Source organism: Heloderma suspectum, chromosome 6, assembly GCF_057233095.1.
Source record: "Heloderma suspectum isolate Gila_16-S chromosome 6, 16-S_ref, whole genome shotgun sequence".
NCBI lineage: Eukaryota > Metazoa > Chordata > Lepidosauria > Squamata > Helodermatidae > Heloderma > Heloderma suspectum.
Genome location: NC_139463.1, coordinates 117,776,311 through 117,848,399, shown reverse-complemented (window position 1 = coordinate 117,848,399; position 72,089 = coordinate 117,776,311). Strand labels below are relative to the sequence as shown.

The window sequence follows — 72,089 nt, the reverse complement described above, 5'->3', positions numbered from 1 at the left end:
GGCCGGTTATAGTCTTAGCTTGTATTACTCTGTTCACGGAGAGAAAAATATTTTGTGGAGGAATGATACCTTACCTGCCAAGGCTGCAAAGACTGAAGATCAACACTTCTACCCCTCATATTAGCTCTACAGTTGGTTCTACATGACAACCCAGCATGCAATGCATGAGCCAGAGCATAGACAGCATTATAGATACTGTAGCTGTGGCCAGTCATGTCCATTTCAAAATGAGGTCCAGGAAGACTCTCCAACCTCTCCTCTCCAGTACACGATCCATCAACCTTTTCCAGCACTCCTGGATCAGGAAATGAACAGTCAAATGCTTGCTCCCAGAAGTCTTTGAGAAAGCCATTTGCTTGAGTCCAGTAAGATTTTCTGATAGAAACAAATTCTTTGAATCCTGGAAGATGCTTTGAATGAATTGTAAAGGAAACAGCACCTTGGAACAATTGAAAATCCCAACCCTTTTGAAAGCCCTTTAATATGAAATCAGTCTGAGTTGTTGTAATCCACACCTTTCTAAACATTACATTTTCCTCGTTTCCAAAACCCTGTAGAAATTTAAGCAATACTAACCATGTTATTGCCAGTGAATCTCCATAAATGATACATGTACTGACTTCATTATATTGGAATGCTCCATACATTTTTGAGAGTGTATAAAAAACTTCTGCCACCTTATCCAGATGGGGCAGATCTGGGTTTATTTGTGTGAATGCTGAACAGATTCCATTTTCAGAAACCAACCGCTCCAGGGCCTGCAAGAAATGTTCTCCACTCTTATTATCAGCAAGAAGTATCCCAACCCACGTCCATCCAAAATGCTGGAGCAACTGGATAATCCCAGTGTACTGACTGTCTTCATTTGGGACCATGCTGTAAAATGAATGTACCCGAATTGTGTCTCTCACCTCTAGGTCATTTGAGCCATATGTAAGCTAAATGGAAAACAGATGTTTTAGAGAGGGCTTAGGATATCTATATGTGCATGCTTGTTTATGCAATTCATCCTCCTTGAGTGCTTAAAAAACAATTCAAAACATTTCTATTTCTTGACTGAACTGAATGAAATCCCCAAGTATTGTTACTGCTTGTGGGGAGTGAAGCCTGCCCAGTTTCAAATGAAGAGGTGAAGGGGCTTTTCTGCAAGACCGGCCTTTACATGTTTCCCCCACCAAATGAAAGAATATGCTTATTTCTCTATGGTTTTTTGGGGGGTGGGGTTGTCTATGAAAATGGTATGCATCATAGAGATGTTTGAAGCCAAGACCTGCAGACATTCATAAGGATAAGTGATCAGGTTAGGGAGTTACGTATAAACAACAGCCTAAGGCTTTTTCCTGTTCACTTGGCACCAAAGTCCCAGAAAGTGGAATAGGACAGGCATGGATGATGGCCATGGAGCACAGATTGGCAAATGCAGAAGGCCTTTAGCATCCAGGATTTCCAAACAACGATCTGACACCTAGGGATGGCGTGGGCTCCCGTTTTGGTCCACAAATCCATTGAACCGATAGCGCCCATGCCCACTGAGCAGATCCCGCTAAGCCCTCCCCCCTGCTCAAGCCCCTTCCATGTTCGGTAAGTGGCCTTCACTTACCTTGGCCTGTCCTCCTCCACAGCGATTGCCATGTTTTCAACAAACATGGCAATCAGAAATCTGTGCCCATAGACTTGTATGCAAAGAGCACTGTGAATCTTGCATATATGGTCGATTCACAGCGATTTTGGAATATAAGTCTATGTGCACACAAGTCTCCCTTCTTCCTTGCTGGTCCCTCAGTGGAGAGAAGGGAGATTTCCTCACAGGGAGAGGTGCAGGCAAGTCCAGCACCTGTCTTCCTAGGCAAGTCCCACTTCTTCCTTGCTGGTGCCCCAGAGGGGAGAAGGAGAGGCACAGGCAAGTCCAATGCCTGCCTTGCACGCAAGTCTCCCTTGGTGCCCCAGGAGGAAGAAGGGGACTTCCGCACAATAACAGGGGCTGGACTTGCCCCGCCGCCTCTCGTTGCCATTGCTGCCTCTTGTCGGCAGCTTGCTAAGGGGTGGGCATCCCCACGGTACTTGCTGGGTGTTTGTTGGGCCATCTGGGGCTTGTGCGGGGGGCTTGCAGAGGCAGACAGGAGCGGTGGCTCAGCGAGCACCCAGCAGGTGTAGATGGAGGACAGTCCATCCTTTCCTACTGACACTACACCCTCCCAAGTCTCACAGAAGCCACCAAACCTCTTTAATGTTACTGCTTCTGGGAGGGAAAAAAAACCTAGTAAAGATCACTGAGTACTGGAACTGTCCTCTGATAATATGTCTTGAACGGCCCTAGCCCAAAATACTGTGGGGAAGAGCTGGTAAAACCTTTCCCTGTGACTGGAAGAAGGTAGAGCTTTCAGTCACAAGACTACACACTCACTTTGCCTTCTTCCCTTTCCCCACCCTGGTCTTTTCCTTATATAGAGAGCTTAGGGAGACATGTGTCAGTTCATGCAGATGCCCAGTCTGTGTCTCTGTGTCCTTCTGACTCGCAGAATCACTAATGAAGCTTCAGGATGGTCCAGATTCCATTTGTTCTCCTTTGGAGGAGCCCCACTTCAATGTGTACATCTCCTGAATCTTTCTGAATGATTCCGATTTGGTACTGGAATCAGAATTTGGCCAAATCTGTTGGACAGCCCTAAATTAACAGAAAAATGAAGAGGCCTTAGTAGTATGTATTTCCTTGAAGGACCAATAAGTCATACGTGAGTGAAAGGATTATGCAAGGTAATGTAAAGATACATTTGGAGTAGTCTTTCCATGCGTATGGCTTCTTATGCAACAAATAAATAAGAGGACTCTTCTAGTGAGCTTTTCTCAAGCTATCAGAATATGATATAATCTCTGGATTCCCCGCCCCTCCTTCCCAGCCCTACCCTTCCCTCCTTTTGAAGCACAACATTATTTTTGAATGACAAAAAAGGCTGTGATTTTCCTAAATCTGCCTTCACACACACTCACACACGCACACACACACACACGTCCTACCTGTGGAATTTTGTAGAAACCTAAAATATCTGCAATACGAGAAGACATATCAAAGCCAAGTTCCCCAATGATGGCTATGACTTTTTTCTATGTGTCACATTTGTAGTTGGGAACAAACTGATGTGATTTGAAGAGCAGGTCCAGAGTAGCATGATAGGTCATCCTTTCATTGTAGTAGCTGTCATGGATGTGGAACAAGAGTCACATTGGACAAAAACTGGGGATTCTCATTGATCTCATTCACAGCAAAGGCCAAGGCCAGGATGTGCTGGTAGAATTTTGTTGTCACACTGCAAATAAAGCGAATTTGCTACATTAAAGGATGTTCTGCAGTATGGTAGTTGTATCGCAATACCAGCTAATTTTTCTTAACTGGTTTGGAATGATGCCCCCCCCATCACTTTGTTTTTTCTCCCGCTTTATGTGCCAGAATACTGTTTGTTAATTTCACTACATTGGGAAAACAACTGTAAAAACAGGGAGAAAATGTTTTGTCTCACTCTTTGCTTCTTAGCCTTTGTTTATTTCCCCTGCAATCCTTTCAGGAAGGAACCTTTTCCATTCTGAATGAACAAAGACCAGAAACATGTTCCTACATCTGTATCACTACTTCATATTCAAAACCCAAGCTTTTTGGGAGACGTATGAAACAATATATAGAGTCATTGCCACCTCTAGTGTCCTTCAAAGAGCGTCTGCATCTTCATACCTTTATTATTTCTGTGGACATAGCTTCATGCCTGAGCAGGAGTGGAAAGAGGCTGAAGTAAATAGTGTATTTATTTCATTTTTATACCGCCAATACCCAAAACTCTCAGGGCAGTTCACAAAATTAAAATCCCAAGAATACAACAAAAATACAATATAAAATATAATCAATTAAAACTACAGAATAAAAATGCAACCAGAGTAAAACCCAGCAGCAGTGCAGATATTCAAAATGCAATAGAAGATTTAAGACAGCAGAGCTAAAATAAAACCCTGGAATGTCCCAGTACAATACCTTCCACTAATTATTATTTTTTTTTTACCAAAGTGTCCCATGCCAGTAATAATCCCAAATTCCTTTCAGCAATACGTTCATTAATACATTTTGATGCTGATGTATATTTTACATCTCCATGTAGAGATTTCATCAACAACAACTTTGAAAGCAAATTGCAGTAGCAGGGACGGATAAGTTTGAAGATGAAAAAGTCATATTAAGTTGACAATAAAGATGCTTGAGGAACCCAAACTTCGGGAATTCTTTTTTTATATATATATTTTTTAAACAAAACAAAACAACAACATAAAGACAAAACAGACATACAGTAAAATATCTCTTACGATTATAAGGTAGGTACCTTTGGTTCCTCCTACACAACAAATGCTCATTATTATTCTCTAACTCTTATCTTGGTTGCATATCATACATTGAGTTCACAGACATTATATTATTTCAACTTTGGGAATTCTTATATGAAATGACCTATATGGTGATCTACCCCTCTCAGACTAATGTGTATTTTACATGTCTCAAAATGTTCTTGGCAGATTGAAAGTGTCACAATATGCATTTAAAGCAAATGTTGAGAGAAGTTACAAAATTAAATAGTCTGACCTGGACATAAATATCTATACCCTAAATGCCTCCATGTGTATTAAATTCACCTTTCCCCTTGTACACTAGTAAGAGCTGCACACAATTGGCCTCTCAGAATTCTCCACCTTACCTCTGGGCAGCGAAACGGGGCTGTGGGGAGGGATTCACTGCATTTATCCAGGGGGAGGAAAAAATTCTCAAACCATTTCTTGTGGGTTGGGCTCATCATAACAGTGGCAATAGCACAGCTCTCCCCCCTCTCACCATTAAAGCACAGAAATTATACAGATGCAAAGAAAGGGGTCGGTGGGCGGGTGTGCGTGTGTCCTGAATTCATAGCTATATCCTGCTGGTGGTTGCTTTAGCCCTCATCAAAAATGACATCTGATTGCCCATTCATGACTCTGCGCAGACACTCCCCCCCTTTATTTTTCAAAGTTGATGTGGTTTGTGCAGATTTCCCACATTTAGGTAAGTTTTAGGATGAATGATAAAACTGACTCTGAGAAATGTTTCTTTTAAATGGCTTTCTCTCTCCCCCCCCCCCGCATGATTTCCAAAGGATGTTCTGCAAAGAGGTTGTACACATATGGTGGCATGCAAATTTGGTGCAATTTAGTGCAAACACACAGTCACTCTCCCCACCCTCATGCCACATTCCAAACTGGAAGAGTTCTCATTACTGGAGAACAATGTCTATATTTATTGTAGAGACAGCGGCATGCACAAGGATGAGAACTGATTGGGATGGGTGGGGAGATAATCCCTTACTCTGGAATGGTAAACAGGTTCTGGGAAGGATGATTCTTGAAGAATATTTCATCAAAAGAGTAAGTGATCTGAGAAGAAACCCCACCAATAAGGAGGCCACCTGGTTGATACCACTCCTGTGGAACAGCGACAGGAGCATCCATGGAACACTGCATGGCATCAGCTTTGCAGAGCATATTAGGGAGCAGAAGCTTCAAATATCTCCTTAACAAACACACTGATGTTTTCAAGACTCTGCCTATTATGCTTTGCCACAAATCTTCCCTCTGCTGAGTAGGGATGTACGAAAGTCACTTACCTTCTTCGATGGGGTGATTCGTGGTGGGGGGATGCGCTCCGCACCTCCCCCCGAAATCCTAACCCAGCTGGCTCCACTCTGTGGAGATTTCACAGAGCCGCTGGCCGGGGCCGCCCGCAGCCGGACATCTGGCCGCTGGGCAGCCTGCAGCGAAAAACAGATAAACCGCGTAAGCAAATGGCGGCAGCTACGGCAGCCACCATTTGCATCCCCCTTTTTTCGCTGTTTTAGCCTATGTAAATATTTACGTAAGCTATTACAGCGGGGAAAAAAAGGGGAATGCAAATGGCGGCCGCCATAGCCACCGCCGTTTGCATACGCGGTGGTGTTTTTTTTCGCTGCAGGCTGCCCAGAGGCCGGATGTCCGGCTGCAGGTGGCCCCGGCCGGCGGCTCTGCGGAATCTCTGCGGAGTGGAGCCGGCCGGGTTAGGATTTTGGGGAGAGGAGCAGAGCACCTCCCCCCCACCGCGAATCACCCCATCGAAATGGTAAGTGACTTTCATACATCCCTACTAACAATAAGTTGTAAAGGGAAAATGTTTAGATCCATTTCCCATCATGAAGAGGACAAAGGCACTCCAACTCAGCACCATTGTGCACTCCAGATTTAAAACAGCATTGTGGCAATAATGTTCTGTGCCATGTTCTGCACTGTGCAAACCACAATTACTATTTGTTTAACCTTTGAACATGTGCCAAATGGAATCGCCACCTATATGAGTCACCAGAACACTTTGATGCGGTTCAGATCAGAGAGTTTACCTTGCTTGTAAGATTCTGAGCCCCCAAATATTTATCTATCGATTTATTTACAATATTTATATACCGCTTCACATCAGAAGATTTTGGAGGAGTAAACAACGTGGTAAAATAATAAAATACGAAGCTAAGAGAGTTAAAACATTTTTTAAAAAAGACAAATCCCGATAAGGAGGAATTTAATGAATCACAGCTGGTCATGCAAGGAAGGCCTCTCGAAACAACAACAAGGTCTTCAGGAGGCACCAGAACGAGCACAACGTTGTTCCTAACCTCTAAAAAGAAAAAGTGTGTTTTTTTTGGTTTTGGGGTGTGTGTGTGTGTTGTGTTTGTTTGTTTGGTTTACAGCAGGTATTTAAGAATTGAAAGAAAAACAATTTTGATGGACTGCTGCTGGCTCATATCTTCTCATGAAATTTGTTCCTCTGCAAGCTCTGTGGCCCATCCTTTAAGGTTCATTGCCACCACCCAGGGGGTGTATATTATGATGGAAACCAAGGTTACAGTGGGAGTTTAGGAAAAGTATTAACTTATTAAAATATGAGCAATTGCTCAGAGCCCCTTATATACATTGCCTTACCCAATTAGTTAAATAACTGGCAAGCCTTTTTGCATCGAGTTATATGATAAAGTTCAGTTACCGATGAAATCCAAAGTATGAAACCTTCCTGTGCCATAAACTCAAAAAGTAACTCTCTCTTTCTCTGTCGCTCTTTCTCTGTCTCTCTCTCTCTCTCACACACACACACACAGACACACACACCAGAAGCACACATAGTTATTTTGCTCATTCTGCACAATAAGGAAATATTAACCTACTATGCAGGATTTTTTTTTTCAGAATTACTAAAAAAAAATTATGTGTGAAAATGAGCATTCTTAGAAAAGTACACATTTTCACCATATGTGAATATGCACATTTGCAAAAATGTGCATTTTCACATATGCAGATATGAACATTCACAAACATGGACCTGTTCACACATACGCAAATATGCACATTTTTTACTATCGCCATTTTATTTCTCAAATAATGGCTACTGAGAAGCTCGATGAGACTGCCGGGGTGAGTGCCGGTGATTTGCCAAGCATGGGCAGTGGGTGAGCAGGGGTAGGGGTTTGGCTAGTGGGACTCAGGGGTGTGGGCAGGGGCAGTTCTGCCAGATTCCTGGATGCAATCAAGGACCTGCACCATCTCTACATAGGTAGGTTCACAGGCATGGGTGAGCTTATGAGTGTTAAGGAGCTGATTGTCCCAAAACATCAGAGCAAATTCATTAACTCCTTGTCTGCTATCACATACATTTGAGCTCAGTCTGAACTCCTCAAAAATTCCAATTAGACTAAAGCACACAGGTTAACTTATACCATTCCGGTGAGATAGGACTGATTCATATCTGAAGGATTGTCTCATTAACCTTCCTGGACCCTAAGATCATCCTCAGATGGCCTTCTCCGGCTACCTGGAGGGAGTTTGCACATTTTTGCACATGCATATTGGCACAAATTCAGAAACAAAACAAATCTGATTCCATCAGTGTGTGGACAATGGAACAAAAAGGCACCTGATAGTCTGAAAATATTGATACAATGGATTTTATGCAATTTGTAGGTCCCTAATTCACACACGCACGTGAGCACACACACACACATATGTCTATAAGCTTGGGGGGTTTGTTGGTAGTGGTATCCCTAGCAAAGGAAACCCTTCCTTATCTCCAATACCTCATCAGAGAGCTACAGAAAGCATGGGGTAAGAACATAAGAACAAAAGAAGAGCCATGCTGGATCAGACCAAGGCTCCATTCAGTTTGCACAGTGGCCAACCAGCCAACCAGCTGTCAACCAGGAAACCATAAGCAGGACACGAGTGCAACAGCCACCTAGTTCTCTAGCCAGTGCTAGCAAGGAAATCATAGAATCATAGAATCATAAGTTTGGAAGGGGCCTACAAGGCCATTGAGTCCAACCCCCTGCTCAATGCAGGCACCCAAGTCACAACATCCCTGACTCATCCCAGCCGGGATACTCATTTTACTGACCTCAGAAGGATGGAGGGCTGAGTGGACCTGAGCCGGCTACCCGGGACCTGGCTTCCGCTGGGATCGAACTCAGGTCTTGGGGAGAGTTTCGGTTGCAATACTGCCGCCTACCACTCTGCGCCACACGAGGCTCTTCTAAATCCAACATTAGTTACATTAAAACTACAATTTTTATTATTGAAGAGTGGAACTGTTGTATTTGTTTATTTTCCCCCACCCCCAAATCCTCTATATTAATTGGTTTTCTCAATTGGCATAGGGAGAACTTCAGCACCCCTGCTGTGAACACCTTTGGCATGTTAACAAAGTGGTCACGCAGCAAAAGCAGGATAATGAGCTTGGGGAAAATTTTGTGGGGAGGAACAGAGAGCCTCCCTCCCACAGCGAATGAGCCCGGATGAAACGGTGAGTCAGTTTTGTACATCCCTACCATTAACACATCTTGAGGCAGTGAATTCCATAAGTAACTGCATGCTGCATGAGGAGTTATTTACGTAGCCTATCACGGATAACACAGGGACGCCATTTGTGTCCCTATCTTTTGCCGTGATAGACTACGTAAATATATACATAGCCTATCACAGCAATTGGCAGGAATGCAAATGGCGGCCACCATAGACACCGCCATTTGCGTCCCTGTCTTTTGCCGTGATAGGCTACGTATATATTTACATAGCCTATCACAGCAATAGGCAGGAACGCAAATGGCAGCCGCCATAGCGACCGCCATTTGCGTCCCTCTCTTTTGCCATGATAGGCTACATATATATTTATGTAGCCTATCACGGCAAAAGACAGGAGCGCAAGTGGTGGCGGCTATGGCGGCTGCCATTTGCATCCCTGTGCAGTCCAGCGGCCAGATGTCCAGCTGCGGGCGGCCCTGGCCGGCAGCTCCGCAGAGTTGCCGCAGAGCGGAGCCAGCCGGGGAGAATTTTGGGGGGAGGAACAGAGCGCCTCCCCCCCACAGCGAATGAGCCCGGACGAAACGGTGAGTCAGTTTTGTACATCCCTACCATTAACACATCTTGAGGCAGTGAATAAGTAACTGCATGCTGCATGAGGAGTTACTTGAATTATCAGAAAGAATGAAACTTCAGGGTTCCAATTCAGTATTAGATTGAGGCAATCGTAATTAGGGTCAGCAATTAATATGAACAATAAACATGCCTAGGAAATTCATAGCATGTGCAAGATAGAGAGCATCCTGCCAAACCATGCTCAAATCCATCTTTGTTTTTGTTGTTGTTCAGTCGTTCAGTCGTGTCCGACTCTTTGTGACCCCATGGACAATAACACGCCAGGCCTTCCTGTCCTGCGCTCTCTCCCGGAGTGTGCTCAAGTTCATATTCATTGCATCGGTGATGCTATCTAGCCATCTCATCCTCTGCCGTCCCCTTCTCCTTTTGCCTTCAGTCTTTCCCAGCATCAGGGTCTTTTCCAGAGTTTTCTCTTCGCATTAGGTGGCCAAAATATTGGAGCTTCAGCTTCAGTATCTGTCCTTCCAATGAGCAGTCAGGGTTGATTTCCTTTAGGATGGACTGATTGGACCTCCTTGCAGTCCAGGGGACTCATAAGAGTATTCTCCAGCACCACAGTTCGAAATCATCAATTCTTTGGCGCTCAGCCTTCCTTATAGTCCAGCTCTCACAGCCATACATTACTACTGGGAAAACCATAGCTTTGATTAGACGGACCTTTGTCGGCAAGGTGATGTCTCTGCTTCTTACTATGCTGTCTAGGTTGGCCATAGCTTTCCTCCCAAGGAGCAAGCGTCTTTTAATTTCATGGCTACAGTCACCATCTGCAGTGACCTTGGAGCCCAAGAAAGTAAAATCTGTCACTGCTTCCATTTCTTCCCCTTCTATATGCCAGGAACTGATAGGGCCAGATGCCATGATCTTTGTTTTTTTAATGTTGAGTTTCAAACCAGCTTTTGCACTCTCCTCTTTCACCCTCAACAAGAGGCTCTTGAGATCCTCTTCGCTTTCTGCCATTAGGGTGGTATTGTCTGCATATTGGAGGTTGTTGATAATTCTCCCAGCAATCTTAATTCCGACCTATGATTCATCCACCCCGGCATTTCTCATGATGTACTCTGCATATAAGTTAAATAAGCAGGGTGACAATATGCAGCCTTGTCGTACTCCTTTCCCAATTTGGAACCACTCGGTTGTTCCATGTCTGGTTCTGACTGTTGCTTCTTGACCCTCGTACAGGTTTCTCAGGAGACAGGTAAGGTGGTCTGGTACTCCCATCACTTTAAGAATTTGCTAGAGTTTGTTGTGATCCACACAATCAAAGGCTTTAGCGTAGTCAATGAAGCAGAAATAGACTTTTTTCTGGAATTCTCTTGCTTTCTCCATGATGCAGCGAATGTTGGCGATTTGATCTCTAGTTCCTCTGCCTCTTCGAAACCCAGCTTGTACTTCCCGTAGTTCTTGGTTCACATACTGTTGAAGCCTAGCTTGTAGGATTTTGAGCATCACCTTGCTGGCATGTGAAATGAGCGCAATTGTACAGTAGTTTGAACACTCTTTGGCATTGCCCTTCTTTGGAATTGGAATGTAAACTGACCTTTTCCAGTCTTGTGGCCATTGTTGAGTGTTCCAAATTTGTTGGCATATTGAATGCAGCACTTTAACAGCATCATCTTTTAGGAATTTAAATAGCTCAGCTGGAATACTGTCATCTCCGCTAGCTTTGTTGTTAGTAATGCTTCCTAAGGCCCACTTGACTTCACTTTCTAGGATGTCCGGCTCAAGTTCAGTGACCACACTATCATGGCTATCAGGGACATTAAGATCTTTCCTGTATAGTGCTTCTGTGTATTCTTTCCACCTCTTCTTAATCTCATCTGCTTCTGTTAGGTCCCTGCCTTCTTTGTCCTTTATCATGCCAGTCTTTGCACAAAACATTCCCTTGAGATCTCCGATTTTCTTGAAGAGATCTCTAGTCTTTCCCATTCTGTTGTTTTCCTCGATTTCTTTGCATTGTTCATTTAAGAAGGCCTTCTTGTCTCTCCTTGCTATTCTCTGGAACTCTGCATTCAGTTGGATATATCTTCCCCTTTCTCCCTTGCTTTTCGCTTCCCTTCTTTCCTCAGCTACTTGTAAAGCCTCCTCAGACAGCCACTTGGCTTTCTTGCATTTCTTTTTCTTGGGGATGGATTGAGTTGCTGCCTCCTGAACAATGTTACGGACCTCCGTCCATAGTTCCTCAGGCACTCTGTCTGTCAGGTCTAATCCCTGAAATCTATTCCTCACCTCCACTGGGTATTAGGGATGGCGGAGAATTTCTCCCCGAAACTTCGGGGGGCCGAGCGCCAACGTGTTCGGGCCCCCGAACAAGTTTCGGGGAGAAATCCTCCGCCCCCCCCGCCCCCCCTCGGGACGGGACTTACCTTCCCTGAATGTCCCTCCCGGCGGCGGGTCCGGCTGGCGGTTCGTCCGGTGTTCGAGCGGGGCGGGAGCGGCAGCCGGTCTTTCGACCGGCTGCCGCCCCCGCCATTGCAATGAAAGAAAAAAAAAACAAACACGTCCCCTGATAGGCTACGTGACGATTCACGTAGCCTATCACGGCAAGATTTGCAAAGTCAGCCGTGATAGGCTACGTGAATCGTCACGTAGCCTATCATGGGTGACTTTAAAAAAAAAAAAAAAAAAGTGTGTACGGATAATGGCGGCCCCGATAGGGAGCCGCCATTCCCGTTCCTTATTTGGTCGCTGTAGTCTACGTCAATGTTTACATAGACTACGGCGAAAATAAGGGCAACGCTATTTGCGTTGCCCTTATTTTCGCCGTAGTCTACGTAAACATTGACGTAGACTACAGCAACTAAATAAGGAACGTGAATGGCGGCTCCCTATGGGGGCCGCCATTCGCGTACGCGCTTTTTTTTTTTTTTTAAAGTCACCCGTGATAGGCTACGTGACGATTCACGTAGCCTATCACGGCTGACTTTCCAGATCTAGCCGTGATAGGCTACGTGAATCGTCACGTAGCCTATCAGGGGACGTGGTTTTTTTTTTTTTTACTTTCGTGTTCACGGCCGGGCGAGGCGGGAAGCCTCCTCCCCGGCCTGAATTTCGGCCGGGCGAGGCGGGAAGCCTCCCCCCCCGGCCTGAATTTCGGCCGGGCGAGGCGGGAAGCCTCCCCCCCCGGCCTGAACTTCGCGGGGGGAGCAGCGAAGCGCTCCCCCCCACCGCGAAAAAGCTGCGAGAAAAGGTAAGTGACTTTCGTTCACCCCTACTGGGTATTCATAAGGGATATGATTTAGGTCATACCTGAATGGTTTAGTGGTTTTCCCTACGTTCTTCGATTTCAGCCGAAATTTTGCAACAAGAAGCTCATGATCTGAGCCACAGTCAGCTCCAGGTCTTGTTTTGACTGACTGTATATAGCTTCTCCATCTTTGGCTGCAAAGGACATAATCAATCTGATTTTGATATTGACCATCTGGTGATGTCCATGTGTAGAGTTGTCTCTGGTGCTGATGGAAAAGTGTTTGCTCTGATCAGCGTGTTCTCTTGGCAAAACTCTATTAGCCTTTGTCCTGCTTCATTTTGTACACCAAGGCCATGCTTGCCTGTTATCCCGGTGATTTCTTGACTTCCTGCTTTAGCATTCCAATCCCCTATGATGAAGAGGACATCTTTTTTTGGTGTTAGTTCTAGAAGGTGTTGTAGGTCTTCATAGAACCGATCAACCTCAGCTTCTCCGGCATCAGTGGTTGGGGCATAGACTTGAATTACTGTGATGTTGAATGGTTTGCCTTGGATTTGTACTGAGATCATTCTATCATTTTTAAGATTGTACCCCAGTACTGCTTTTCCCACCCTTTTGTTGACTATGAGTGCTACTCCATTTCTTCTAAGGGATTCTTGCCCACAATAGTAGATATGATGATCACCTGAATTAAATTCGCCCATGCCTGTCCATTTTAGTTCGCTGATTCCCAAGATGTCGATGTTCAATCTTGCCATCTCATGTTTGACCACCTCCAACTTACCTTGATTCATTGATCTGACATTCCAGGTTCCTAAACAATATTGTTCTTTACAGCATCGGATTTTCTTTTCACCACCAGACACATCCACAGCTGAGTGTCCTTTTGGCTTTGGCCCAGCCGCTTCACTCTTTCTGGCGCTACTTGGAAATACCCTCTGCTCTTCCCCAGTAGTATATTGGACACCTTCCGACCTGAGGGGCTCATCTTCCGGCATCATCTCTTTTATCCTTGTGATACGTTCCATGGGGTTTTCTTGGCAAGAATACTGGTGTGGGATTCCTTTTGTTGATCTCATAAACATGAATTATAGCCACCATAATTTGAATACCTTCTGCCACAGGCTGATCCATGGCATTCCTCCCATGTGTCTCACTTTCACATCTGTTACCATGTTCTATCTACTATCTACTTATTCAGATATACTTGAGGCCTTCAAGAAATAGTTTCTCATGAATCAAGGAAGTAGAATCACTTTTTGACACAAGTCTTGTACCTATGATAACCCCTTCCATCTATACAAGCTGGAAAAAAAAGACTGCAAAGTAGTTGTGGGGAGACATGAGGGTATTTTTATGTAATATCTATCTTTCATTGTATACTACCCACTTTACTCATAAAATGGTTACCCTTCCAACAAAGTACTACAAAAAAAGTCTAGGAAATTCTCAATCCTTCCTCCTTATTAGTTGTTCCCTGCTGTTCAACTCAGGCCTTAGCATAATGATGTAGCATTTAGGGGAAAAGATACAACCCAGTAACCCAGCACTGGAGGACAAGATGGAAAAGATCTCCACAGCCACCATTTCTTTCCCTCTTGTGCTGAGGTAGGTTGGAACAAAGGAGACCCACACACTGCAAAAAACCAACATGCTGAATGTAATAAACTTGGCTTCATTAAAACTGTCAGGTAACTTACGGGCAAAGAATGCCACAATGAAGCTGGTGATTGCTAAGAGCCCCATGTAGCTCAGAACACAATAAAACATGGTAACAGACCCTTCATTACATTGCACAATGATTTCTTCAGTTTCTGAGTGCATGTCTAAATCAGGAAATGGGGGAGAAGTTGCCAGCCACACAATACAAATGCTTGCTTGAGTAAGGGAACAGGAATCAACAATGGAATAAGCCACTCTTTTCCCCAGCCATTTCTTCATCCTAGATCCAGGCTTTGTGGCTATGAAAGCTAGAGAAACAACGGTTGTTTTTGCAAGGACACAAGAAACAGCCACTGAAAAGATGATGCCAAAAGCTGGTTGTCGAATGAGACAGGTCAGTTTCCCAGGATGGCCAAGGAACAGCAAAGAGGAGAGGAAGCAGAGCAGGAGAGAGATGAGGAGAGTGTAGGTGAGACCCCGGTTGTTGGCTTTGACAATGGGGCTGTCTTTGTGTTTAATGAAAGTTGCTAACACCAAGGCTGTGATCAGGGAAAATGAAACAGCAATTGAGGCTAAAGAACTTCCCAAAGGTCCTTGATAAGACAGAAATAGTACCATTTTCTGGATGCACCAACTGTTGTTTTGGCTTGGATATTGATCTTCGGGGCAGTAGAAACAATCATCCATATCTAATAAAAAGAAAAAAGAAAGAGGCCCTATTATGGTGCAAAGTCAGGATATGGACTATTCTAAACCAATTGTTCAGATTTTGCTGTATGCAACTCATGCATTTATATCCTAACAATTTATCACTTGTAAATGGTCAACTGACGCAAGAGTGTCAATTCAACTGGTATGACTGGGGGGCGGGGGATGGAGTGCTACATAACCTGTCTCATTTGAAATCTTCCCTTTGGGGCATGGGACACAATCATAACAGCAAAACTTCTCCCCTTCCTTCCTTTTCTTCTGATGACCAGGCTGACAGTATTCACTGCACACAGAAAGGGGAAGCACCTGTCCATAAAATGAAAATAATTACAATAAGACATACATTTTGTTAATCTGCACATATGTTATGTTCATCATGTTTCACTCATACAGGAAATGTTTGTGTGAATGTAACATTTTGACACTGAAATGCAACATTATTCCCAAAATGAGAATGTAGATATTTGGGACTTAAATATTGCATCTAGTAGTTGAAAATGCTAGGCAATCCTGCCCCTGCAGTTGGACTATGGGGCACTATTCCAGGGTCCTGCAGCCAGGAGGGAAGTCATGGGATATATAGGGATGGCAGAGAATTCCGCCATGGATCTCCGTGAGGCCGAATGCCAGTGCATTCGGCCCCCCGAACTCCGTGGCAGCATGGCCTGCCACCACCCCATCCCCCCCCCCACGGATCCCCCCCAGGACGAGACTTACCTGGGGCGGATCTTCCGGGTGGCGACGGAGGCGGCAGTGGCTGGTCTTCTGAATGGCTGCCGCCACCGCCATTTCCAGTGTTGGAAAAAAAAAAAAAGACGTGATAGGCTACGTAAAGATTTACGTAGCCTATCATGGCTAGGTTTTAAAAAACAAAAACAAAAATGACGTGATAGGCTATGTAAATCTTTACATAGCCTATCACATCTGACTTAAAACAAAAACAAAAACGCACGTACGCAAATGGCGGCGTCTGCGGCCGCCGCCATTTCTGTTCCTTATTTTGGGCGGTCTTATTCTACATAAACATTTACGGACACTAAGACAGCCCAAAATAACGAACGCAAATGGCAGCGGCTGTAGCCGCCATTTGCATACGCACGTTTTTTGTTTTTTGTTTTAATGTCAGACGTGATAGGCTATGTAAAGATTTACGTAGCCTATCACGGCTGACTACAGGGACACAAACAGCAGTGGCTATGGCCGCCGCCATTTTCATCCCTGCTATCCAGTGGCCAGATGTTCCGGAATCCCCGCGGAGCAGAGCCAGCCGGCCAGGATTCCAGGGGGAGGGACGGAGCGCCTCCCCCCCTCAGAGGAACCTGGCGGAGCCAGGTAAGGGCAATTTCGTACATCCCTAGGGATATATAAGAAGTGGGTGTTTGAGAAATTCATTTCAGTTTCTTTTGATCAGGAATTTCCCAGTTTGCACCTTCAGGACTGAATATGGACTCTATACACATGCAATCTATAGTCAATGTCTGTGGATTTCTGACCTTGCTATGTGATTCACAAACCCAGAAAAAAAAGTTTGACAGCATGTGTACATTTGAAAAATGTACATGAAAAAAGTGTACTTTTGAAAAATGCAAAGAAATGTGCTTTAATCAATCCATCATCAAATAAATTAAAATGGGCATGAAAAAAAAAGTATCATTTTGAGAAGTATGCCTAAGTACACTTATACAATGGGAAAAGGATGTGTTAATTCCAAAGATGTGCACAACTAATGTGTATATTTGGGAAAAAATGTTTGGGTTTTGATGCCAAAAACAACAACAAGAACAAGAAAGCACACAGTCTGGTATGGACTTGAGTCAGAATGAGGTTCGAGATAGAATTTTGAGAATTTTGGTGAGCTCAGTTTTTGCTGATTTGCACATCCCTACAGTCCAGGGATACAATCTATTTTCTATTTTCAGTATAACCTTAAACAAAACCCAGGTGTGCCATGGGGCAGAATCCTAGTCATACCCACTGTATTTGGGCCAGATATGCCCAAGTCACACCCACTGTATTTGGGCCAGCTATGCCCAAGTCATACCCACTGTATCTGGGAGATCTATGCTGTGATCCATGTGGAAGGGAGACCAGACTAAATAGAGTGCCCCATTTCTGTTTGCCCTTCCCTTCCTATGACCTTTCCACTGCCACCAGTATTTCTTTATTTTCCCAGCAGCCTGCACCAAACAGCCTTAAAAACCTCTGGATCTCTTGTAAATACTTTGTTGGTACTGGGGGCTTCTCTACACCAGGCTTTTATCAAGCACCTTTACCAGGGCTTCTGCTTCTGGATTCTTTGCAGGATTAAGATTAGCCCCATTACATGTGCTCCCCCCCTTTTTTTCCCCAGGGGGGCTCCTTTGTCTGCAAGTTCCATATGTTTCATTATACAGCAACTAGATGGGCCTGTGATATAGTACCATTTTGGAAAGTCACCAGCTGTTGGAACATGAATTATATTAATTACTGCAGTTTCCCCAAGCTTAACAAAGCTTGTTAAGTCGGCTATCCTTGACTCAAGTCGGCTATCCTTGACTTGATCCTAATCAACAGAGATGACTTAGTGGATAAAGTAGCAGTTACAGCAACTCTGGGGGAAAGCGACCATGTTGTACTTGAGTTCTTGGTTCTAAGGGAAGCAAAACCCGAGTGTAGTCAAACGCGTACCCTGGATTTTAGGAAAGCTGATTTTAATAAACTCAGAACAATGTTCAGTAAGGTCCCATGGCAAGCGACGCTAATGAGAAAAGGAATCCAAGATGGGTGAGAGCTTTTAAAAAAGGAAATTCTCAAGGCACAATCACAAACAATTCCAACAAGAAGAAAAGGTGGAAGACAACAGAAGAAGCCAATGTGGCTTCACAAAAAGTTTAGGGATGACCTGAAAACAAAAAAAGGACACATATCAGAAGTGGAAAGAAGGCCAAGTAACAAAGGAAGAGTACAGGCAGATAGCACAGAATTGCAGGGATGGCGTCAGGAAGACTAAAGCTGAGAATGAGCAGAGGTTAGCAAGGGATGCTAAAAACAACAAAAAGGCTTTCTTCAGCTACGTGAATAGTAAAAGGCAGAGGAGAGAAAGGGTGGAACAGCTATTGAATAAGGATGGCAAAATGATAACAGATGACAAAGAAAAGGCAGAGGTGCTCAATTCCTACTTTGGCTCAGTCTTCTCCCAAAAGAGGATGTATGACCCCCCTGGCAAAGGAAAAGTACAGGCTGAAGGGGCAGGATTGCAGCTTGAGATCGATAGGCATATGGTCAAGGAACACCTAATTTCTTTGAATGAGTTCAAATCTCCAGGGCCAGATGAACTGCATCCTAGAGTAATAAAGGAACTGGCAGAAGAACTCTCAGAACGGCTGTCTATTCTCTTTGAGAAATCATGGAGGACGGGGGAAGTGCCAGATGACTGGAGGTGGGCTAACGTTGTCCCTATCTTCAAAAAGGGTAAAAAGGAGGAATCTGGGAACTACAGACCAGTCAGTCTGACATCAATCCCTGGGAAAATTCTGGAGCCTATGATAAAGGAATCCATCTGTAAGCACCTTGGCCACAATGCCGTGATTACTCGAAGCCAACATGGATTTGCCAAAAACAAGTCCTGCCAGACAAATCTGATCTCATTTTGTGATCAAGTAACCTCCCTTGTAGACCGTGGGAATGCTGTAGACATCATATACCTCGACTTCAGCAAAGCTTTCGACAAAGTGGCCCATGATATCCTGATGAGCAAACTAGCTCAAAGTAGGGATGTCAGAGAATTTCTCCACGAATCACTGGGAGGCCGAATGCCAACACATTCGTCCCCCCGAAATTGGTGGAGAAATGGTCCGCCATCCCCCCGCCACCCCCCCCCCGGGATGGGACTTACCTTGTGCGAATGTCCCTGGCGGTGGCGGCTCCCGGCGGCAGTTCGGCGGTGGTTTGGCGTTGGTGGCGGTGGCGGCCGGTCTTCCGACCGGCTGCTGCCACCACCACCATTTCAAGTAAAAAAACAACAACAACAAACATGATAGGCTACGTAAAGATTTACGTAGCCTATCACGGCTAGATTTTCAAAAAGCACTGTGATAGGCTACGTAAATGTTTACGTAGCCTATCACAGCTGACTTTGAAAAAAAATGGCGGCCCATGGGCGCCGCCATTTGCGTACGCGCGTTTTTTTTTTTCAAAGTCAGCCGTGATAGGCTACATAAACATTTACGTAGCCTATCACAGCTGACTGCAGGACAGGGACGCAAATGGCGGCGGCTACGGCCACCGCCATTTGCGTCCCGGCAGGAGAAGAGGTTTCGCGGCCGGAGAGACGGGGTGCTGCCCCCCGGCCAGAATTTCAGCGGGGAGGGACGGGGCGCCTCCCCCCCACCGCAAAGCAAGCTTCGGGATCAGGTAAGAGACTTTTGTCCATCCCTAGCTCAAAGTGGGCTAGATGAAACAACGATCTGGTGGATCCACAGTTGGCTACAGAATCGGACACAAAGAGTGCTTATCAAAGGGACCTTCTCCAACTGGGGAGAGGTAATGAGTGGAGTACTGCAGGGCTCAGTCCTGGGCCCAGTGCTCTTCAACATTTTGATTAATGACTTGGAGGAGGAGGTGCTGGGAATGCTGATCACATTTGCAGATGACACAAAATTGGGCAGGATAGCTAATACTTTGCAAGACAGAAACAAAATTTAAAGTGATCTAGATAGACCGGAGGGCTGGGCAGAAAAAAACAGAATGACATTTCATAGGGACAAATGCCAAGTTCTGCACATAGGAAAAAGAAACCAAATGCACAGTTACAAGATGGGGGATACGTGGCTCAACCATTGACAGGCGAGAAGGATCTTGGAATTGTTGCTGATCACAAGCTGAATATGAGCCAACAATGTGATATGGCTGCAAAAAAGGCAAATGCTCTTTTGGGCTGCATTAATAGAAGCATAGCTTCCAAATCCCGGGAAGTACTAGTTCCCCTCTATTCAGCACTGGTAGGCCTCATCTGGAGTACTGTGTCCAGTTCTGGGCACCACACTTGAAGAAGGATGCAGACAAACTGGAGAGGGTTAAGAGGAGGGCAACAAAGATGATCAGGAGACTGGAAACAAAGCCCTATGAAGAGAGACTGAAAGAACTGGGCATGTTTAGCCTTGAGAAGAGAAGACTGAGGGGAGATATGATAGCACTCTTCTAGTACTTGAAAGGTTGTCACAGAGAGGAAGGCCAGAATCTCTTCTCCATCATCCCAGAGTGCAGGACACAGAATAATGGCCTCAAGTTACAGGAAGCCAGATTCTAGCTGAACATCAGGGAAAACTTCCTGACTGTTAGAGCAATACGACAATGGAACCAATTACCTGGGGAGGTGGTGGGCTCTCCCACACTGGAGGCCTTCAAGACGAGGCTGGACAGCCATTTGTCGGGGATGCTCTGACTTGGATTCCTGCACTTACCTGGTCTCGCAGCTTGCTTCGCGGTGGGGGGGAGGCGCTTCGCTGCTCCCCCCGAAGTTCAGGCTGGGGGGGGAGGCTTCCCTCCTCGCCCGGCCGAAATTCAGGCCGGGGAGGAGGCGCCTCGCCTCGCCCGGCTGCGAAATAAAAAGTTAAAGAAAAAAACGCCCCCGTGATAGGCTACGTGACGATTTACGTAGCCTATCATGGCTAGATCTGCAAAGTCATCCGTGATAGGCTACGTTAATCGTCACGTAGCCTATCACGGGTGACTTAAAAAAAAAAAAAGCGCGTACGCAAATGGCGGCTCCGATACTGAGCCGCCATTCGCCTTCCTTATTTGGTCGCTGTAGTCTACATAAATCTTTACGTAGACTACGGCGAAAATAAGGGCAACGCAAATAGCGTTGCCCTTATTTTCGCCATAGTCTACGTAATCTTTACGTAGACTACAGCGACCAAATAAGGAACGTGAATGGCGGCTCCCTATGGGGGCCGCCATTAGCCGTACGCACTTTTTTTTTTTTTTTTAAGTCACCCGTGATAGGCTATGTGATGATTTACGTAGCCTATCACGGCTGACTTTGCAAATCTAGCCGTGATAGGCTACGTTAATCGTCACGTAGCCTATCACGGGGGCATTTTTTTTTTTTTACTTTTCTTGGAATGGCGGCGGCGGCAGCCGGTCAAAAGACCGGCTGCCGCCCCTGCCCCTTTCGAAGCCCTGCCGAACCGCCGCTGTGACCCACCACCAAGAGCGACATTCGGGAAAGGTAAGTCCCATCCCGGGGGGGGGGGCGGGGGGCAGGGGGGATGAAGAATTTCTCCCCGAAACTACTTCGGGGGGCCGAATACGTTGGCACTGGGCCCCCCGAAGTTTCAAGGAGAAATTCTCCCCCATCCCTACCTGACTTGGATTCCTGCATTGAGGAGGGGGTTGGACTCGATGGCCTTGTAGGCCCCTTTCGACCCTACTAGTCTATGATTCCATGACTCTATAAATCCCATGCAACCAAATGGCCCACATGCAGAAGAGTGGGTCTTCTAAGAATACCTACAGATCCATACCTGGTTAAACCCTCTGTGCCACAAAATCATGTCTCCATGAATGATGAATTTTTTTCCGTCAGGAGCATTGGGATCAACCCTTCCAACTTTCACTCTCTGGAAGGAGGCATTTGGGAAAGTGACCAAATTAATGATGTCAAATCCACCTTTAATTTCCCTTCTGTCATTAAAGGACACCATTTCTCCAGCTGAGTTGTTAAATGAAATGCCTTGAAGAAACAGATGAAGCTAATTAAAAAGAAAAAAAGGGGGGGAGAAGGAGCAAAGGGAAATGAAAGAGTGGAAGAGAATGGGACATAACAAAATATTACAGATTTCATCTTTCCTTACTGATATCGTTTACATAGTTTCATATAACAAACATGAACATGTTTGGGAGGGGCCGTAGCTCAGTAGACTGGAAAAGATCAGTTTACATTCCAATTCCAAAGAAGGGCAACGCCAAAGATTGTTCAAACTACCGCACAATTGTGCTCATTTCACATTAGGGATGGTGGAGAATTTCTCCCCGAAACTTCGGGGGGCCGAGCGCCAACATGTTCGGCCCCCCGATCAAGTTTCGGGGAGAAATCCTCCGCACCCCCCCGGGACGGGACTTACCTTCACCGAATGTCCCTCCCGGTGGCTGGTCCGGCCGGCAGTTCGGCGGGTGTTCGAGCGAGGCAGGAGCGGCAGCCGGTCTTTCGACCGCCATTGCAATGAAAGAAAAAAAAAAAAACGCCCCCTGATAGGCTACGTGACGTTTCACGTAGCCTATCATGGCTAGATTTGCAAAGTCAGCCGTGATAGGCTACGTGAATCGTCACGTAGCCTATCACGGGTGACTTTAAAAAAAAAAAAAGAGTGTACGGATAATGGCGGCCCCCATAGGGAGCCGCCATTCCCGTTCCTTATTTGGTCGCTGTAGTCTACGTAAATGTTTACGTAGACTACGGCGAAAATAAGGGCAACGCCATTTGCGTAGCTGCCTTTGCCGTGATAGGCTACGTAAATACTTTTTAGCCTATCACAGCAAGCTAAAAAAAAAAGCGTACGCAAATGGTGGTGGCTACGGCCACCGCCATTTGCATTCCCTTCTTTTTGCCGTTTTAGCCTACGTAAATATTTATGTAAGCTATTACGGCGAAAAAAAGGGAACACAAATAGCGTAGTGGGCGCTATTTGCATTCCCCTTTTTTTTCGCTGTAATAGCTTACGTAAATATTTACGGAGGGTAAAACAGCAAAAAAAAAAAAAGGAATGCAAATGGCAGCTGCTGTGTACGCTGTTGTTGTTGTTGTTGTTTTTCCGGAAGGCTGCCCAGTGGCCGGATGTCCGGCTGCGGGCAGCCCTGTGCGGTGGCTCTGCAGAATCTTTGCAGAGTGGTGCCAGCCAGATCAGGATTTCAGGAGGAGGTGTGGAGCGCCCCCCACCACCACCACAAATCACCCCGTCAAAAAGGTAAGTGACTTTCATACATCCCTAAGGAGGGGACGCCATTTGTGTCCCTATGGTAGACCGTGATAGGCTATGTAAATATTTTCCCTAGGCTATCAGGGCTAAAGCAAGGACACAAATGGCATCCCCTACTCTATTTGTGTTCCCGTTTTATCCTTGATAGGCTACGTAAATATTAATGTAGCATATCACGGATAAAACGGGAACGCAAATGGCATAGGGGATGCCATTTGTGTCCCTGCTTTAGCCATGATAGGCTACGTAGATATTTACATAGCCTATCACGGGCTACCATAGGGACGCAAATGGCATCCCCTACTCAGGACGCCATTTGCATCCACAGCAGCCCGGCAGCAGCCAGAGCCGCCGCCGCCACCACCACCGCTGGAGCTGAAGCCGCAGCTGGAGCCACAGCCAGGTAGGCTCCGTTTCGAGGGGCTTTCACGGGGTGGAGGGGCAGGGGGCTCCGTTCCGCCATGGATTACGGGGGGCCGAATTCACTGGAATTTGGCCCCCCTGGGATCTGTGGCAGAATTCTCTAACATCCCTACCAATCAGTGTCGACAAAAATGGGCTAGATGGACCACATTCTGATTTGCTAGAAGGCAGCATCCCATATGCCTATATTCCTGTAACGTCCAGATTTTTTTTTCTATTAAGTATTTGTTATTTGACTTGTACCCCCTCTCCCCTTCTACCAAGAAAAAAGTCACTTAGGGCAGCTTACAATCATAAATGAAACTCGATTAAAACAATACTGAAACAAATGCATAGAATCACAGAATCATAGAATAGTAGGTTTGGAAGATTTTCGGGGGGGGAGGGACGGGGCGCCTCCCGCCCAGCCAGAATTTCAGGGGGAGGGATGAAGCGCCTTCCCCCCACCGTGAATCAAATTTCGTAAAAGGCAAGTGACTTTCGTACAACCCTAAATTCTGCACAGAATCACCCAACAGAGCTTCCTCAGGTGGTCAGAGGCCTATTACACTATCAATTTTGGCCCCTGCTCATCCAATGGATACTTTTCAATTTGTACATCCAAAGAATGTGGACTGGATCCTTGGAGAATTGAGGCTTACCTAGGGATGTACAAAATATTCACCTGGCTCTGCGCTGGGTCATCCGCAGTGGGGGAGAGGCACTCCTTCCCTCCCCCCTGGAATCCTCCCTGGACAGCTCCGCTCTGCTCCATGGCAGCTCCGTGGAGCCACCTGCCAGGGCCGGCCGCAGCCGGAGTTCTGGCCACGGCCAGGCTGCTGCAGCCACAAATGGTGGCTGTTGTGGCAGCCACCATTTGTGTCCTTGCAAACAGCCATGATAGGCAACGTAAGTATTTACGTAGCCTATCACGGCAAAGAGCAGGGATGCAAATGGCAGCCCCTACGCCATTTGCACCCCTGCTCTTTGCCATGATAGGCTACGTAAGTATTTATGTAGCCTATCACGGTAAAGGCAGCTACACAAATAGCGCAGCGGCCTTCATTTGCGCGGCTGCCTGTACCATGATAATCTATGTAAATACTTACATAGCCTATCACAGCAAAGAGCAGGGGTGCAAATGGCATAGCAGCCACCATTTGCATCCCTTCTCTATGCCGTGATAGGCTACATAAATACTTACGTAGCCTATCATGGCTGCAAGAACGCAAATGGCGGCTGCAGCAGCCCAGCCGAGGCTGGCTGGGAAACCAGCCAGAGCCACCGCCGGAGCCGCCACTGGAACTGCCGCTGCTGCCGCATCCACCCCAAAGAAGTTCCATCCCAGAGGGATTCTGGGGGGGGGGGAGGCCGTTCTGCCATGGATTCCACCTCACTTGAATCCGTGACGGAATTCTCTGACATCCCGAGGCTTACCACTGGACCCTTGCCCTCTTTGGTTTATTAAAGCAGCCATTGGGGCCTGGCCAAATGAATAATGGTAGTGGTGTTGTGAGAGCTGGGGTGGTGGTGGATTCCTCCTGGACCCCACTCAACAAACTGTGGCTTACAGTGAGCACATGACTCCTTTGTTACCAAAGTGTCACTAGCTACCTGTCTGTTTCTGGTCAGAATTTAAAGTGCTGTTTATGGACTTCTAAAGGCCTATACCGCTTGGGGCCAGGCTACCTGAAAGACCACCTTTTCTCATACAAGCCTGCCTGAATCTGAAGATCTTTGGGAGTGGCCCTTCTTTTAAGACTGTTGCCTTCAGAGCTGTGTTTCATGGCAACGTTAAATAGGAACTTCTTAGTGACGTGATAGTTACTTAAAAAAGACACGACGTGATAGGCTACATAAATCTTTATGTAGCATATCATGGCTGGGTGGATTTTAAAAAAAAAACCACTTACGCAAATGGCGGCAGCTACAGCCGCCACCATTTGCGTTGCTTTTTGCGTTCCATTTGCGTTCCTTCTTTTTGGCTGTCTGAATCCGCGTAAATCTTTACGTACACTATGACAGCAAAAATAAAGGGGAACGTAAGCTAAAACGGTGAATAAAGGGGAACGGTGCTATTTGCCTTCCCCTTTATTTTCGCCGTCATAGTCTACGTAAATATTTACGTAGATTCAGATGGCCAAAAAGAAAGAACGCAAATGGCGGCGGCCGTAGCCGCCACCATTTGCGTACGTGGTTGTTTTTCTTTTTTCCCCAGAGCCCTCCACAGCCAGAAATCTGGCTGCGGATGGCTCTGGGCTGGGCTGGGCTGGGCCTGGCCAGCTGCTCTGAGGAGCTTCCACAGAGCACAGCCGGCCATCAAGGATTCCGGGGGGGAGGAATCCCCACCATCAACATAATCCACGAAAGGTAAGTCACTTTCGTACATGCCTAAAGGCACTACAGGACCATAAACTGTGGGGCATCTTTGCTGGTCTCAAGCACTTCATCCTCCCATCTGGATTTGGGCCTGAAAGACCAAGGCAAGGTGTGGGTTCATGTTGGACAAGTTGTCTGCAAGCATAATTTGTGACACTGCACAACATCACCACTAATCACAGGGCACATCTGTTAAGGCATTGGCCTTAGCTTCCTGTTTCCTGGCTTTTTGGAGTTTGAACCAACATGAGACAGCCTTTACTCTGGTTGTGATTACTGTTTTTGTTATTATTTCTATACTGCCCCATAGCTGAAGCTCTCTGGGTGGTTTACAAGAGTCAAAACATTAAAATACAATATACAATACTTAAAAACCTTTTCGATAAAAACATATGGACAGTATATACAAACAACATATAACTAAAAACAACTTTAAACAAAACAAACAAACACTACTTAAAGAATCCAACAATAAAACTAGGGATGTCAGAGAAATCTGCTGCGGATTCAAATGAGGCCAGATTCTTTGGAATCTGTCCTCTGGAATCCACAGCAGATCGGGACCACTTACCTCTGCTCCAGGAGGACTGGAGGCAGAACGGCACTCAGCTGCTTCTTCCAGCCAGAGCTGTTTGCCTCCTCCCTGTCCCTGCCAATTGCCTTAAAAAAAAATGTCTTAAACAAAAAGGCAATTGGGAGGATTTGCTCATCTACTTATATGCAAATAGAGTCATGAATCTTGCGTATACGTCTATGTGTCCATAGGCTTCTATGCAAGATTCAGCACTCTATTTTGCTTATAAGTCTATGGGCACATCCTTCCGATCGCCTTAAAAAAAAAAAAAGACATTTTTTTTAAAGGCCATTGGCAGGGAGGAGGCGAACGGCTCTGGCTGACAGGAGGGAAGATAAGTGCCCCCAAGCCATTCCCACCCCCCCGGTATCTGACCAGACAGGAATCGCTCTGGAGGATTCTGAGAGGAAGGAACAACGGATTCCCCCCCCCCCGGATTCCCCACTGGAACAGATGGTGTGGAATCTGTACACCTCTAAATAAAACACAGCTTAAAACAACTCTGCTTAAAACAGTATACAAAAGTCTGCCAAAGGAACAAGAGATCTCAAAAGGGAAGGCCTGCCGGAATAACAGCATCTTTAATGCCAGTTTAAAATCCTTCAATGAGGTCAGCAGGTGCTTTTCAACTGGCAGGCCATTCCACAGTTGAGGGACGGCAAAGGAGAAAGTCCTCTTGCGCGTGGCTGCCAATCTCACATTAGGCAGCCGCAGCAGTTGTCCCTCAGAGGACCTTCGGTGGTGGACTGGGACGTAGGGGAGAAGGCGCTCCCTGAGGTACCTTGGACCTAGACCATGTAAGGCTTGAAGGTAAGAACCAGCCCCTTATATTTTGCTTGGAAACAAATTGGCAGCCAGTGTAAAGATTTTAAAACCAGTGTAATATGGCCTCCGCGGGATGTCCCAGAGCCCAACCTGGCTGCCACATTTTGTACCAGTTGAAGTTTCTGAATTAAATATAAAGCAGCCCCAACTCTGTCTTGCCTGGATTTAATTTCAGCCTGTTTTCCCTCATCCAGCCCATTACTGACTTCAGGCAATCATTCAGAGGAGTCATACCTTCCTTGGATAAAGACGTTAAGGAGAAATAGATTTTGGTGTCATCAGCATACTGATAACACTCAGCCCCAAACCTCCTGATGATCTCTCCCAGCAGTTTCATGTCAATATTGAACAGTACTGGTGATAGAATGGAGCCCTGAGGGACTCCGCATAATAGTTCCTTTCTCAAGGAACAACTATCCCCCAGCAACACTGTCTGGAACCATCCTGAGAGAAAGGTGCAGAAGCACTGCAGAGCAGTGCCCTCAACCCCCAACTCCCTCAGGCGATCCAGAAGTAGGGATGGATGAACTCATTGCAGTCTGAGCTAGGGATGTCAGAGACTTCCGCCACGGATCTCAATGAGGCCGAATGCCAGTGCACGAAATCTGTGATGGAACGAAGCCCCAACCCCTCTCCCTACAAAAGGCGCACAAAACGGAGCACTTACCTGCTGCCATTCACTTCCTCATCATAGCTGTGATACACTATGTAAATAATTACGTAGCCTATCACGGCTAATGCAGGGACGCCATTTGCGTCCCTGCTGAGTCCGTGATAGGCTACATAACTATTTACGGAGCTTATCACGGCAAGCTAAAAAAATAAAAACAGCATACGCAAATGGCGGCTATGGCGGACGTCATTTGTGTTCCCTTTTTTCACTGTTTTAGCCTACGTAAATCAAGTTTCGGGTTCAGGTAAGGGACTTTCATACATCCCTATACCATGGTCAATGGTATTGAATGCCGCTGAGAGATCCAAAATAATGAACAGGGCAGGGATGAACTCCCCCTATCAATTCCCAGGCAAAGATCATCCACCAAGGTGACCAGGGCAGTCTCAACTCCATATCCCACCCTGAAGCTGGTTGGAAATGGGTCCAAATAATCAGTTTCATCCAAGACTGCTTGGAGTGGAAGAAACACTTCCTTCTCTATCCCCTTGCCCAAAAATGGTAGATCACTTACTGGCCTATAATTACTGAAGTCTGTGGGGGTCAAGGGAATGCTTCTTCAGAAACGAAGTAACAATTTCTTCTTTTAGACATGATGGAAAATCACCTTCCCTTAGAGAGCATTAATAACATTCCGCAAACATTGCTTTGCCCTCCCCCCTCCCTGGACTACGAGCCAGGATGAGCAGGGATCGAGAGGGCAAGTTGTCTTCTTGACCAAACCAAGCAGTGTGTCCACATCACTAGGGGTCACAAGCTGAAAATGATCCAGTTTAATCATGCAAGCAGAGTTGCTGGACATCCCGCTGTTGAATTCTGTCCTGACCACCTCATCCAAGTCTGTGTGTCTCCAAGAGATTTGACCCACGAAAAACTCATTAAAAGTGTCATTTTTAAACCAGCAGTGAGCAGATGTGCAAGCAATGCCTTCACCCCTCCCCTCTATGCAACAGACTGGATGGCCCTTATTCACCGCTGAAGTGGTGGCAGCCCTGCCACTGGCAGCCCTGCCACTGGGATGCCCATTTTTTACACACCAGCTTCAGGAGCTGATGCCATTTCTTGCCAGGTGACAGGAGGGCCCCGTTCTGCTGCACACTGGAGAAGAGTGGTTATGCTAACTATACTGTGTGGTGGTTACTTACTGCTAACCAATGCAAGTGCTACTGCCACATGTGCTGGTAACCATGTTCCACAATGTGGGTGGACTATCCATTCTCTAACCATCCTGCCTGCCACAAGAACCTATGGTCGTCCGGATGAGTGGCCATGAATCCCAGCACCCTTGGCTCTGTCAGCTATTTTGGTGCTTGGTGCCACCAGCCATTTTGTATTGGTGCTATCAGCCATGTTGGTGCTTGGCAGAAAAGCTCTATGGCAGCTGTCCATTAACCACAGAGGCTGTTCAGACATCACACTAAGCCATGGTAGAGTCCACTAACCATCTTGCAGGAAGTGGTTAGTGAACATGGTTAGTCCATGGTTAATAAACCACCATAATTGGGACAGATGCCTATTCAGATGTCACACTAAGCCAACATGGTTAGCTCACAACTCCTAACCATCATGGCTTAGTGTGATGTCTGAACAGGGCCTTGGACTCTTGGAGACATTGCAGAGTCAGGGGGATGATCGCACAAAAAGCCAGGGTTTTCTGACCCCCAAAAGTTTCCTTGGAGCAGCTACAGGAAGCTGGTATGAAGCAAAGCTCACTTACAGTCTACCTGGGCTGCGTCTCTTCTGTGTCCTCTCAGCAAGGGGTTGCTGGTAGGAAGAAATGTGATACCCACAAAATGTTGTCACTGAATAAGATGTACAACTTCATTTCATGTACTATTTGTGGAGAAAAGGGATGTACGAGAATGTCATTCCTGTTTGGAAATCATGCAAATATGTCCCATTGGCAATCCTGAACATGAATGAGAAATATGCTCATGTTCAGGAATGCAAATGAGGTGAACCAAGCTTTGAGGAGGAATTCAGAGAAACTCAGTGACGTTGCTCATCATATGTTTCCTCATCCCTAGAGGAGAAGGCCAGCTATAGTCTTAGCTTGTATTACTCTGTTCACGGAGAGAAAAATATTTTGTGGAGGAATGATACCTTACCTGCCAAGGCTGCAAAGACTGAAGATCAACACTTCTACCCCTCATATTTGCTCTACAGTTGATTCTACATGAGAACCCAGCATGCAATGCATGGGCCAGAGCGTAGACAGCATTATAGATACTGTAGCTGTGGCCAGTCATGTCCATTTCAAAATGAGGTCCAGGAAGTCTCTCCAACCTCTCCTCTCCAGTACACGATCCATCAACCTTTTCCAGCACTCCTGGATCAGGAAATGAACAGTCAAATGCTTGCTCCCAGAAGTCTTTGAGAAAGCCATTTGCTTGAGTCCAGTAAGATTTTCTGATAGAAACAAATTCTTTGAATCCTGGAAGATGCTTTGAATGAATTGTAAAGGAAACAGCACCTTGGAACAATTGAAAATCCCAACCCTTTTGAAAGCCCTTTAATATGAAATCAATCTGAGTTGTTGTAATCCACACCTTTCTAAACATTACATTTTCCTCGTTTCCAAGACCCTGTAGCAATTTAAGCATTACTAACCATATTATTGCCATTGAATCTCCATAAATTATACATGTACTGACTTCATTATATTGGAATGCTCCATATATTTGTGAGAATGTATAAAAAACTTCTGCCACCTTATCCAGATGGGGCAGTTGTGGGATTGTTAGTGTGAAGGCTGAACAGATTCCGTTTTCAGAAAGCAACCGCTCCAGGGCCTGCAAGAAATGTTCTCCATTCTTATTATCAGCAAGAAGGATCCCAACCCACGTCCATCCAAAATGCTGGAGCAACTGGATAATCCCACTGTACTGACTGTCTTCGTTTGGGATCATGCTGTAAAATGAATGTACCCGAATTGTGTCTCTCACCTCTACGTCACTTGAGCCATATGTAAGCTAAATGGAAAACAGATGTTTTAGAGACAGCTTAGGATATCTATATGTGCATGCTTGTTTATGCACTTCATCCTCCTTAAGTGCTTAAAAAACAATTCAAAACATTTCTATTTCTTGACTGAACTGAATGAAATCCCCAAGTATTGTTAATGCTTGTGAGGGAGTGAAGCCTGCCCAGTTTCAAATGAAGAGGTGAAGGGGCTTTTCTGCAAGACTGGCCTTTACATGTTTTTTTTTCCCCAAATGAAAGAATATGATTATTTCTCTATGTTTTTTTGGGGGGTGGGGTTGTCTATGAAAATGGTTTGCATCATAGAGATGTTTGAAGCCAAGACCTGCAGACATTCATAAGGATAGGTGATCAGGTTAGGGAGTTACGTATAAACAACAGCCTAAGGCTTTTTCCTGTTCACTTGGCACCAAAGTCCCAGAAAGTGGAATAGGACAGGCATGGATGATGGCCATGGAGCACAGATTGGCAAATGCAGAAGGCCTTTAGCATCCAGGATTTCCAAACAACCATCTGACACCTAGGGATGGTGTGGGCTCCCATTTTGATCCACAAATCCTTTGAACCGATAGCGCCCTCGCCCGCTGAGGAGATCCCGCTAAGCCCTCCCCCCTGCTCATGCCCCTTCCATGTTCGGTGAGTGGCCTTCACTTACCTTGGCCTGTCCTCCTCCACAGCGATTGCCATGTTTTCAACAAACATGGCAATCAGAAATCTGTGCCCATAGACTTGTATGCAAAGAGCACTGTGAATCTTGCATATATGGTCGATTCACAGCGATTTTGGAATATAAGTCTATGTGCACATAAGTCTCCCTTCTTCCTTGCTGGTTCCCCAGTGGAGAGAAGGGAGATTTCCTCACAGGGAGAGGTGCAGGCAAGTCCAGCACCTGTCTTCCTAGGCAAGTCCCACTTCTTCCTTGCTGGTGCCCCAGAGGGGAGAAGGAGAGGCGCAGGCAAGTCCAATGCCTGCCTTGCACGCAAGTCTCCCTTGGTGCCCCAGGAGGAAGAAGGGGACTTCCGCACAATAACAGGGGCTGGACTTGCCCCGCCGCCTCTCGTTGCCATTGCTGCCTCTTGTCGGCAGCTTGCTAAGGGGTGGGCATCCCCACGGTACTTGCTGGGTGTTTGTTGGGCCATCTGGGGCTTGTGCGGGGGGCTTGCAGAGGCAGACAGGAGCGGTGGCTCAGCGAGCACCCAGCAGGTGTAGATGGAGGACAGTCCATCCTTTCCTACTGACACTACACCCTCCCAAGTCTCACAGAAGCCACCAAACCTCTTTAATGTTACTGCTCCTGGGAGGAAAAAAAACCTAGTAAAGATCACTGAGTACTGGAACAGTCCTCTGATAATATTACTTGAACAGCCCTAGCCCAAAATACTGTGGGAAAGAGCTGGTAAAACCTTTCAGTGTGGTTGGAAGAAGGTAGAGCTTTCAGTCACAAGACTACACACTCACTTTGCCTTCTTCCCTTTCCCCACCCTGGTCTTTTCCTTATATAGAGAGCTTGGGGAGACATGTGTCAGTTCATGCAGATGCCCCGTCTGTGTCTCTGTGTCCTTCTGACTCTCAGAATCACTAATGAAGCTTCAGGATGGTCCAGATTCCATTTGTTCTCCTTTGGAGGAGCCCCACTTCAATGTGTACATCTCCTGAATCTTTCTGAATGATTCCGATTTGGTACTGGAATCAGAATTTGGCCAAATCTGTTGGACAGCCCTAAATTAACAGAAAAATGAAGAGGCCTTAGTAGTATGTATTTCCTTGAAGGACCAATAAGTCATACGTGAGGGAAAGGATTATGCAAAGTAATGTAAAGATACATTTGGAGTAGTCTTTCCATGCGTATGGCTTCTTATGCAACAAATAAATAAGAGGACTCTTCTGGTGAGCTTCTCTCAAGCTATCAGAATATGATATAATCTCTGGATTCCCCGCCCCTCCTTCCCAGCCCTACCCTTCCCTCCTTTTGAAGCACAACATTATTTTTGAATGACAAAAAAGGCTGTGATTTTCCTAAATCTGCCTTCACACACACACACACACACACACACACGCACACGTCCTACCTGTGGAATTTTGTAGAAACCTAAAATATCTGCAATACGAGAAGACGTTTCAAAGCCAAGTCCCCCAATGATGGCTATGACTTTTTTCTGTGTGTCACATTTGTAGTTGGGAACAAACTGATGTGATTTGAAGAGCAGGTCCAGAGTAGCACGATAGGTCATCCTTTCATCATAGTAGCTGTCATGGATGTGGAACCCAAGAGTCACATTGGACAAAAACTGGGGATTCTCATTGATCTCATTCACAGCAAAGGCCAAGGCCAGGATGTGCTGGTAGAATTTTGTTGTCACACTGCAAATAGAGCGAATTTGCTATATTAAAAGGATGTTCTGCAGTATGGTAGATGTACCGCAATAGCAGCTAATTTCTCTTAACTGGTTTGGAATTCTGCCCCCCCCCCCATCACTTTGTTTTTTCTCCCACTTTATGTGCCAGAATACTGTTTGTTAATTTCACTACATTGGGAAAACAACTGTAAAAACTGGGAGAAAATGTTTTGTCTCGCTCTCTGCTTCTTAGCCTTTGTTTATTTCCCCTGCAATTCTTTCAGGAAGGAACCTTTTCCATTCTGAATGAACAAAGACCAGAAACATGTTCCTACAACTGTATCACTACTTCATATTCAAAACCCAAGCTTTTTGGGAGACGTATGAAACAATATATAGAGTCATTGCCACCTCTAGTGTCCTTCAAAGAGCATCTGCATCTTCATACCTTTATTATTTCTGTGGACATAGCTTCATGCCTGAGCAGGAGTGGAAAGAGGCTGAAGTAAATAGTGTATTTATTTCATTTTTATACCGCCAATACCCAAAACTCTCAGGGCAGTTCACAAAATTAAAATTCCAAGAATACAACAAAAAATACAATATAAAATATAATAGATTAAAACTACAGAATAAAAATGCAACCAGAGTAAAACCCAGCAGCAGTGCAGATATTCAAAATGCAATAGCAGATTTAAGACAGCAGAGCTAAAATAAAACCCTGGAATGTCCCAGTACAATACCTTCCACTAATTATTATTATTTTTTTTTACCAAAGTGTCCCATGCCAGTAATAATCCCAAATTCCTTTCAGAAATATGTTCATTAATACATTTTGATGCTGATGTATATTTTACATCTCCATGTAGAGATTTCATCAACAACAACTTTGAAAGCAAATTGCAGTAGCAGGGACGGATAAGTTTGAAGATGATAAGTTTGAAGTCATATTAAGTTGACAATAAAGACGCTTGAGGAACCCAAACTTAGGGAATTCCTTTTTTTTATAATATTTTTTTAAACAAAACAAAACAACAACATAAACACACAATAGACATACAGTAAAATATCTCTTAAGATTATAAGGTGTCTACCTTTGGTTCCACCTGCACAACAAATGCTCATTATTATTCTCTAACTCTTATCTTGGTTGTATACCATACACTGAGTTCACAGACATTATATTATTTCAACTTTGGGAATTCTTATACGAAATGACCTATATGGTGATCTACACCTCTCAGACTAATGTGTATTTTGTATGTCTCAAAATGTTCTTGGCAGATTGAAAGTGTCACAATATGCATTTAAAGCAAATGTTGAGAGAAGTTACAAAATTAAATAGTCTGACCTGGACATAAATATCTATACCCTAAATGCCTCCATGTGTATTAAATTCACCTTTCCCCTTGTACACTAGTAAGAGCTGCACACAATTGGCCTCTCAGAATTCTCCACCTTACCTCTGGGCAGCGAAACGGGGCTGTGGGGAGGGATTCACTGCATTTATCCAGGGGGAGGAAAAAATTCTCAAACCATTTCTTGTGGGTTGGGGTCACCATAACAGTGGCAATAGCACAGCTCTCCCCCCTCTCACCATTAAAGCACAAAAATTATACAGATGCAAAGAAAGGGGTCGGTGGGCGGGTGTGTGTATGTCCTGAATTCATAGCTATATCCTGCTGGCTGTTGCTTTAGCCATCATCAAAAATGACATCTGATTGCCCATTCATGACTCTGCACAGACACACATACCCTTTATTTTTCAAAGTTGATGTGGTTTGTGCAGATTTCCCACATTTAGGTAAGTTTTAGGATGAATGATAAAACTGACTCTGAGAAAAGTTTCTTTTAAATGGCTTTCTCTCTCCCCCCCCCCCCGCATGATTTCCGATGGATGTTCTGCAAAGAGGTTGTACACATTTGGTGGCATGCAAATTTGGTGCAATTTAATGCAAACGCACAGTCACTCTCCCCACCCTCATGCCACATTCCAAACTGGAAGAGTTCTCATTACTGGAGAACAATGTCTATATTTATTGTAGGGACAGCGGCATGCACAAGGATGAGAACTGATTGGGATGGGTTGGGAGATAATCCCTTACTCTGGAATGGTAAACAGGTTCTGGGAAGGATGATTCTTGAAGAATATTTTATCAAAAGAGTAAGTGATCTGAGAAGAAACCCCACCAATAAGGAGGCCACCTGGTTGATACCACTCCTGTGGAACAGCGACAGGAGCATCCATAGAACACTGCATGGCATCAGCTTTGCAGAGCATATTAGGGAGCAGAAGCTGGAACACAAGTAGCCAGAACATTCTGGTGGTGGCATTTCTCTCTAGACACAGATGCCCTTGTGTTCGCCCAGAGGAACAACCTGACTAAATGGCATATCTTGAGTACTAGCTGAGATGGCAAACACTCCAGTACCACGTGTCGATGTTTAGATGAAAAGAGGGAAATTTTGGAACATAAATGACAGAGCCCTGCCTACCTCTTGCCATGACTGCACTGCTCCATGGCACAGCGGGGTCATTTATTACCACTATCACACTTCCTAATTGCTTGCATCATGCTGCCTTCTGGAAACGTTTGGGGCTTTGTCCAGGCAAGCAAATTATAGCAATTCGGATAATACCAATGGGAGACAAATCGTTCTTCAGCTTTTGGGTCTTGAGTGGCTCACCTGGTGGCAAGCATACTGTTTCTTCTTTTCTTTTTCCAAATCTGACCTCAGCTCTCCTCTGCTCCCTGGAGCACAATCACATAATGAAAGAGTTGGAAGGAACCTCATGTAGTCCCTGTTCATTGACAGATGATTAAAAGATTGCAATAGGGAGTCAACACCAACACAAATGTCCTCATCAGGTTGATTGGGGACACAATGCAACAGTAAATCCTGAAATCCTGATTATTGGAATGGCTGACATATTTAAATTCCAAAGGAAGATTTCCTAAAAAAAAAATAAAAAAAAATGATAGTGTTTGTTAAGTGGTGGCTGCAGAGGAGAGCCACAACTCCTTCACGAAGCTTCAAATATCTCCTTAACAAACACACTGATGTTTTCAAGACTCTGCCTATTATGCTTTGCCACAGATCTTCCCTCTGCTGAGTAGGGATGTACGAAAGTCACTTACCTTTTTGATGGGGTGATTTGTTGTGGGGGGAGGCGCTCCGCACCTCCCCCTGAAATCCTAACCCAGCCGGCTCTGCTCTGCAGAGATTCTGCAGAGCCGCTGGCCAGGGCCACCCGCAGCTGGACATCTGGCCGCTGGGCAGCCTGCAGCGAAAAACAAACAAACCGTGTATGCAAATGGCGGCGGCTACGGCGGCCACCATTTGTGTTCCCCTTTTTTCGCTGTTTTAGCCTACGTAAATATTTACGTTAGCTATTATGGCAGGGGAAAAAGGGGGAATACAAATGGCAGCCATCGTAGCGGCTGCCATTTGCGTACGTGGTGGGTTTTTTTTCGCTGCAGGCTGCCCAGAGGCCAGATGTCTGGCTGCAGGTGGCCCCGGCTGGTGGTTCTGCGGAATCTCCGCGGAGCGGAGCCGGCTGGGTTAGGATTTCGGGGGGAGGTGCGGAGCGCCTCCCCCCACATCAAATCACCCCATCAAAAAGGTAAGTGACTTTCATACATCCCTACTAACAATAAGTAGTAAAGGGAAAATGTTTAGATCCATTTCCCATCATGAACAAGACAAAGGCGCTCCAACTCACTACCATTGTGCACTCCAGATTTAAAACAGCATTGTGGCATGTTCTGTGCCATGTTCTGTACTGTGCAAACCACAATTACTATTTGTTTAACCTTTGAACATGTGCCAAATGGAATCACCATCTATATGAGTCACCAGAACACTTTGATGCGGTTCAGATCAGAGAGTTTACCTTGCTTGTAAGATACTGAGCCCCCAAATATTTATCTATCGATTTATTTACAATATTTATATACCGCTCCACATCAGAAGATTTTGGAGCAGTGAACAACGAGGTAAAATAATAAAATAGGAAGTTAAGAGAGTTAAAACATTTTTTAAAAAAGACAAATCCCAATAAGGAGGAATTTAATGAATCACAGCTGGTCATGCAAGGAAGGCCTCTCGAAACAACAACAAGGTCTTCAGGAGGCACCAGAACAAGCACAACGTTGTTCCAGACCTCTAAAAAGAAAAAGTGTGTTTTTTTGGTTTTGGGGTGTGTGTGTGTGTTGTGTTTGTTTGTTTGGTTTACAGCAGGGATTTAAGAATTGAAAGAAAAACAATTTTGATGGACTGCTGCTGGCTCATATCTTCTCATGAAATTTGTTCCTCTGCAAGCTCTGTGGCCCATCCTTTAAGGTTCATTGCCACCACCCAGGGGGTGTATATTATGATGGAAACCAAGGTTACAATAAGAGTTTAGGAAGAGAAATATTTACTACTTAAAATATGAGCAATTGCTCAGAGCCCCTTATATACATTGCCTTACCCAATTAGTTAAATAACTGGCAAGCCTTTTTGCATCGAGTTATATGATAAAGTTCAGTGAAATCCAAAGTATGAATCCTTCCTGTGCCATAAACGCAAAAAGTAACTCTCTCTTTCTCTCTCTCTGTCTCTCTCTCTCTCACACTCACATGCACACACACACACACACACACACACCAGAAGCACACATAGTTATTTTGCTCATTCTGCACAATAAGGAAATATTAACCTACTATGCAGGATTTTTTTTTCAGAATTACTAAAATAATATTATGTGTGAAAATGAGCATTCTTGCAAAAGTACACATTTTCACCATATGTGAAAATGCACATTTGCAAAAATGTGCATTTTCACATATGCAAATATGAGCATTCACAAACATGGACCTGTTCACACATACGCAAATATGCACATTTTTGCGATCACCATTTTATTTCTCAAATAATGGCTACTGAGAAGCTCGATGAGACTGCCGGGGTGAGTGCCAGCGATTTGCCGAGCATGGGCAGTGGGTGAGCAGGGGTAGGGGTTTGGCTAGTGGGACTCAGGGGTGTGGGCAGGGGCAGTTCTGCCAGATTCCTGGATGCAATCAAGGACCTGCACCATCTCTACATAGGTAGGTTCACAGGCATGGGTGAGCTTATGAGTGTTAAGGAGCTGATTGTCCCAAAACATCAGAGCAAATTCATTAACTCCTTGTCTGCTATCACATACATTTGAGCTCAGTCTGAACTCCTCAAAAATTCCAATTAGACTAAAGCACACAGGTTAACTTATACCATTCCGGTGAGATAGGACTGATTCATATCTGAAGGATTGTCTCATTAACCTTCCTGGACCCTAAGATCATCCTCAGATGGCCTTCTCCGGCTTCCTGGAGGGAGTTTGCACATTTTTGCACATGCATATTGGCACAAATTCAGAAACAAAACAAATCTGATTCCATCAGTGTGTGGATGATGGAACAAAAGGTGCCTGATAGTCTACAAATATAGATACAATGGATTTTATGCAATTTGTAGGTCCCTAATTCACGCACGCACGCACGCATGCGCGCACACACACACACACACACACATACACATATATAAGCTTGGGGGGTTTGTTGGTAGTGGTATCCCTAGCAAAGGAAACCCTTCCCTTATCTCCAATAACTCATCAGAGAGTTACAGAAAGCCTGGGGTAAGAATATAAGAACACAAGAAGAGCCATGCTGGATCAGACCAAGGCTCCATTCAGTTTGCACAGTGGCCAACCAGCGAACCAGCTGTCAACCAGGAAACCATAAGCAGGATACGAGTGCAACAGCCACCTAGTTCTCTAGCCAGTGCTAGCAAGGAAATCATAGAATCATAAAATAGGAGGTTTGGAAGGGGCCTACAAGACCATCGAGTCCAACCCCCTGCTCAAGGCAGGAATCCAAGTCAGAGCATCCCTGACAGATGGCTGTCCAGCCTCGTCTTGAACGCCTCCAGTGTGGGACAGCCCACCACCTCCCTAGGTAATTGGTTCCATTGTTGTATTGCTCTAACAGTCAGGACATTTTTCCTGATGTTCAGCCGGAATCTGGCTTCCTGTCACTTGAGCCCATTATTCCGTGTCCTGCACTCTGGGATGATCAAGAAGAGATCCTGGTCTTCCTCTCTGTGACAACCTTTCAAGTACTTGAAGAGCGCTATCATATCTCCCCTCAGTCTTCTCTTCTCAAGGCTAAACATGCCCAGTTCTTTCAGGCTCTCCTCATAGGGCTTTGTTTTCCGTCCCCTCATCATCTTTGTTGCCCTTCCCTGAACCCTCTCCAGCTTGCCTGCATCCTTCTTAAAGTGCAGTGCCCAGAACTGGACACAGTACTCCAAATGAGGCCTAACCAGTGCTGAGTAGAGAGGAAATCGCTTCCTTATCTCTAATACTATCTCCAGAAATTCCTGATGAGGAAAGTACGAATGCAGTGTGATAATACTATATAGTGATCTTCCTGTCACAGCTTCCCTCCTCTCTGTTTTTGCACACCGACATATGGTTGAGAAGCTTGGTGGCCCCCTCCTGACCACCTACAGAGGGACTAACATTCAATTTCACCAGCAAATCCAACATTAGGAAAGATTCCTCCTGTGCAAGCACCGGGTCATTACTGACCCCTAGAGGGATGCCGCTTGCGCTGGCGTTTTCATGGCAGACTGTAGCGGGGTGGTTTGCCATTGCCTTCCCCAATCGTGACTACCTTTCCCCCAGCAAGCCGGGTACTCATTTTACTGGCCTCGGAAGGATGGAGGGCAGAGTGGACCTGAGCCGGCTATCCGGGACCTGGCTTCCGCTGGGATCGAACTCAGGTCGTGGGGAGAGTTTTGGTTGCAATACTGCCGCCTACCACTCTGCGCCACACGAGGCTCTTCTAAATCCAACATTAGTTACATTAAAATTACAATTTTTATTACTTGAAGAGTGGAACTGTTGTATTTGTTTACTTTCCCCCACCCCCAAATCCTCTATATTAATTGGTTTTCTTAATTGGCATAGGGAGAGCTTCAGCACCCCTGCTGTGAACACCTTTGGCATGTTAACAAAGTGGTCAAACAGCAAAAGCAGGATAATGAGCTCAGCTGACACAATCCTAAAGAACGGAAATAATATCTAGGTCTTTTCTGAATGTATATTCTCCCCAGCCAGCAAGGTAAGAGGGAGCTGCAGCTATTGACTGAGGGTAGCAAATGGCTTTTAGCTTAGCTCTCACTGACACGTCAAATTTATGCTTGGTCCATATGATTTGGGGCTGTAGGTGTGAGAAACAGATAACTGAATACTTCTACATTGGAAAAAAGACCCCCTACATATACAAATCTAGATGCCCCCCCCCCAAAAAAAAGAAAGAATTCTTGCTGAACTGCTAGTTTCCTATAATACTTTTGTTTTAGTGGTGAGTTAATGGGATGGTTCTAAGGAAATCCATGAGAAGAGTTTTGATTTTGGCTTACAAGAACATTGGCTGGAATTAGGGATGGGGGAGAAATTTGTTTGGTTCACCTTTCAATGCCCCATCGCCACCCATCAACCCCTAGCTCTCCCCTTGCCAAGGCAGCATGAGGGGTTGGCGGGTGGTGTGAGACTCCTGTACCAGCCACCTGACAACACCTTGTGCTCTCCTGGCAAGGGGGATCCTGCCCCCACCACCTGGACACCAACCTCTTGTGCATTAGCCAGGAGGTGCGAGGGGCTGGCAGGTGGCTCATGCTAGTTGAGTCAGGCCAGGTTGTGGATGACTGAGCTGGAGACTGCGGGGGCAAGCCAGCGAAAACCTGCCAAGTTCTACCCCAAACCGGATTCCTCCAACATCCCGAAATGTTGCCAACATTATCCCAGGTAGACATAAAAACAGAGACAGAGACACACATACACATTGATGATAGTTTACAAGTTGCATGTTTTGCCAATATACAATTTGCTTATTGCTTCAGAAAAGACGCTATATTGACTTCTGAATTTTCTTAGAGACAGAAAGGTGTTGGAGAAGTGTGATATTTATTCCACAGCTTATTATTCTGTGATTGTCCAAATTTCACAGACTTCAGATTGCATTTCAGCCTTTCTTCTGCTTATGTATCTTCAGTTGCTTCTATATACATAATTCAATGAAGTGGAACATCTGGCCCACCTCAGACACCAGAATGAAGAGGGGAGACACTTCACTGGAATTAAATCAGGGCCCCAGCTTTAGTAAGTTTTACAACAGATCTGTAACAGAATAACTCATTTCTTTAAGCCGAACTCCCAACCTCTGTTTGGATAGCTGTTTTAGCTAATGAGGATTGTCAGTCCATTCCTCATGGACAGTTCTGTTCCAGTCCATGGTTGTGTAGCAGCAGACAGGCCTGAGATGAGAGGATCTATCTTCTCACTAGTGGATAACTGATTTACTGAGTGTATGCCTTCCTTTTTGTTTTGTTCAGAGGCATAACCAATTGTATATTTATCTGAATTGTTCCTGTTCCTTTCCCCTGACATTTCCCCTTTCATTTCACCTTCAGTAACATTCTAATTCACTTTTCAAAGTCTCCATATTAGTGTTTTTGGTGGGCAGATACAATTGAAAAGCAACAAGAGCTATACACCTCTGTACTAGTTATATTTATAATGGGATAAGTAGCATTAGTATTTCCCCCCTTTGTTTTTTGTCTTCTTGTCTTCTTGTTTTCTTTGTTTCTCTTTCTTTTTTCTTTGTTTCTCTTTCTTTCTTTCTTTTTTGCAAACCACTATGAGACCTGTGCTTTTCCCAGTTTTGTGATGGAGTTCTCCAATCAAAAAGTGTGTACAGACATGTATGTGTCAGTTATAATAGCGTTCAAATAGATTATATTAGGAAACCCAGTTGCAAAAAAAATGTGTTGTTGTTCAGTCGTTAAGTCATGTCCAACTCTTCATGACCCCATGGACCATAGCACGCCAGGCCTTCCTGTTGAAAAAAATGTGTATATTAGGCATAAATGCATACAAAATGCATTCATTAGGAGAAATGTGCACAAAAAATGCTTATGAATTTTTCATGCAACTTTTAAAAAAATCTCTAATTTTGGGTTGAACTGAAGATTGGTAAAATGAAAAACTGAGAGAAACTGAAATTAACAGATCCGTCCATCCCAATACATGCCCCACTGAAGACAGTAGGATTTATTCTGCATAAGCAAGAGTAACAGAAATACTTTTATAGTGATTGTGGAATTGTATTTTTTAAAAATGTTTACACCAGTTCTCAAAAATTCCTTAACTGTTCGTTACATATGAAAGTTGGACACTGCCACAATATTGTGTCACATGTTCTTCCAAGTGAAGGAATACCTTTTGATAGGCAAAAGGATATTGAGATATTATCCAGAAACCCCTGTAAGGATACATATACACTCCATTACATGTCAGTAACTCCCACTGCATACAGATCAACAATCATGTAGATTTGGAGCCCCATTCCCCTGATGCTGACAGGTTGGATCACTAGGTTCCTTGGAGGGGGCCTTAGTGGTTGAACGAGAATCTGGTAGCAGCCCAGAAGTGGGCTTTCTCTGGCATATCACCCACTTTGTAGAATGTCCTTCCCTTTGATATGCAGGAGATACCAGGGGTGGCATATTTGTTGTGCTGCCCAGTTTGTTGATAACTAGTTCTCTGTTTTTAAATGTTTTAACTGAGCATGTGTGTGTGTGTGTGTGTGTGTGATTTTAAATGTTTTTACCTGAGATGTTTTGGGTTTTCTGTTTTTAAATGTTTACCTGTGCATGTTTGGGGTTTTTAATTGTTATCTTTTAATCCTCTTTGACATGACTTTGTAGAGGTAGTTAAGCAGTCTATCAATTTATTAAACAAATCAATATTTAGCCATTCTGGCTTGTAAGTGTGGAGGGGCCGTGTTGTGCACTGCCTCCATCCTGAACATCCCGCACTGAGCAAGAAGGTCTGGAGTGGATTTGTCACTGCACTGGGCAGAACACAGTTACGTTGGGGATTGTATCTGTGTCAACTCGAGCTGAACATGTCTACACTCCCTTTTCAGACCTCCCTGGTTAATGTGGGAAGGGCAGCAGTGGAGGGGTCAAGGCCAGCATGCACAGCCCCATGGCTCTTCCATGCTTGCAATGTAGAGTGCCATGATAGGACTGTATACAGAACATCTGTGTTGAAGGTGATGTTTGAACAGCCCCTTTAAGAAGATCCCTGGTGGATCTAATCAAAGGCCATAATCCTGTTCCCCTGTAGCCACTCAGATGCCTATAGGAAGCCCATGAGCAAGATGTGAGGTCAATAGCCCTCTTCTGTTTCCCAGCAGCTGACATTCAGATGCAGGGTGCCTCTGATCCTGGTGGTAGCATACAGCTATCATGACGAGTAGCCTTTGATAAGCCCCAGCAACATCCACAATACAGATAAAATTTCACCATAGAGAAGAGGTTCCCAGGCAACCTAATAGTCTCCTCCAGATATATATGGCAAGCTGTTAGGGGCTTGAGTAGGCTAATTCCCTCTTCTCTTCTCCTCTCTCTCTCTCTCTCTCTCTCTCTCTCTTTCTTTCTCTTAATGGCAGGGTCAGGGTCAGCCCAAGATTGATTGATTGATTGATTGATTGATTTAGCCTGAGCACCCCCCCTTGTACAGTCAAGGTGCTCATCTTCCACACCAACTCTATCCCCCCCTCCCTACTAGTAAAAATAAAACACTAACAAATTGAATAAATAAAAAAATTCTTGCTCAGCTCCTTTGTGACATCCAAACAGCAGCCTGAGGCACGTGCTTTGCTCTGCCAAATGATCGGGGCTGCCCTTCAACATCCTATTCACCTGGGACATGAGAAGCTCACCACTCTTCTCAGGTGATTTTTTCATTTTATTTTTTTATTTACAAACTATTATTTCTGCATACCTTGGGAGTCCCCCGCACATGTAGAAAACACACCCTTATTTTTGGGTGGGTTCCCAAAATATATTTCTTTGAGCCAGTGTGGTGTTGTGGAGAGAGTGTTGGACTGGGAGTCGGAAGATCCGGGTTCTAGTCCCCACTCAGCCATGGAAGCTCACTGGGTGACTTTGGGCCAGTCACAGACTCTCAGCCTCCCCTGCCTCACAGGGTTGTTGTTGTGAGGATAAAATGGAGAGGAGGAGGATTATGTATGCCTCCTTGGGTTCCTTAAGGAGGAAAAAAGGTGAGATATAAATGTAAACAATCAATCAATAAGTTTGTTATATGTGTAACACAGTTATCCAACACTCAACATTTACCCATGTTTTCCCACCATTTTTGTTTTCTGCTCACATCTATAAATTGCTTTTATTGCAGGAAGCAATGAAGGATGGGAGTGGCCAATATCACACTTGTCACTGAGTTTATTCTTCTGGGATTTCCTGAATTTCATGGACTGAAGATGGCTTTTTATACTATACTTCTGCTGATGTATCTTCTATCATTTATCGGACACAGTTTAATAATCATAGTTGTTTTCATAGAACCCAAACTCCATACTCCAATGTACTTCTTTCTCATCAATTTCTCCATGGCTGAGATCTGTTCCACAACAGCAGAAGTACCAAAGATGTTGACCAATATCTTCTCAGGACAAAAAAATATCTGCTTTGCATGTTGTATGGCACAAGTTTTCATTGTCTTTGCAATGGGAGCTGTTGAATTCATCACTCTCTCCACCATGTCCTTTGACCGCTATGTAGCCATTTGCAAGCCTTTGCTGTATAAAACCATCATGACCAATCAGCTCTGTGTCCATCTGGCCATTCTGGCTTGGGTTGGTGGATTTGTGATCATCCTTTCTCAATCAGTAGTAGTGTGGACTTACCCATACTGTGGACACAACGTCATCGACCACTTCTTCTGTGATATTGGCCCCCTTTTGAAATTGGCCTGTGCTGACACCACTTGGATGGAACTCATAGGTCTCATCTATGGTGCTACTTTCATGTGGGGTTCCTTTGGCCTTTCACTGATTTCATATTTGTACATTATAGCCACTATAATTCAGATCCCTTCTGCCACAGGGAGATCCAAGGCATTTTTCACATGTGCCTCCCATCTCACAGTTGTTATCATCTTCTATACAGCAGATATGTTCATGTACCTGAGGCCTTCAACCCAGGGTGATACAAAAGTCAACAAAATATTGTCTCTTGTGCGCACAAGCTTCATCCCCATGTTAAACCCTTTTATCTACACAATACGGAACAAAGACTTCAAAGCAGCCATACAGAAAATAATGAGACGGAAGCAACTTTTCTAACACTTTCCAGAATATTTTGGGCTGCACGGAAAATTTATGGTAGTTTTACACACCCCAGATGTTTGTTGGAATATTTCTAATATAATGAGTCATTTTCCTTCCTTGAAAAATTTAATCTCATTCTTCCTTTTAAAAAAAGGGGGGGTGTGATACTGATTAAATATCATTTATCCCAGCATACCAGATAACTGTTGCAGATTTCTATTACATAGTAATAAATGCATATTGTTGTGCAGCAAAATACAAGATTTTTTGATAGATAATGGTTTGGATTCAGATTTAGCCATATATAGATTAGACTCATGAAACATGACTAAGTTAACTTCCACTTATCCCAATGGGTCTATTCTAAGCATGACTAAATCCAGATCTAATCCATTGTCTACAATTGGCAAATTTAAAGGTTTCCAGTTTCCTTTTAGTCCCAAAAGCAGGGGCGGATAACATATGGTCCTTCTAGTTGTGGTTGTGCTGAACCACAACTAAGCATCATCCCTGATCATTGGTGCTGCTACCTGTGGTTGATGGGAGTTGGAGTCCAGCAACATGTAGATGGCCATAGGTTCCCCACATCTGCCCTAAAGTAATTTTATTAGGACTTTTAGGGTGAAGTCCTACAGCTGCCTTCGGAATGTGTGTAAGTGCTGCCCTTCTTGCAGAAGGTAGGGATGGATGGATGCCTTCCCTCCCAGGTCCCCCTTGTGCCTGCTGAGCCACTGTCCCCACTCGTGTGCCCCCGGACTCATTCGCACACCCCCTGTGCTCGCTGAGCTGCCCACACCTATTCTGAGCCATCTGTGAGCACCCGTCCTTCCTGTGGTCACCATTTTGCAAAAAAACTTGGCAACTCGGGAACTTCCATAAATTTAATATTGCACACATGTTGGCAGTAAAGGCCCACCTATACAACTTTACAGATGGGCTTGGCAGGCGCAGCCCCGAGGCATGAGCATGGGGGGGCGTTAGACTCTTGGACACGGCCAGGTGCCTGCACTATCCCTAGCAGAGGGGAGCTCTTATGGCAGGACAGAACCTATGCCCCCAGAGGAGCCCCCAGTACACCACAGAAAGGTCTTTTGCTATAGATGTGCACTGTCAATGGTGGTCCAACAGTGGTGGTTGGGAAAGGGGTTAGCTGGGCACAAGTCAGGGGCAGCCTTGGAATTGCAGGGTCCAAAGTCCTCTGATTCTCCCAATGTGCCCCCCAAATGGGCCAAGTATTGCCAGTATCGTTAATTCTCATCCTGTTGATGTCAGTGGAAGGGAAAACTGGAAAATGCATGAGGAATAAACACAGAAAAAGCCATCCTCCCGATGTCCCACCCTGGCTGCATTGAGCTGGAAGGGCATAGGAAGTAGTGTTAGTTCCACCATGGATTCTCCCTGTGACTTGTAGGCATATAATTAGCACTTACCTCATTAGCTGGGGAGGGGGAACTATTTTACCAAGTATTAGAAAACAGACATGATATCTAATGACTGGGAGGAACATAGGGATTGGCTGTGCCAAGAAAATTAACACATTTTACAAAGAGCCATCTTGGAAATCAGAAAATGTTATAGAAAGATGTTAGTTGTTTATAAATGTTGGAATGAAAAGTATCAGGAAAAGTGTAACATTATGCCACCACCACCACCCAGTTTATAATTTATGCTTGACCTTTTGATAATTCAAATGTGTATTTTTCTATGCGATCTTTGATTCCGACCCACTCAAAACTCTTTTTTGTTCTGTATGTTATCTGAAAGAAAATGTATAGATAATAAATACCTTTCACACACACACACACACACACACACACACACCTTACTCATTAGTCAGCTAGTTTTCTTAATTGGCATGGGGAGACCTGTGAAGTCTTCAAAGGACTCTTGGGAAGTCTTTGAGATATAAGAAAGACATCACAAAGAGAGGGAGGGGGAGAGAGGATAAGCTTACACACAGTCTCAGTGAACAGAGCTGATATCTAGACCACTCACAGTGAATGCTATCTCCAGTACAGGTGTGAATACTGTTAAGAAGGTATGAACTTTTATGGACTGTAGATGGTGAATGTCTTGGTCTAATCCTCAATACAGGGGTAAACTTCTATCAGGGCAGTAACCTTTCAAGCTACATATGTGTGTGTGGGCAGGGTGGGGGGTGGTTAGGGGAATCGTAGAATCATAGCATCATAGAATAATAGGGTTGGAAGGGGCCTACAAGGCCATCGAGTCCAGCCCCCTGCTCAATGCAGGAATCCAAGTCAGAGCATCCCTGACAGATGGCTGTCCAGCCTCGTCTTGAACACCTCCAGTGTGGAAGAGCCCACCACCTCCCTTGGTCATTGGTTCCACTGTTGTATTGCTCTAACAGTCAGGAATTTTTTACTGATGTTGTTCAGCCAGAACCTGGCTCCCTGTAACTTGAGCCCATGGTTCCGTGTCCTGCACTGTGGGATGATCGAGAAGAGATCCTGGCCTTCCTCTCTGTGACAACCTAACCTTTCAAGTATTTGAAGAGCGCTGTCATATCTCCCCTTAGTCTTCTCTTCTCAAGGCTAAATATGCCCATTTCTTTCAGTCTCTCCTCATAGGGCTTTGTTGCCAGTCCCCTGATCAGCTTTGTTGCCCTCCTCTGAACCCTCTCCAGTTTGTCTGCATCCTTCTTCAAGTGCGGTGCCCAGAACTGGGCACAGTACTCCAGATGAGGCCTAACTAGTGCTGAGTAGAGGGGAACTAGTACTTCCTGGGATTTGGAAGCTATGCTTCTATTAATTCAGCCCAAAATAGCATTTGTCTTTTTTGCAGCCACATCACACTGTTGGCTCATATTCAACTTGAATCGTATGTGAATGCTCGTGCATTATTATTTTTAAAGCACTTCATGTACACGTCTACTTGTCAGGAGAATGTTCTCATTGTTCCAACACGTCTTGAAGCCAAAACTGAAGCCTGAGATGATAAATCCAAGATCACCTCAATAAGAACTAGACCTATCTCATAGTGGTGGGGTTAGTGAACGTTAGTGAGAGAGAGTATTTATTTATTTGATTTGTACCCTACCTTTCTATCAAGAAAAAACTCAAGGCAGCTTACAGTCATAAAAGTTGGGGGTGATTGCTGATACACTATATACATATTTTTCTATCTGTCTGTCTGTCTGTGCACGCATGTGTGCTAGGGATGCTGGAGAAATCCGCCGCAAACTCAAATGAGGTGGGATTCCAAAGAATCCAACCACCAGAGTCCACAGCAAACCAGCCACACTCACCCCTGGGTCTGGAGGAGCTCCTGCAAGGTGGCTTTCCAGCTTCCTATGGAATGTAATATGCTAATAGCAGCTGCCATTAGCTTATTACAGGAAGGTTGCAGCCATAAATGGCATATTGTATGCCATTTGCGGCCATAAAGCACTTACTTTTACCTAAAAGTTGCCATTAAAAGCTGCAATTTACATAAAAGTAAGTGCTTTACGGCTGCAAATGGCATAACATACACCATTTATGGCTATGATTTTCCCCACAATAGGCTAATGGCACCTGCCATTAGCATATAGTGTTTTATAGGAAGCTGGAGAGCCACTCTGCCAACTCTAGCAGACACGGCAGGGCTCTGGAGGACTCCGCAGGGCCCCCAAGCAGCCTGGATTGCCCCATAACAGATCCCCCCCCCCCAGACTGGACAGTCGGGTTCATACATCCCTAGTGTGTGCCGCAGAGAGAGCGAAAGACAGCGAGAGAGAGACGGGGCTTCCTAAAGCATGTAAGGTGATTGTTTGTTTTTCTTTTCTGAAGATGGTGAGTTACTTCATAGCCAAAAGATGGTCATAGTATTATAGGCTAGTATTTGATGCTGCCCAGACACCAGAAGAACTGAGTAGTGGTGCAACAGGAAGTTTGTTGGGAATGAGCCCAAATGCTACTTTATGTAACAGAACCAGCCAGTGGAGCTCATAGAAATGAGCTCCACAGGCTTGTCCTGTTCTGAAAATGAACATTTTGGCTCATTTCCGGGGTTGCATTAAGAATCCTGGTGCTCTGGCAAGGGGTCCCGCTGGTGCAACTAAATGACCGCTGACACATAGGCAGCACTGGATACTAGCCACAGCACTGAAAACTTACGTAGAAAGACTTACGTAGCCTATCACGTCTGGGTTAAAAAAAAAAATGGCGTACGCAAATGGCGGCGGCTACGGCGGCTGCCATTTGCATTCCTTATTTTTCGCCTTTTTAATCTACCTAAATATTTACGTAGATTATTACGGCGAAAAAAAAGGGGAATGCAAATAGCATGGTGGGGCTATTCGTGTTCCTTTTTTATTCGCCATTCTAGCCTACGTAAATAAAATAAGGTTTTATTGTCTTCACAATGGGAGCTGTTGAATTCATCACTCTCACCCTCATGTCTTTTGACTGCTATGTAGCCATTTGCAAGCCTTTGCTGTATAAAACTATCATGACCAATGGGCTTTGCCACCACCTGACTTTGTTGGCTTGGGTTGGTGGGTTTGTGATAATATTTCCTCAGTCAGTAGTGGTGTGGACTTACCCATACTGTGGACACAACACCATTGACCACTTCTTCTGTGATGTTGGCCCTGTTTTGCAATTGGCCTGTGCTGACACAACTTGGATGGAGCTGATGGGCCTCATCTATGATGCTACTTTCATGTGGGGCTCCTTTGGTTTTTCATTGATTTCACATACATACATTATAGCCACCATAATTCAGATCCCTACTTCCTCAGGGCGATCTAAGGCATTTTTCACATGTGCCTCCCACCTCACAGTTGTTATCATCTTCTATACAGCAGAAATGTTCATGTACTTGAGGCCCTCAACCCAAAGTGACACAAGGGCCAACAAAGTGGTATCTCTTGTGCGCACAGGTTTCATCCCCATGTTAAACCCTTTCATCTACACAATCAGGAACAAAGATTTGAAAACAGCTGTGAGGAAAGCGGTGAGAAGAAAGATGGGTTTCTAACTTCTCTGTTAAAATAAAATTCACTGTTGGGTAAAAGAGTATGCCACTATATGAATTGAAGACCTTGTCCTTAAGACTATAGAGCTTTCTACAGTTCTCTATGCCTTCTCAATCAAAGCTGAGCTATTAAGATACTTTAAGACCTATATCATCTCTCTCCATGGTGAGCAGTAGTTGATCATTTTCCTGAATAGCAAGAATCTCATGTTCATATTTAGCAGTCCCTATGAAGTGCTGTGTGGCTAATATGGGACTAAGTGATAATGTATTGCTGTGGCTATGCACCTGTGTGCAGAGACAGTCATATTTTGTGCATCTCCACCTGATGAGAATAATTTTGCTATAGACCCACACTAAATCTGGAATTGGGGGGTGGGGGGAGCAGAATTTTATCTATTTATTAAGGAAATTTATAAACCACCCTTCAGTATAAACTCTTTAGGTGGTATACAGTAAGAATTCAACAGCCAATCAACATGAAACAGGGATGTGGTCAAATTCTCTGTATGGGTGATACTGATTACTAGCTCCATGTGTGATTCTATCTCCATGATGCTAAGGTAAGATTTGGTCATTGGTTGTCTGTATCCATCTACTTCCATAGCAGTAATGTGTCATTTTCATTTGTTTCAGCTATTGCCTTTAAGGCAACTTTTCTCATCAGTATCACAATAATGACTGGACAATGGAGGCCTCTTTACCTTTACAAATTTTGGAGTGAAATGATATCATCCAGGAAATACCACTTTGGCCTTTGAACTTGGAGACATAGACCCCTCAGTGCTCTGGATGTCTTGTGTGACTTCATACTATTTGGATCCAGTGTTTGTAGTCTTCTGACATTTACTCTGAAATAAAGAGATAATTTTATGAAAACAGATGACTCCTCTCACTTACTTTCTTGGGTCATTTGTTGGCCACAATGTTCCTAATGAAACTCAGGGCTTCAATATCCATCATACCAACTCTACTATTATTTACCCCATTAATTATCCCACAGGGAAATAAAGGTCTGGGTGTAGGAATAAAAGGGCATTTGAAATAGCCTCTTATCACATCCTCAGCTGAGTTTCTTCTGGGCCAAAATATACAGCTTTCTAGTTTCAGCATGCCCCAATTGTCCCCATTTACAGAGATTGCTTTAGTGTTGCTATAATTGGTCAGTCACTACCCCTGTATTTTTGCCCTCTGAGGGCATTTGGGCAATGCCTTCTAAAATGTTGTTAATATGTGTGTGAATGGATTAGATCCCATTGAAGATTTCTCTCTCTTATCCAGCAGTTGAACAGAGTATATTGAAGGTAGTGAAGAGCCTTCACCCATATATATTATTTTTTAATGTATTCCATCATTTATATTTGGCATTTTAGGGCAAAGACCTCCCAAGGCAACATCCGGCTGCTGGCTAGCAGGGACGCAAATGGCGGTGGCCATAGCCGCCGCCGTTTGTGTCCCTGCAGTCAGCCATGATAGGCTACGTAAATATTTACTTAGCCTATCACGGCTGATTTAAAAGAAAAAAAAACACACGTACGCAAATGGCGGCGCCCATGGGCACCGCCATTTGCGTTCCTTATTTTGGCATGTCTTAGTCTACGTAAACATTTACGTAGACTAAGACGGCAAAAATAAGGGGAACGCAAATAGCGTAGCGTCTACGCTATTTGCGTTCCCCTTATTTTCGCCGTCTTAGTCTACGTAAATGTTTACATGGACTAAGACGTGCCAAAATAAGGAATGCAAATGGCGGCGCCCATGGGCGCCGCCATTTGCATATGCGCTTTTTTTTTCTTTTAAATCAGCCATGATAGGCTACGTAAATCTTTACGTAGCCTATCACTTTTTTGTTTTGTTTTGTTTTTTTAACTGGAAATGGCAGCAGCAGCAGCCGGCCGGAAGACCGGCCACTGCAGCCGCCACCGCCGAACCGCCGCCAGAGCCGCCGCCGGAGCTGCTGTTGCCAGGAAGATCCACCCAAGGGAAGTCCCATCCCGGGGGGGGGAGGGGGCAGACCGTTCCACCACCGATTTTGGGGGGCTGAATGTGCTGGCATTCGGCCTCCCCGAGATCCGTGGCGGAATTGTCTGACATCCCTATATGACATAGACTCAGTCATACAGTTCAAAATGTGCAGTTCTGGCCCTTTTGCTTTGATGACTGTCTATGGACTTGCAGCCATAAAATCCTTGGTGACCAAAGTTTGTTTGTTTGTTTGTGTATTACCTTTATATCCCACCTTTCTTCCATTGTGGAACTCAAGGTAGTTACATGTGGTTCCCAGGTGGTCTCCCCTCCAAGCACTAACCAGGCCAGACCTGCTTAGCTTCAGCATGGTGACTGCCTCATGTGCCTTCAGACTCTGCTCTGGAAGCTTGGAAGTTCATGTTCCATCTTCCATTCACATTCCCATGATATGCTATGCAGAGAATAGAGAGTGTCAGCACTAGAAAGCTGTACGTCTTGGGTGTTAGCTCATGCAAGGTTCATGGTTGTTAATTTTTAAACATTGTTTATTTAGAAAACATATACCATCGTCTTACAGAGCATTTGGATCACCCATATCAGCTTACAATATTTGAGCTGGTGGGGTGCATGGTGGTGGTGGTGTGTGCGTTCCAGCCTGTGTGTTTTGGTTCGGGGAATGTGCATTAGGTGTGTCTGCATGAAAATTCAAACTAAACAGAATGATCACCCATCACTATCTCAGAGTGGCTCTCAAGTGTTTCTGTTATTTACTCCTTACATGCCCCGCCAAAAAACACTTTTGTGTGTGTGCAGAGGGAGGGGTGGAGAGGCTTTTATCACAGAATATATATTTGAACAAATGAGCCATAATGGAATCACTTTCTTCTTTTCCTCTCCCCCAAAACTAGAAATATTAAAAAGTTGAATAGTTCACCAGCTGTTTGCTCATTCTAGCTGTTTTCAAAACAGGAACTGAGAAAGAGAGAACAGAAGAAGAAAGACAACTACCACCACAGCGTGGCTGAGGTATTTCTGCCCGATGTCAATGTGATTCCTCTTGCACAATAACAGATGGATGCATCCTTAGCTTTCAGAGCACTTATCTTTAGCTTTGTCGTAGAACTATTAGTGGAGGGAGTCGTGTGTCCCTTAAATTCATTGGCGATTATTGTAGAACATCCAGTTCTGGTGCCTGTTATGTATATGAGGCCTTTCCCAGTGGCTTGATGCATTCAGTGCATGTGATACCTGCTGATGTCATATCCAGATACCACACAGTCCAAAAGAATAGCGCTCCCAAGCAATGCCTTTAGCTCAGTGGGTTGAGACAACCCGATAGCTCCAGAAGAACCTACTATAGAAACACAACATACAAACGTAGGAAGAAAGCAGAAAAATAGTTGACATTAACTCAGGCCTTTCAGATTCATAATTCAAAGGTTTTTTTTTTCTCATTTCACAAAGTTGATCCAGGATTTGGTCTAACATGAAGAAACGGATGATGTGGCAATGCGTATATATATTCTGTCAGTGGTCTGTAGTTAGGTGGAGAGTCATAGTCTATATTAGGGATTTAGAAGAGATTTGTTTGGTTCTCATTAAAAAAATAGTAAATCTACCTAATTCACACATCCTAAACGAATACATAGGGATGGCATGGGTGCCTGATTGGAGCTGGAAGTCCGGTGGAATCCCCACTGCCCGCACACTGCCAAGCCGTACCCTCCAAGACCCTGCCCCAATTAAGCCCCCCCCTCACACTAGCTGAGCTGTCTGCACTCACCCTGGACCCATCTGCGAGCACCATTTTGCAAAAGAAAATGGTGATTGTGAATATGCACACATTCTGGTCTTATGCAAAAAATATATGCAAGATTACAGGCCAGTCTGAGTCGGGCAAGCAGGAGATCTGTGGACTGACATCTGGGGGGCTGAGCTGGTGAGAATTCTCCGAGCTTCGAGCCCCAACCAGAATCCTGTGACATCCCTAGGCTAACCTGCTTTGGGTTGTGAGGATTAAGAGAGGGAGCTCATGGCCAATGTCATGGGTTGGCATGGGAGCACTGCCAACACATAGAGCTGTGGTTCAAAAGCTCAGGTTTGGGGGCCAAATCCAGCCCTCTGAGGTCCCCAATCCAACCCTCTGGGGATCCCTCCTTCCCCAGGCCCTACCCCTTTCCCCTGACCACCAGTCATTTGGTGGTTTCCCAGCTTTTGTGTAGTTTTCCCCTGTTCTAAAAGGTCAAAAATGCCCCTCCTAATGCTTGGTTCCTGGAAGTAAGAGCTTAGAGCTTCACATTAAAATAGGGTTTTTGGATTTTTGACTTCACCACTTTTTCCTTCAGTCTCACCCCGCACTGGAATGTGGCCCTGGAGAGCTTCTCCAAAATGGAATTTGGCCCTTTGACTGAAAAGGTTCTGCACCTCTGCCCTAGAGCCTTCCGAACCTCCTCCCCATCCCTCTCTTCCTCTTTACTGTCACTGCTTGTTCCTCTGACCTCTGTCAGCATATGAGCAGTAACAAGAGTGAAGAAATACAGCAACATCCCAAACCTCCCTCATGCACTCACTCTGGGTGGCAGAATGGATTGGGCCCAAAGGGAGAGCACATTTGACTGGGCAGCAGTGACAAAAAGGAGGAGGTAGGCCCACTCAGCATGGGGAGCTAGTGAGAGCATTTTGCCCAGGGGGTCTTCAAAACCTGGAGCTAGCAAGGAAGGGCCATAGAGGTTGCCCTGAGCTCACTGGAGGTAGAGTGGGATAAAAATCTAATATAAACATCTAAAGATATATAATATAGATAGGAGAGAGAGAGAGAGAGATGACAGATGACAGACAGATGATAGATAGATAGATAGATAGATAGATAGATAGATAGATAGATAGACAGACAGACAGACAGACAGACAGACACTGGGGTAGTGTCATGTTGCTTTGTCCTCTCCCTCCACAATCCGCAGACTCCAGGAAACAAGGCTTTGAGCTACACTTCTTTATTAGTTAATGACTAGCTTCTTTGCAAGTGCAGATTCTAGGAAACTCTCAGACTGCAATGAAACAGCTAATCCACACATCTATGAATATCAATAGAAGTGATGAAGTGGAAGTTAGAGAAGTTGCCAGCAGTCTGAGCAAGAGCTTTTCAGCCAGACTAGCTTCGAAGAGATGTCCCTCCCTTAGGGTGGCTTCCTCCAGTGTTGGCTTATATGAGTGGCCAACCTGGCAGAGCATCTGAGCCCTGCCCCTAATTTCCCCTGCTTCACTCTGTGACGGACCCTAGCATCCTTCAAGTCACAACCCTCACTCTCCTCATCCTCCAAAACCTGGGTTCTCATGACGGAATAAAGGGGGGGGGGCTTTCAGGCTGGGCCATCTGTGTGTCAAGGTCTTGGGAAGAAAATCTTGCCATATCTGAGCTCACTAGGGAGGGTGCCTCCCCCTGTTCTGGCTGTTCCCCAAGTGAATCTGAATCTGAGCTGCCAGACATCTCACACTCAGATTCATTCCTGACAGGTAGAGAGAAGAGGTATTTTCCCCAGTCCAGCCTCAACTGTGTTTATTGGAACTGTGCTCAGCCTCAGGCAAATATCCAAGATACACCCTCATATGTGCCAAAACAACTCCTGCCAAGTGCAATAAATAGGGAAGGAAATTCTTGAGCCTTACATCTCAGAATGTATGGTTGAACTAGTGGACCAGCACAGCACCAACTTCCTCTTTCTCACCCCACAAAGTAGTAAGGAGGAACCAAGCGGCAATGCTTCCCCCAGAGCTCTTACCATTTTGCTCATTCAGGCTTTCTTCAAACCAGGAACTGAAACTAAAAAAAGAAGAAGTGGGAGTGGAGGAGAACACCCATCAACAAGAAGTTCTGGCCAAGATATGTTGTGTCCTCTACTGGATATTGTACAATGACAGACCTGACCTATGTCAGTGTGTTGTCTTGCACAATAGTAGACAGATGTATCTTCAGCTTTCAGAGCATCTATCCTTAGTTTTGCTGTAGAATCACTAGTGGAGGGGGCCACATGTCCCTTAAATTCATTGGCGATCTCTGGAGAATGTCCAGTTCTGAAGCCTGCTATGTAGACAAGGCCTTTCCCAGTGGCTTGACGAACCCACAGCATGTGGTGGCTGTTGATGTCATATCCAGCTACTACACAGTCCAAAGTTATGGAACTCCCAGGCAATGCCTTTACTGTACTAGGTTGGGTCAAAATAATGGATCCAGAAGTACCTGCTAACAAAGCATGACATAAGAATGCTGGAAAATATAAGTGGCGACATCTCTCTGACCTTCTAGATTCACATTTTACAATGTTTCACATGCCACAATCCCATCCCCAGGATTCCGTCTAATATGAATAACCCCATCAACAATCTTGTAATGGTGAAAGGCAGTAATTCCTGAATAAGGTTTGTCTGTTTTTGTTTGTTTTCATCTCTCCTTCAGCAGATATTCCAGGTCTATATGGGAAAAGATATTCCAGATAAAGAAAGAAAGGGGAAACAAACAAAACAAAAGAAAAATGTGGTGAACTTAAATTGGCAATTTTGATAAGGGTCACCATAAGTGGAGTCATGACATTCACATTTCATCACAAAGAGCTGAAATCTAGTGCTGAAAATTTACAAAATCTACGTTAGGAAAGTTTTTTCTCACTATGTTTTAATTTGCATCCCAACATTTACAGTTGTAATAGGGAATCAAGATCATACTTACTGTGGATCGTATCAAGTAGATAATTATATGTGTGCCAAGTCCAAAATATATTTGTATATTTCTTACTCACCAGGCAAGAAGACCCACAGGACAGGGAAGATATAATAGAAGAACTGCATAATAACAGATTGATCCTGCCTTTCATCTATTCCTTGTGGACACGCTAAGCAGAATTAACAGTGTGTCTTTATATAATCCAAGGCATACAAATTAGTTTGCATTTCAGAAATGTCCCTTCTCCAAATGTCCATTCCCACCACATTACCTTCATTCACCATATCAGGCTTTTTTCAGCAATGACACTGACAGGCCAGTTTCTTTTCAGGTTGCAAATACAGTTAACATTGCTGTAGCAGAGGAAAGATGCTACCAGAATGTTTAAATCTGGCCTGCTACAGTCCATTCCTCTACATTCCAACCAGTTTGGCAATTATTATTATTATTATTATTATTATTATTATTATTATTATTATTATTCTAGGGTAAATTAAACTTTGTTTAGAAAAAGATCATAAACTAGGGAGGGTGTTTCCATGCACCGCAGGTGTGTCTGGAAGGGAGTTATGTTGCTTGTCACAAACAATATCCACAAAATGATGACACGTCTGTCTAGTAATTAGTAAAGCAATAGGCATGTACACTGAGGATGGTGCATTGTATTTCTCCTACATTCCATATCCTTGGACATCCCCACAAGCAAAGTGCAAACTTTTTCAAAACTAAGGGCTGTGCCCAGGAAATGGGGAATGTACATTGATAGGCTAGCAGAATCAATTTATTGCAGGGAGAGACTTTGTCAAAATAATTACTGCCAAGAATAACTAGACCATTCAGAAAGGTATTGACAGGAATCTAGAGCAATTGGGGACCTCACAGCTTTGGAATGTAGCCAGAAATTTCAACTTGATGGAATTAGGGAAATCAGTTCTACTGGATATAATTTCATGGAGAGCATTCTCCTAACTCTGATGGATCTTCTGAATAAGTTGCTTGGTTCTCAATTTCTACACTCCCCATCCCACCCTGGCCAGACACACACACACACACACACACACACAGAGAGAGAGAGAAAGAAAGAGAGAGAGAGAGAGAGAGAGAGAGAGAGAGCTTTTAGTATCCCTCTTAATTCTAGTCAGGGGTTGATCGGGGTTTTGTTTTGTTGTTTTATAGCTTCCATGATAAGCATGGGTCTGTCCCAAACTATTAGATCCATATTATTATTCATCGACATCTTGGAAATCAGTGAACTAAAATGGACAAGCATGGGTGAAAGACCCTGATGCTGGGAAAGACTGAAGGCAAAAGGAGAAGGGGACGGCAGAGAATGAGATGGCTAGATAGCATCACCTATGCAATGAATATGGACTTGAGCGCGCTCTGGGAGAGAGCTCAGGACAGGAAGGCCTGGCGTGCTATCGTCCATGGGGTCACGAAGAGTCGGACATGACTGAACGACTGAACAACAACAATTATTAGATTCATAGCTTGCTTTTCCACAGGAATGTGTGGCCAAAGCTGCCCACAAAAAATGAGGAAACATCTTGAAAAGGGGTCTCATGGATCTAAGTGGAGAGGGCATTCCAGACTCTTGATGCCACCACTGAAAAGGCTTTGTCTAGGGATGTACGAAAGTCACTTACCGTTTCGCGGATCTGCTTCACGGTGGGAGGGAGGCACTCCGTCCCTCCCCCTGGAATCCTCGACAGGGGGGAGGTGCTCCCTCCCTCCCCCCCAAGTCCTGCCTGGCCAGCTCCACTCTGCGGGGATTCCGGACATCCAGCCACTGGGCAGCAGGGACGCAAATGGTGGCAGCCATAGCCACCGCCATTTGCATCCCTGTACTTAACCATGATAGGCTACGTAAATATTTACATAGCCTATCACAGCAAAGTAAAAAAACGCATACGCAAATGGTGGCGGCTACAGTGGCCGCCATTTACATTCACTATTTTTTGCCGTTCTAGCCTATGTAAATATTTACATAGGCTAGAACAGCGAAAAATAGCGAATGCAAATGGCAGCCGCCGTAGCCGCCGCCATTTGTGTATGCTGCACCCAGCCGTGGCCAGTCAGGAGACCAGCTGCCCCTGCCCCTGCCCCCACTGCAGCACCCGCCGCCCTTGCTGCTGCCCCCGCCGCCCCCCCCACCGCACCTTCCACCCGCCACACCTTCCGCCACCGCTGCCACCCCCGCTGCCATTGCCGCACCTGCCCCCGCCCCCGCCGCACTTTCTGCCACCGCCACCGCACCTGCTGCCCACCGCACCTGCCGCCGCTGCTGCCCCTTCCACCGCCCCCGCCGCCACCACCACAACGCCACAAAAGCTGCCGCCGCATCCGCCGCATCCGCCCCAGGTAAGCTTCGTCCCGGGGGGTTCCGTGGGGTGGGCGGGGGGGCAGGAGGCTGTTCCGCCACAGATTCTGGGGGGCTGAATGCCAGTGCATTTGGCCTCACTGGAATCCGTGGCGAAATTCTCCACCATCCCTAGCTTTGTCCCATATGCCCACTTGTCAAACCTCTAATGGTGATGGTGCAGAGAACACTACAGATATGATGCGTCATATGCACCATTTGGTGTTCTATACAGGGTCGTTATCATGTGGGTAGTACCTTTCATAGTTGCCTTGCCTTGTCATGGATAGGGTTTAGGGTTACAAGATTTGAGAAGTCGCAGGGCTGGAGGACCAGTGATGGTTGCCCAACCTGGGAGCTGATAGATCCAAATAGGTTCCTGACTCCCCACCCCGGCCTCCACCCTGGGAAATTTATTCTTGGTATGGCTGAAGCAGTGGAGGCTGGTGGCTCCAACTATGGTGGGGCTGTGAATCCATTTTGGGCTTCAGTCAGAACCCACCAGAGCTCTAAAGGAGCCATCCAATGGCATAGAGAGCTTCAGCTATTGGTCGGGATAGAAATGAAATAAATAAATACATTGTGCCAAACCCAATCCCCAAACTAGGTTCATCACCTTGGATTCTCCTTTAGAGTTCTGGCTGGTTCTGAGTGAAACCCAGAGTGGGTTCACAGCCCCACCAAAATTGGAGCTACAAGCCTCCACTGGTGTTTGTAGCAGTGTCTTCAGAAAGCTGAAGTGGCAGGAGAATTGTGAGCACAGAAGCCAAGGAGAGAGATACAGATATTAAAATAATCAGTCACCTCATTGTCAATGTCAGCAAATCTCTAGGATGATTAGCTATGGACTCCACATCTGGCTGAAAATGATTTTGTCACCCTCACCACAAGAAATGAGTTAAGCTGTCAACAGGAATTGCAGAAAGAACCAGGTATCTCAGTTCTACATATTCTTCTAGCCACATGGTGGGGCAACAAAAACAAATCAATGTGAATCCCAAGACTGATCTCCATCTCCAGTGAGAAATGCATCTCATTAATCCATTTACATTCCCTAATGCCATTTTTTGGCTATACAATTGTAGCTGGTTGCTCTTATGGTACTGAAAACACTGTGGTGTTATCTTTTATCATGCCATTGTTCTGCCATATGACATCTGGGATGTGCTTCTATAGTAATCAATATTAAAACTTCTTCATGATAGAACATATTCAGCAATCTTCTAGTTCCTGTTATTGTGGCTGATTCCTTAAGGTAGGTGATAGCAAAACAATGGACAGTGGCACCCAGAATTTTGTAAGAGGGAGAAGAAAATGTTCAGATGGTCTTTCTTGGAATAATGGTGGAAGCTTGCATTGCTTATGTATCACATTCATGTCCCACCATTTCTCCAGCCATCTTGGAGCTACTTAATGGGGACTATCCCAGATTATCAAGAAATCAGGAACAATATCCCTGCTTATTTCCCATGTATGCTCTTTCTCCTAATCCTACAAAGAGTTGGAAGGTATGACACACTTTGGAGCAAACATGCATAGAATCCTGCTGTATCATATATATTTCAGAGGAAGCATGCTTACGTATGTCCAGTTGTCAATAGTCATACTTAAAAGTGATTAACACTGACTGGATCATGCCCTTATATATTTTAAAAACAACTGAAAATGTTCGGAAGTTGAGACAATCCAATAGGAGAATGCTCTTCATCTACCTTCATCTTACATTTCCTTGTTGTTGTTGTTGTTCAGTCGTTCAGTCGTGTCCAACTCTTCGTGACCCCATGGACCATAGCACGCCAGGCCTTCCTGTCCTGCGCTCTCTCCTGGAGCGTGCTCAAGTTCATATTCATTGCATCCGTGATGCTATCTAGCCATCTCATCCTCTGCCGTCCCCTTCTCCTTTGGCCTTCAGTCTTTCCCAGCATCAGGGTCTTTTCCAGGGAGTTTTCTCTTCGCATTAGGTGGCCAAAATATTGGAGCTTCAGCTTCATTATCTGTCCTTCCAATGAGCAGTCAGGGTTGATTTCCTTTAGGATGGACTGATTGGACCTCCTTGCAGTCCAGGGGACTCGTAAGAGTCTTCTCCAGCACCACAATTCGAAAGCATCAATTCTTCGGCGCTCAGCCTTCCTTATAGTCCAGCTCTCACAGCCATACATTACTACTGGGAAAACCACAGCTTTGATTAGACGGACCTTTGTCGGCAAGGTGATGTCTCTGCTTCTTACTATGCTGTCTAGGTTTGCCATAGCTTTCCTCCCAAGGAGCAAGCGTCTTTTAATTTCATGGCTACAGTCACCGTCTGCGGTGATCTTGGAGCCCAAGAAAGTAAAATCTGTCACTGCTTCCATTTCTTCCCCTTCTATATGCCAGGAAGTGATAGGGCCAGATGCCATGATCTTAGTTTTTTTAATGTTGAGTTTCAAACCAGCTTTTGCACTCTCCTCTTTCACCCTCAACAAGAGGCTCTTGAGATCCTCTTCGCTTTCTGCCATTAGGGTGGTATCGTCTGCATATCAGAGGTTGTTGATAATTCTCCCGGCAATCTTAATTCCGACCTCTGATTCATCCAACCCGGCATTTCTCATGATGTACTCTGCATATAAGTTAAATAAGCAGGGTGACAATATGCAGCCTTGTCGTACTCCTTTCCCAATTTGGAACCAATCGGTTGTTCCATGTCTGGTTCTTACTCTTGCTTCTTGACCCTCGTACAGGTTTCTCAGGAGACAGGTAAGGTGGTCTGGTACTCCCATCACTTTAAGAATTTGCCACAGTTTGTTGTGATCCACACAATCAAAGGCTTTAGCGTAGTCAATGAAGCAGAAATAGACGTTTTTCTGGAATTCTCTTGCTTTCTCCATGATGCAGCGAATGTTGGCGATTTGATCTCTAGTTCCTCTGCCTCTTCGAAACCCAGCTTGTACTTCCGGTAGTTCTCAGTTCGCATACTGCTGAAGCCTAGCTTGTAGGATTTTGAGCATCACCTTGCTGGCATGTGAAATGAGCGCAATGGTGCGGTAGTTTGAACACTCTTTGGCATTGCCCTTCTTTGGAATTGGAATGTAAACTGACCTTTTCCAGTCTTGTGGCCACTGTTGAGTGTTCCAGATTTGTTGGCATATTGAATGCAGCACTTTAACAGCATCATCTTTTAAGATTTTAAATAGCTCAGCTGGAATACTGTCATCTCCGCTAGCTTTGTTGTTACTAATGCTTCCTAAGGCCCACTTGACTTCACTCTCTAGGATGTCCGGCTCAAGTTCAGTGACCGCACTATCATGGCTATCAGGGACATTCAGATCTTTCCTGTATAGTTCTTCTGTGTATTCTTGCCACCTCTTCTTAATCTCATCTGCTTCTGTTAGGTCCCTGCCTTCTTTGTCCTTTATCATGCCCATCTTTGCACAAAACGTTCCCTTGAGATCTCCAATTTTCTTGAAGAGATCTCTAGTCTTTCCCATTCTGTTGTTTTCCTCGATTTCTTTGCATTGTTCATTTAAGAAGGCCTTCTTGTCTCTCCTTGCTATTCTCTGGAACTCTGCATTCAGTTGGGTATATGTTCCCCTTTCTCCCTTGCTTTTCGCTTCCCTTCTTTCCTCAGCTACTTGTAAAGCCTCATCAGACAGCCACTTGGCTTTCTTGCATTTCTTTTTCTTTGGGACGGATTTCGTTGCTGCCTCCTGAACAATGTTACGGACCTCCGTCCATAGTTCCTCAGGCACTCTGTCTATCAGGTCTAATCCCTGAAATCTATTCCTCACCTCCACTGTATATTCATCAGGGATATGATTTAGGTCATACCTGAACGGTTTAGTGGTTTTCCTGACGTTCTTCAATTTAAGTAGGGGTGAACGAAAGTCACTTACCTTTTCTCGCAGCTTTTTCACGGTGGGGGGGAGCGCTTCGCTGCTCCCCCCGTGAAGTTCAGGCCAGGGGGGGAGGCTTCCCGCCTCGCCCGGCCGAAATTCAGGCCGGGGGGGGAGGCTTCCCACCTCGCCCGGCCGAAATTCAGGCCGGGGAGGAGGCTTCCCGCCTCGCCCGGCCGCGAACACGAAAGTAAAAAAAAAACAAAAAACACGTCCCCTGATAGGCTACGTGACGATTCACGTAGCCTATCACGGCTAGATCTGGAAAGTCAGCCGTGATAGGCTACGTGAATCGTCACGTAGCCTATCACGGGTGACTTTAAAAAAAAAAAAAAAAGCGCGTACGCGAATGGCGGCCCCCATAGGGAGCCGCCATTCGCGTTCCTTATTTAGTTGCTGTAGTCTACGTCAATGTTTACGTAGACTACGGCGAAAATAAGGGCAACGCAAACACCGAACACCGGACGAACCGCCAGCCGGACCCGCCGCCGGGAGGGACATTCAGGGAAGGTAAGTCCCGTCCCGGGGGGGGGCGGGGGGCGGGGGGGCAGAGGATTTCTCCCCGAAACTTGTTCGGGGGGCCGAACACGTTGGCGCTCGGCCCCCCGAAGTTTCGGGGAGAAATTCTCCGCCATCCCTAAATTTAAGCCGAAATTTTGCAAGAAGCAGCTCATGATCCGAGCCACAGTCAGCTCCAGGTCTTGTTTTGACTGACTGTATGGAGCTTCTCCATCTTTGGCTGCAAAGGACATAATCAATCTGATTTCGATATTGACCATCTGGTGACGTCCATGTGTAGAGTCGCCTCTTGTGCTGTTGGAAAAGAGTGTTTGCTATGATCAGCATGTTCTCTTGGCAAAACTCTATTAGCTTTTGTCCTGCTTCATTTTGTACACCAAGGCCATGCCTACCTGTTATCCCGGTGATTTCTTGACTTCCTACTTTAGCATTCCAATCCCCTATGATGAAGAGGACATCTTTTTTTGGTGTTAGTTCTAGAAGGTGTTGTAGGTCTTCATAGAACCGATCAACCTCAGCTTCTTCGGCCTCAGTGGTTGGGGCATAGACTTGAATTACTGTGATGTTGAATGGTTTGCCTTGGATTCGTACTGAGATCATTCTATCATTTTTAAGATTGTACCCCAGTACTGCTTTTCCCACCCTTTTGTTGACTATGAGTGCTACTCCATTTCTTCTAAGGGATTCTTGGCCACAATAGTAGATATAATGGTCACCTGAATTAAATTCGCCCATGCCTGTCCATTTTAGTTCGCTGATTCCCAAGATGTCGATGTTCAATCTTGCCATCTCATGTTTGACCACCTCCAGCTTACCTTGATTCATTGATCTGACATTCCAGGTTCCTAAACAATATTGTTCTTTACAGCATCGGATTTTCTTTTCACCGCCAGACACATCCACAGCTGAGTGTCCTTTCGGGTTTGGCCCAGCCGCTTCACTCTTTCTGGCACTACTTGGAAATACCCTCTGCTCTTCCCCAGTAGCATATTGGACACCTTCCGACCTGAGGGGCTCATCTTCCGGCGTCATCTCTTTTAGCCTTGTGATACGTTCCATGGGGTTTTCTTGGCAAGAATACTGGAGTGGGTTGCCATTTCCTTCTCCAGTGGACCACATTTTGTCAGAACTCTCTGCCATGACCTGTCCGTCTTGGGTGGCCCTGCATGGCATAGCTTATGGCTTCACTGAGTTATGCAAGCCCCTTCGCCACAACAAGGCAGTGATCCATGAAGGGGACATTTCCTTGTTATGTACATTCAATTTCAGCCAAAAAAAAAAAAAAGCCTGGTCCAATTTTTAAAATATTGTCATTTTGAATAGCTTTATATTACCTTAATGAAAAGCCAATAAAACTAGGTTTTGTTTGTTTGTTTTTAATATATTGTTCCTGATTTGCCACTGGAACCTCTTTGTGAATACATGACTGTGGACATATAACTGGAATTAGGGCTACTTCTTCCAAATTTACTCAGCATTCGTTATCCTACAGATCAGTTTTGAAAAGAAGCCATGAGATCTGAAAGCAATACCACCGTGGAAGAATTCATCTTGGTAGGTTTTCCTGGGATCCAGAAAGTAAAAGTTCTTGCCTTCCTAACCATACTGGTAACCTACATGCTGACATTGTTTGGCAATCTCATGATCATATTTTTAGTATGGAAAGATTACCGGCTTCATACCCCCATGTACTGGCTCCTTTGTAACCTATCTTTCTCAGGACTGTGCTTCACTTCCACCATTATCCCCCAAATGATGATGAATATCATCACAGAAATCAAAGTAATTTCCTTCATGGGTTGCATGATACAAATATATTTCTATTTCTTCCTGGGAACATCTGATTACATTCTGGTGGCTGTGATGTCCTTTGATCACTATGTAGCCATTTGTAACCCACTGCGTTATTCTGTCATCATGAGTGGCTGGCTGACATTCCAGCTTGCTGTTGGGACTTGGCTTGGAGCTTTTCTGTCTGTCCTTCCATCAACTACTATCTTGAACCTTCTTCCATTCTGTCGTCCAAATGTAATAAACCATTACTTCTGTGATATCATACCGGTGATGAATCTAGCCTGTGAAGACACCATGTTCCTTCAGTTGTTGAGCTATGTATCAACAGCCATTATAGTCTTGACTTCTCTTTTACTATCATCAGTGTCCTACCTGTATATCATCACCACCATATTACGCATCCCATCTGTTACTGGGTGGAAGAAGGCTTTTTCCACCTGCCTAGCCCATATCACATTGGCTTCTGTCTTTTATGGATGTTCCATTTTCATGTACCTACTACCGGAGGAAATCCATTCATCAGGCTTCTACAAAGCCGTGGCCCTTCTTCACACTGTGGTGACACCTTTACTTAATCCATTCATCTATACACTTCGGAATGAGAAAGTGAAGGAAGTCTTGAAAGACACTCTGAAACGTATCACCCTTCTTGCCAAAGGAAAACATTAAATTATACCTAGATCCAAGTTCATGGTAAGACGTTTCAGGGATTAGGAAGATTACTAGAGAGAAAGAGAGAGACAGCAAGTTTCTATGTTTGTAATATCAAAGAGCACTGCTGAAATGAGTGTGGTGTTTACCACTTATATGTGCCAAAACAACTTTTTTTCTATGTGCAATAATCAAAACAAAATGACAAATGAAGAGTCATTATTTTATTGTCCACAGTTTTACTACCCAAGAAGAAGCTGTCAACCACAGCACATTGTCAATGTGTGTATTGCCCCTGCAGTGGGCTTTGAACTCTTAGTTTAGAGGTGCCAAGATAGTGATAAATCAGATCCAGGTTTACTTACAAGGCGATACTTACAGCACACAAGCATACCCAACGGTTGGATCAGACAGCTTCTCTGAACCCAGAGCCATGTTGTAAAATGGATTTTATACCATACATGTTAGCAGTAAGGCAGCATGACAGCAGCAAGCACACCAAAACATTCATTCCCAGCATAGACTAACAGTGCTTGGTTCTCAGCACAGCCACCTGCAGCTTTAAAACAAACAAACCTTGCTTCCCAGGCATATCTTAATAATGTGCTTGGGGCTGCACCATCAGCCTTATCACTCTTTGACTCATCCTGGTGAATCAAGAGGCCTGTTAGGGAAAACAGCAGCCTTCTGAACCAAAGTCAGAGAGCATTATGGGGCATATAAGCCCCTCTATAACTACTGATAGCTTGGTTCAGGCCTGGGGCCCTATAATGTGGAACTGCTGTGGTGGAAATAAAATATCATTTTTTTGTCTGGGGACTCCAGGCAGCATGGGCTTTATGTTGTTTCTGGTAAGGTTGTCAGGATGTTGAAGTGGTCATAGGAAAACTAAGGCAAAGAAAGAACCTCATCAGTAGAGCCATGCTGGATCACACCAAAGACCTATCTAGTCCAGCATCAAGTTCACACACTGGCCAACCAGCTGTCTGTGGAAACCCCATAGCAGGACATGAATGTTCCCTAGCAATTCCCATACAGTGGTATACTGCAGGCAATATGCAGCCATCATGACTAGTAACCATTGGTAGCCTCCTTTTCAGAAGTTATAAGTCACATCCCTGTCACCATTTCTAGGACTACTAGATATAGACTGTACATTTGACTCAAATAATTTACTCTGGTATTCACTCATCACATTCACAATAAACGAGTTAAGCTATTAGCGACTGCTTCAGATACAAACATATATCTCCAGTCTATATGTGATCATAGGCACAGTCTCTGATAACATTAATGATCATGCCTCACCCACAGGAGACAGTTTTGAGATCCAATGCACTGGAAGAATGCAGTGGGGATACACTGTTACTTAGTTTCCAGGAAAAAAAGAAGTAAAACTAACCCTTCTATATCACCCCATGGGTCCTGGAATGAGAAAGTGAAGGAAGTCTTGAAAGTATCATACTTCTTGGCATTAAAAATGCAGAAAATATATATATACCTACAATCAACATCATGGTAAGAGGTTGCCAGGTCCTGAAGAGAGAGTACATTTGACACAAAGTCATATGCATGAGTCACTTCCTATATGTACTTCACATTTTATTCCATTGTGTTCCTTCATGCTTTAATGTATGATAAACCTAACAGAAATATTTTTACAAGCCGTTGCAAAATGGAAACTCCTTCAGAAAACTTGGGTTACTTTCAGTAAATTTCATTTGAGATTGAGATTTGGGGTTTCCTTCGCTCTCAGAATGTTACTGATGTTTATATTTGGAGTGAGATGGAATTGGCTTGTCACTGCAATGTGTTTTGTTTGACTTTTTTCTTCTTTTCTTTTCTTTTTTTAACCCTCCCACCTAGATTGGTTTCTTTGCTGGAGCCATTTGAGCCTTTTCAGGCATTGTGATGCTATACAGTGTGTTTACTTTTGATGCTTGTTTGGGCCATACTGCTGTAGTCCCTTAACCATGTATTTATTATTATTTGTTATGAGCATCTATATACTTCCTTATCTGCTAGAAAGCCATCAAAGCACAACAATTTAAAACAATAAAAAGAATATTAAAAACAGTAAAACATTAAAAAAAACCCTACATAAATTAAAAGGCAGCATTTGAAGAGATGTGTCTTGACACCCTTTCTAAAAGCCAAGAGAGTGGGGGGCAATTGTAGTTCCTGAAGGTTCACATCCCACAGTTTGGGAGTGACACAGGAGAAAGCCTTCCCAGTTCCCACACATGCCAAACAGACAGGCCCATGTGGGTGATGGTGCCCTCAAAAGGGTCTCTCCTCCAGATCTTATTACCAGGGCAGATTCATAACGAGACATGAAGTCCCTCAAACAGTCAGGTCCTAAGCTTTTTATTAAATCTGTGAGGCCTGATGTACTTTATCTTGGGTTGGGACAGGATGACCTTTTGGTGAATCCCCAGCACTTCAATTCTAATTGAATTTATGATTTTGCATTGGCATTGGCCCAGGACTTGAATACCCCAAGGCAGATAAAAAGTAAAACTTCTTCCTTTCAGCCCACCTAATCCTGACAGTATGTATTATGATTGATGGCAAAGTTTAACTTCGGTCTTCACTGAACTCACAGTGAAGTGTGTGTATGTGTGTGTGTGTGTGTGTGAGTGATATACAGTCGGCTGATACCATGAATAAGCAACACCCATTCACCAGTTGAGAAAAGTGAATTACAATTGGATCATGTCCAGAGGACAATGACCAGGGTGGTGAAGGGTCTGGAAACGAAGTTATTTGAGGAATGGTTGAGAAGCTAACCAAATCAGGCTAGAGAAGAGAGGATTAAGAGGACATGTGGTCTTCAGATATAGGGTTGTCCTGCAGAACATACTTGTTCTCTACTATTTTGGAGGGAAGGACTAGAACAAATTGATAGAAATTGCAGAGAAGCAGATTTCAGCTAAGCAATTTCTTAACAATATGAGCTGTTTGACAGTGGAACAGATTGCCTCTGGAAATTGTGGGCTCTCATTCATTGGAGGGATTTATTATTTGTTTATTTGTTTATTTATTAAAGATATTAATTGCCCATCTGGCTGGTCACCCAGCCACTCTGGGCAATGTACAACAAGAACAATTTAAAACAATAAAATACTACATTAAAAAAAACCCACATTTCTAAAAATACCCTAACCCACCCCAAATGCCTGCCTGAACAACCATGTTTTCAGTGCGTGGTGGAAGCTCATTAAAGAGGGGGCATGGCGGAGTTCCCTGGGAGGGAGTTCCACAGAGTGGGAGCCACCACAGAGGAGGCTGAGACTAGATAAACATCTGCCAGGAATGCAGATCGTGCACTGAGCAGTGGAGTCAACTAGAAGACTTCCAAGCTTCCTTCCAGCTCTGTGATTTGATGATTCTAAGTTAATGAGCAGTGAATAGAAAGTTGATTCTATTGACTCCTCAGTGACTCCTCAGGTAGCCACGCAGACGCAACAGACACTTCCATTAACTTGGAAATGTAAAAGTTGCTCCTTCATCCTATGTGAAAACCATACATTTATGAACATTCCTGATACCCAAAACATTCTGAAATGGTTGTATTATTTACACTTTTATGTGTGTGTTAATTCCTCTATAAACAATAAATGAGGTGGAGGAAGTGTCTTGGGTCTTACATCTTTCCACCGCTGATTAACAAAGTGTGTCAAGCCAGGTTCCTCTATTATCTTGCTTCTTGCAAAACATGGCAGTGATGCATAACCTGTTCTTAGAATCTGGACAATTAACTGTTCAAAGCAGGAACTAACAGAAAGAAAGAGGGAAGCACCACCCATTGCTGAGATGTAGTGGTTGAGATGTTTCTAGCTCCCTTGAGGATCTTGTACAAAGAAAAGCCCAACCTATTGCAGAGTGTATCCTCTTGTGCAGTAGTAGACAGAAGTATCTGTAGCTGTCAGACGATCTATCTTTAGCTTTGCTGTAGAACCACTGGCAAAGGGGGTCACACGTCCCTTAAATTCATCCGCAAGTATTATGGGATGTCCAGTTTTGAAGCCTCCTATGTAGAGGAGTCCTTTTCCAATGGCTTGACGGACCCAGTGCATATGATGCCTGTCGAGAGTATACCCTGATACCACACAATCCAAAGTTACAGAGGCCCCAGGAAATGCTGTTTTTGCAGTGGGTTGAGTCAAAGATATAGATTCCAAAGAACCTGCTAAAGAAAAAAATAGTGAAGCAAGACATTCAGGGCAGAAATATAGACAATATCAAATGTACTATTCAAGGTGTTTCCACCAATCACAACTATGGCCAAGATTTTGCTCAATGTGAAAAATCCCAGACACAATTTTGTCATGTGTTCATTCCATAAGTATGGTGACAGATGGTGATCTCCTATGCATGTCTGAGATTATATATGGGAAAAGTGCTTTTTTTGGGTGGTGGGGGAGAGAGAGAGAGAGAAAGGAAGAAAGAAAGAAAGAAAGAAAGAAAGAAAGAAAGAAAGAAAGAAGTAGTGTTCCCAAACAGGCATCCACTATTGGGATTCAGAGTATCCCAGAGAAGTAGTAACTAAGTAGTCTCTCTCTCTCTCTCTCTCTCTCTCTCTCTCTATATATATATATATAGTATATGTAATGTATATGTATAAACATATATATAATGTTTAGTTGAAAACTCAGATCCTGAAGTAGTCTACAGGTGTGGATGATACAAAAAGGAAAAAAGAAAAACCCAGATGATGCTAAAATATCTCTCTAAACCCCAAAGGTTAAATGTTTTAAAGGGAAAAATAAAATAAAATAATAAAAATCGCCCTATACATAATTAACATCTAATCTAAAGATTAAAAAAATACCTCTGCTTTTTAAAAACATTTTAAAATAGATGAGTTCATATTATACTGATGAATGGGGAACTAAGATCATACCTACATGTCCAATAAGGAAATTGAGCATGTATCAAGGACTCTGCTGCTGTTACTTACCAGGCAAGAAAAGCCAGAGGACAGGACAAATGTAACTGAAGGACTGCATAATACCAGATCGATACATCCTTTGGGTTCAGTAAGTAGGTGTAAAATATTTGCAATGGGCATACAAATCAGTCTTATCATCCACATTCTCTTATATAATCCATGGTAAACAAATCAGTTTACATTTGGAAATTTCCCTTCTCCAATCATTGGCTGCCTTCCATGTTCTTCTGTCACCGGTCAGCATTGGTTGAAGAGTTCCCTTTCCAAGGTGACAACACATGGTCCTTTTCACATTACTGTGACAGAGAGGAAGATGTCACCAAAACATTCAGATCTGGTCATCTTTGGGGAGTTTATTTCATCAGTGGGGTGCCACCCCTGAAAAGGCCCTCTCTGTTGTAGCCACCCATCTAGCTTCCTTTGGCAGGGCTACCTGGAGGAGGGTGTCTGAAGATGACTTAAGGGTTTGAGCAGGTACGTCTGGGGGGTTGTTGCATTCCATTCCCCAACCCTCCTACCTCTTTGCTGATATGAAAATAAGAATGTTTAATGCTATATATTTACCAAGAAGAAAGACCCACTGGGACCTCTCAGTAAAGGATTGAACTGCCAATCTCCAAACGAAATCATTTCAAAAAACAAACACAAACAAACAAACAAACACAAAACACAGGACTGAAAACTGGGTAGGTCTGTGCATGTGATATGGCAGGGGGTGTTGACAGGAGAGTTGTGTTGCTTGCCACAAACAATATCTGTTATATGATATTAAGGATGTTGGAGAAATCTGCCATGGAGCCAAATGAGTTTGGATTTTCATGGATCTGACCCACGGATTCCATAGTGAACTGGCTTTTC

At 44.6% G+C, this 72,089-nt stretch overlaps 4 protein-coding genes across 4 annotated transcripts; 3 read left to right on the top strand and 1 right to left on the bottom strand.

Moving 5' to 3' along the window:
- Positions 1-14,143: 14,143 nt before the first annotated feature.
- On the bottom strand, positions 14,144-34,061 carry LOC146342811 (vomeronasal type-2 receptor 26-like). Its single transcript, XM_084808006.1, has 5 exons — positions 34,054-34,061; positions 32,930-33,221; positions 21,574-21,801; positions 15,247-15,373; positions 14,144-15,045 (listed from the first exon to the last, which is right to left on the bottom strand). The coding sequence occupies exons 1-5, from the start codon at positions 34,059-34,061 to the stop codon at positions 14,144-14,146; spliced, it is 1,557 nt and encodes a 518-aa protein (XP_084664132.1).
- Positions 34,062-35,330: 1,269 nt separating this feature from the next.
- LOC146342810 (olfactory receptor 6X1-like) lies at positions 35,331-45,435 on the top strand. The gene is made up of 2 exons (XM_084808004.1): positions 35,331-35,382; positions 44,507-45,435. Exons 1-2 carry the CDS (start codon positions 35,331-35,333, stop codon positions 45,433-45,435), a joined length of 981 nt encoding a protein of 326 aa, XP_084664130.1.
- A 4,350-nt stretch (positions 45,436-49,785) lies between these two features.
- Positions 49,786-50,403, top strand: LOC146342809 (olfactory receptor 6X1-like). Its single transcript, XM_084808003.1, has one exon. The coding sequence runs from the start codon at positions 49,786-49,788 to the stop codon at positions 50,401-50,403; it is 618 nt and encodes a 205-aa protein (XP_084664129.1).
- Positions 50,404-65,344: 14,941 nt separating this feature from the next.
- Positions 65,345-66,295, top strand: LOC146342808 (olfactory receptor 6M1-like). Its single transcript, XM_084808002.1, has one exon. It carries the CDS (start codon positions 65,345-65,347, stop codon positions 66,293-66,295), a length of 951 nt encoding a protein of 316 aa, XP_084664128.1.
- Positions 66,296-72,089: the final 5,794 nt, after the last annotated feature.

Bases quoted from the DNA above. Each gene is read 5' to 3' on its own strand.
- LOC146342811 (XM_084808006.1), bottom strand. The intron at 21,802-32,929 runs GTAGGACGTGTG...CTTTTTAATTAG, and splicing joins GTTTCTACAAAATTCCACAG to CTTCATCTGTTTCTTCAAGG. The intron at 15,046-15,246 runs GTTATGTAGCAC...TCTTTTTATTAG, and splicing joins GAAGATTTCAAATGAGACAG to ATATGGATGATTGTTTCTAC.
- LOC146342810 (XM_084808004.1), top strand. From the start codon at position 35,331: ATGATTCTTGAAGAATATTTTATCAAAAGAGTAAGTGATCTGAGAAGA. The intron at 35,383-44,506 runs CCACCAATAAGG...GAAGGATGGGAG, and splicing joins AAGTGATCTGAGAAGAAACC to TGGCCAATATCACACTTGTC.
- LOC146342809 (XM_084808003.1), top strand. From the start codon at position 49,786: ATGGGAGCTGTTGAATTCATCACTCTCACCCTCATGTCTTTTGACTGC.
- LOC146342808 (XM_084808002.1), top strand. From the start codon at position 65,345: ATGAGATCTGAAAGCAATACCACCGTGGAAGAATTCATCTTGGTAGGT.